The sequence below is a fragment of the Monodon monoceros genome, unplaced genomic scaffold (genome assembly GCF_005190385.1).
Source record: "Monodon monoceros isolate NGI ecotype Baffin Bay Population unplaced genomic scaffold, NGI_Narwhal_1 Super_Scaffold_13, whole genome shotgun sequence".
Lineage (NCBI taxonomy): Eukaryota > Metazoa > Chordata > Mammalia > Artiodactyla > Monodontidae > Monodon > Monodon monoceros.
The window spans coordinates 26,649,290-26,701,151 of NW_021703769.1; the positions used below are offsets into that span (position 1 = coordinate 26,649,290).

The window sequence follows — 51,862 nt, forward strand, 5'->3', positions numbered from 1 at the left end:
GTCAGGGAGGGAGGCGGGGAGTCTCCCTGGCCATTTGGCTTCTGTTTGACCAAGGGCAATTCTCCAGAGAAGGTAGCAGCTGTGAGTGTTTTTTAACCAATACTCACAACAGCTGGTGGTCAGGCCACTATGTCTGGTAAAGGGGATCTGGGTGGGGCAGCAACTGCATCCCTCATAATCCCCCTACCCTCATCAACATGTGCAGATCTTTAAAACATAGACCTGAGCATTAAGAAAAATGTGTGATATGATTTATGTAGATTAAAAGCACATATCAGGAAAAAAAATAAAATAAAAAAATAAAAGCACATATCAGGGATTTCCCTGGTGGCGCAGTGGTTAAGAGTTTGCCTGCCAGAGCAGGGGACACAGGTTCGAGCCCTGGTCCGGGAAGATCCCACATGCCGCGGAGCAACTAAGCCTGTGTGCCACAAATACTGAGCCTGTGCTCTAGAGCCCATGAGCCACAACGAGCCACAACTAATGAGCCCACGTGCCACAACTATTGAAGCCCACGTGCCTGGAGCCCGTGCTCCGCAACAAGAGAAGCCACTGCAATGAGAAGCCCGCGCACCGCAATGAAGAGTAGCCCCTGTTTGTCGCAACTAGAGGAAGCCCGCGCACAGCAACAAAGACCCAATGTGGCCAAAAATAAATAAATAAAATAAATAAATAAATAAAATAACAAAATGTTAAAAAAAAGCACATATCACACTGATAAACCCTAATGGAAAAGAATATGAAAAAGAATATGAAAAAGAAAGTATACACATGTATAACTGAATCATGTTGCTGTAAGTAGAAATTAACACAACATTGTAATCAACTATACTACAATAAAATAAAATTTAAAAGTACATATTACATAGCAACATTGCAAATCTAACAAGGATATTTACATATTAAAGAATACATATTGAGCACATTAGAATGGTTGCCTATAGAGGGATGGGAATGAGGGTGGGAACTGGTAATTAAAACAAACAAAATATGTACATAAGTAAAGTAAAACAAGGGCCTTGGGGAAAAGAGTGATGATGGTCTACTATGAAGGAATGAGTGTGATGAACCCATCCCTCTGCTCCTGACATTCAAAAAGGAAATAAAAGATCTTTGAAGACTAAAGAAAAAGTTGTCACTTACAGTTCCCTTTCTTCCTCGCTGGATTGGGGACAGAGGCTGGGTTTGCCAAGGGAAAGGCAGTGCCTCTGACGGCGAGTCAGGGCGCTGTGGTTGGGGGAACCAGGAAGGCCAGCTGGATGCACTTTAGGCAAAAGCGGGAATGTATAGGCTCCAAGGAAAAGGTGAAAAACCAACCCCTGGACAGGACAGGCAGGGACAGAGCTGGACCTCGGTTAGTCCCCGAAAACCAGGATGTCTATATTGCCAGGATCCTTTCTCTGCATTGTGTCTTTATTTTCTTCCACAGCATATCTGTGCGCTACAATGGCAGCCCCCATGAGCTGAGTTAACATGCTGTGATTTGCCTCAGGAACCCGGAGGCTCCCTTGTGGTCAGGGTGTCCAGTTCTACCGACACAAGTCCTCTGTGGGGGATGAAGCATCCATTACATGGTCTGAGTCTGGGCTCAGCGGGGATTTCAGTAATCTCAGGCCACGCCATAGGATGTTGGAATGATGGAATGTTAGTCATAGAATGTTAGCACCACGCTGTACTCAGGTGAAAATGTTATTGTCTTGGTATTGGTATTTTTCCTGGGGAGGGAACTGTGTATATGTATAGTATGGGAAGATAACCTTGACAATCCGCTTGAGGGGAATGTGAGACCCCAAGAGCCCTCGCTGGCAGGTGCCAAATAAACAGAGATGGCAAATGTGCTTTGCATTAGAAATGATAAGGAATTTGTGGGAGGGACAGAATGAGACAGACAGAAATGAAGGGGAGGATGGAGGAAGGAGAGGAGCCAGTGAGATGGTGAGGCTGGGACACCACGTGGAGAGAGGGGAAAATTCCCGGTGGTGGGCGGGCAAGTGCGTTTGTAAGGCTTGGATACCAGCACCTCTGTTCTCCTGAATCTTCATAAGATTTTCCATGCCTGCAGAGTGCCCAGGGTGGATGGGGCTGTGTGTATATCAGGGATTTCCCTATTTGGTTCAACATTGAATGGTGTGAGGAGCTATACACTGAGGAGAGAGGATTTTGGAGTCAGAGTATACCATGAGCACTCTGCCTGCTGAGTGGGAAATGGATTGGCCAGGACAAGAGTGACAGTGAACAAATCGGCCAAAGAAGAGATAGTGGTGGCTTTGGCTAGGGTGTGTCTGGTGGAGATGGAGTAAAAGTGGACGTGATTAGATATATTTAGGACATTTCTGATTTAGGATTTTATTCAGAAAATAGAGTCAAAAGGACTCCCTGATGGGGAGTGAGGGAGAAGGAGGAACTGAGTCCTGGGTTTCTGAATTGAGCTACCGGATGATAGAGATTCTACTAACTGAGACGGGGAAGATGGGTGCTGGCGAGGTATTCTCTTTTTTGTTTTTCACAGTTTATAGTACTTTATTTTATTTTATTTTTAACATCTTTATTGGAGTATAATTGCTTTACAATGGTGTGTTAGTTTCTGCTTTACAACAAAATGAATCAGTTATATATATACATATGTTCCCATATCTCTTCCCTCTTGCGTCTCCCTCCCTCCCACCCTCCCTATCCCACCCCTCCAGGCGATCTTTTCATCGAGAGTTGTGCAGCTTTGGGAAGCAGCTGCTCCCCTTGCTCTAGTGCCCTCTTCTGCCAGCAGAGGGCAGCTGAGGCCAGTTAACAGATTCAGTCCAGGTGAAATGGGGGTGTCCAAGGTGGGCCTGGGGGACACTGGCTATAGGAAGACCACTACCTGGCTGATGTAAAAGCAGCAGGTTTGCTTTGAGGCTTAAATCCAGCCTCTGATTTTGAGGCCAATCCAGACTCAGAAATCTGGGGCTGTCCACGTCCAAGGCTGCTGGCCAATCCAGGCCACATCGTCTCTCCCAGGCTATTTTAACAGTTTCCTAACTTGTCTCCTGAAGTCAACTCTGTATCATACCTCTTTGCTTGAAACCCTTCAATATCTCCCAATGGCCCTTAAAATAATCTCATGCTCCTCACCGTGGCCTTTGAGGCCCTGCATGTACTGCCCCTGCCTACGTATCCAGCTCATCCATTACCACTCTCCTCTTTTGCATTAAGCTCTTTTATGCCTCAGGACCTTTGCATAGGCTGTCCCGCCCCCGCCCCCACCTCCGCCCACCATCTTCTCTCTTCCTGATTGTTTGTTAAGCTAGCTCCTTATCACAGGTGACACCTTATACATTACCTTCCCCACAACCTTGCCTATTCTTTCTCAGCTACTTAAAAAAAAAAAATCCTCATAACACATAGCACTTCAATGTGCAATGTGCTATCTACCAGGATAATTTGATATGTTAATTTTTTTCCCCTCTATTTTCTCCTCCCCTTCCTGTATCTCTTGGCTAGGAGAGGTTTGGTCATGGGGTTCACAGCAGAAACTGCCTCTGACTCTTTCCTTTCTGGCTTCATTTTCTATGTGCTTAAAAATCATAGAGCATATATTGCAAACTGCGTTTCCTAGGCCCTATCCTGTTCACAGAGGTGTTCTATATGCCCTTCACCAAGGTTTAACAACTGTCTTCACTCAGTTGCCAAAGTTAAAAAACAGCAATTTCAAAATAAAAATTTGGATATTTGGATTTTCTTGAATATTTAGAAGATCTAGCAGTCTCAGCCCTGCATTTTCATGAGATGAGCACTGATAATTACTGAATACCTACTAATGTCGGGCACTGTTCAAAGTGCTTTCTCACAGGAAGTTGTTGTACAGGAGGTACGAGTATTATTCCTTATCATGGTTAAGGAAATGGGCACAGAGTGGTTAAGTGACTGGCCTAAGAACTCACAGACAGTAGACAGCAGCATCAGAATTTGAACCCAGGCAGCATAGCTCTAGAATGTGGGCTCCTAACCACTGGGCAACACTGCCTTATGGCTGTTTGGAGAGCTGAGCTGTGCTGCCCCCTTTAAGTGGGACCTGTGCTCTCCGGTCACCAAGTCTCACACTTTTTTTTTTGGTTACCAGTTTGTCTCCTGGAGACTCAGAGTTTGCAAACCTTTGGTGTAGAGAGAGTGCTCATTTTTTCTGAGGTCAAGGATGGAGGAGAGGAAGGAGCTCTTGGAGGCTGTGAACTGAAGGAAGGTCAGTGGAGTCTGGGATCAGGGGATCCTCCCCCTTCTTGGCCAGACTGTGGGGGTGAATGGACAGGGTATGGGGAGGCTGGACCCAGTCCTGGTGATCCCAGCCTCCAGCAAGACTCCCAGGTCCCTCCTTGGCTTTGAAGCAGGCGCTGCTGGACTCAGGTGTCCTTGAGGGCTTGGGTACTGTGGTTAGAAGCCTCACATGGTCCAGAGCTACTGAGAGCCCCCTGGCTTCCCTCCCTGTCCCCTGGCAGGAGCAGCCTCCAGTAAGGATGAAGACTGAATTTCCCTCCAGTCCAGAAGGATAGGGGAATAGTAGAACTTAACTTGGTTTTTGAGAAATGAATATTCCTTGCCCACCTGAGTTTGGGGGTTAAGATTTACATCTGATTGCAACAATTTGTAATTATTTTTATTTTTTCTGTTTATGAAGTTTTCTGTTTTGTGTTTCTCTCCTCTATTAGAATATGAGCCCCTTGAGGGCAGAATAATGTACAGTGTTTACCAGTGTTCACACTGTACATCTACTGTCTAGAGGGCTCCAGGCACATAGTAGATGCTCAATAATCATCATAATTATAACACACATTTATGGAGTGTTATAATACACATTTATTCCTATGCACTGTGCTTAACATTTACATGTATGTATTAACTGACTCATCTGAGCCTCACACCACCCCTTCTGTGGGCAGGCATCTTCACACAAGAGGAATCTGAAGTGCAGAGAGGCCAAATAATTTGCATAAGGTCACACAGCTCAGGTTGTGTCTAACAGATACTCACTGAATGAATGGATGAATGGTTTCCTGGTCTCTTTGCTCTCTTTGCCTCCAGGATGTCCCTCATCCTACATAGTTGTATCCCACAGTATTGGAATTACGTGGGTCAGACCCAGGCAGGGGACTGTCTCAGAGCATTCAGTGAGTCCCTGAGGTCCATGGGGCAATGTCCTCACACCTGGGACTGGTGTGACTGATCCTTTTCAATCACCTCTGGCCTCTCCTTGTAGCCTCCTCTCTTCATTCCCAGCCTTACACCCTACACTTCAACACACAAACTACTCATAGGTTCCTAGATTCTTTTCGGCCTCCCTGCTTTTGCTCAAGCTCTTCCCTATGAGGGGACCATCCTTCCAAACCTGAGATTCCATTATTCTAGAAGAAGATAACAGGAAGGTAGGCAAGTTCTTTAAACCACACTACCCCTTATGTGGTGATACTACGACGCCAAATTTCATCTGGTCCCCAGCAGCCTTAGGATGGTGGTGGTAATGGAGGCGATTATAGAACAGTATGCTCATCCCCATCTCTCTGGAAGGATACAAGTCCCAGAGAAAAGAAGGGACTTGAATAAAGCAAAACAGGGGTCAGACTCAGAGCAGGGAGGGCTAGAATCCAGGCCATTGGCCTTCCAGCCCAGAGCTCTCTCCACAATGAGGCAGCTCTGTCTGGCATCACACAGGGCCTGACTGCCCAAAAAGAGCTCCTCAATTCTGAGCTAACAGTGCCTGAAATTCCACCATTGGAGATCATTTCCTCGGGGGGCGGGGCAGAGGGTGTTGAAGGCTTTTCAGTCTTCAGGGAGCCCCAGCTAATGATGAAAACCCCTGTGATGGGTCCTACACTAAGCTCATGTTCCCAGGAAGATGAGTGGCTGACGGGCAGCCAAGGGTGAGATGCCGTGGGAAGGAGATCCTGACCGAGGGTCGAAGGAATATGGGAAGCACTAAGGCAGGCAAAAAAACAGGGGCAGGGGTGGGGGTGTCAGCCACAGAAAGGGCGGGGCAGCTGTGAGCCTTGGGCTGGGGACTCAGGAAACCTGGCTTCATCACCAACTTGCTGTGTGATGTTGGGCAAGTTTCTTTCCTACTTGGAGCTCTGATCTGGGTCAGTGCTATGGAACAAACTTGCTTCTGGGTTTATCTTAAGGCTCTTGGTGTCAGGAAGTTGGGGCCCTGGCTGGTGGTTGCCATGACAACTATCTCTGTGGCGATAGTGACCAAGGAGACTGTTGCCAAGACTATAATTACCAGGTACAAGAGTCAAGTGATTGGTTCTCAGTTCTGTCTTAGGACAGGTTCCTCCCTGTCACCTTCTTCCATCACCTGCTAAAGTTTAGTGTTTGTGGGGCCAGACGACTTGACACCCAGGGAGTTGTCAGGAGTCTGGAACCTGTGTTCTATTGTCCTTGCTTATGCTGACAGGCTGTGTGACCTTGGGCAAGTCTCTGCTTCTCTCTGGGCCTTAGTTTCCCCATCTGGAAAATGAAGAGTTTGCACAAGGCCCTTTCACCTCTAAATTTGTATCAATTTGCCTTTAAACAAGGGACAAAGTTATAAGCGAAAGGGTTGTTTCTAGGAATGATATGAAAAGTGTTAACAACTGTTATGACTGTCACTCACCAACATATCCACACAGTCTTGGACGACCCTGCTATGGCAGGTATTACCCTTTCAGTGGTTGTAAGTGGGGAGGTCTGCGTGGTCCCAGAGGAAGCTCTGGAGTGGCCATTACGTGGGGGATACTTGGGGGACATTCGGGACAGGGGTTCTTAACAACTAGTAGGAATGTATCTAAATATTTTGACAACTGGTACAGCCATACTTTGCATCCTGGCTGAACACCAGCCTCGGTCGAATCTATAATGGTGGAATTGCAGGCACTGTGAGTAGCAAAGGGAGATTTTCCAGGCAGAGGGGCTGCACGGATGAAGCCAATGGCTTTCAAGCCCAGCCCTGGTCAAGATCTCCAAGAGTAAGACCAGTCCTTCTTCCTGGCCACTGCACCTCCCTGAGTCAGCTGTGCACAGTCCCCAGAGAGTCGGGTTTGCCAGTGTCTCAGTTCTAGGATGGCTGATGCCCAGACAAGCAGGCAGGGCACAGCAGGAGCTGGCAGAGGGAGAGAGCCCAAGGAGGAAGTGGGGAGCTCGGGGGACGCCTGCTCCTCCTCTCCCAGGAGACGAGGCCCTGGGCAGATGCCAGATCTTTGGCCTCCTGGGTCTACTCCCCCTCCCCCTGCATTCCCCTCCTTGCATCTCCCAGCAGGACTTTGCAAACAGCCTCTCCGGATGGGGATGGACGCGGCTGCCGCCTCCTCCCTGCACACTTTCCATTCCCAGCCCTGAGCCTCAGCCAGCGTTCCTCAGGAAAATTGGCTGAAAGAGACATTTTCCATGCTCTTGACTCCTCTGCTGGGTGGCTGTCCCTGCCTCCACTCTCTTGTCTCTTCTGCAGCTGGTCACCCAGACCTGGAAGCAGGGGAAATATTTGGTCAACTGGTTGCTGCTCACCCACCATTTAATTTTATATGTTATTTTGTCTCCCTGGGCTTCAGTTTCCTAATCTGTGAAATGAGCTAGCTACGCTGGGAAGCAGGCTTGGGAGTCAGACATTGTTGTTTTAATCCTTACCTCTGCAGGTTACTAACTGAGTGACTTTGGACAAAATACTTAGCCACTTGGAGCCTCAGTTTTCCTCATCTGTAAGATGGTGTTGTCTCTTACTGTTGTGAAGATTAATGAAACAGCTCTGGTATCTGGAAGAAAGAACACCCCTCTACTCCAAGCAGATAATGAAGAGTGGAGTAACCTAGGCTAAAAATTTAATCTGGTCCTTGGAAGCTGTAATTTCAAAGTTTCACTGGGATTTTGGGCAGCGAATAGGCACACTCATTGAGAGAAATATTGCTCAACTTCAGAAGAATCAGAGAAATGCAAAGTAAACGATGAGACATCTTTTTCCCCCCAGCCTTCCCTCATCCTGCCTCTGAGAGAATGTCAAATGAGAAAAGACTGGTCTTTTGGGTTCCTAGACCCAATTCCAACGTGTGTGTGTGTGTGTGTGTGTGTGTGTGTGCATGTTTGTGCTTCCCCATACCAACAAGCAATTCTTGGATACCCTGCTGGTGTCAATCCTGACACCATCTACCTGGAGATAGCATCAGATCTCCTAGGTACAGGGCTCAGTCCCACAAGACAGCCCTCCACTGCAGATGCCGGGTTGTTAGCTGTACTTCTGTCTGACTGGCTATAAATTAGAGGTTCCCATGACCCCTTTCTTGGGTTTGATTAATTTGGTAGAACGGCTCACAGAACTCAGGAAAACCTTTCACTCACTAGATGACTGATTTATTACAAAGGATAATAAAAGGACACAAATCAACAGCCAGATGAAGAGGTGCATAGGGTGAGGTCCTGAACAAAGGACTTCTGTCCTCGTGGATCTTGGGGCCCAGCACAGGGACACGTGGAAGTGGTCTGGTTCCCCAACTTGGAAGCTCTCTGAACTCCCTTCTTTTGGGCTTTCACCTGGGCATGTTTGATTAACTCATTGGCCATTGGTGATTGATTCAAACTCCAGCCCCTCTCCCCTCCTAGGAAATCACATGGTGGGACTGAAAGTTCCACTCCTCTATTCAGGGTTGGTTCCCCTGGCAACCAGCCCCAATCCTTAGGTGCTTTCCAAAAGTCACCTTTATGAACATCAACACAGTTTTGGCAGAAAGGGGCTTGTTATGAATAACAAGCCACCCATTTCACCTTTATAGCTCTGAAGCTAGTTTTCTGGAACTGAGGACAAGAGATCAAATATTATAACAAAACACGCTCCCATTGCTCTTATCATTTAAGGGTGTTGGGAGCTATGAGGCAAGAACTGTGGATGAAGACCAAATACACATGAGGAATATATTTTGGTTGTCTGAATGACCAAATATATATGTTTCCTATAAATTACAATATACTTGGGCTTCCCTGGTAGCGCAGTGGTTGAGAGTCCGCCTGCCAATGCAGGGGACACGGGTTCGTGCCCCGGTCCGGGAGGACCCCACATGCCATGGAGCGGCTGGGTCCGTGAGCCATGGCCACTGAGCCTGCGCGTCCGGAGCCTGTGCTCCGCAACGGGAGAGGCCACAACAGTGAGAGGCCCGCGTACCGCAAAAAAAAATAAAAATAAAAATTACAGTATAGCAACTGGTAACATCTAATGTGGGGAACTGGGCACTGTTGATATGAATATAAACAAAAAGAGCCCTTTTGGAGGGCAAGTTGGCAGTCTGTCAAAATGTAAAACGTACATGCCCTTTGACTCAGTGAATGTGAATTCAGTAATTTCTCCTCTAAGTGCAAGAATATTCACTGCCTAAAACAAACAAAAAAACAAAACCAAATAAACCCTAAAGGGACTTCCTGGTGGTCCAGTGGTTAAGACTCCGTGCTCCCAATTCAGGGGGCCGGGTTTGATACCTGGTCAGGGAACTAGATCCCACACGCCGCAACTAAGAGTTTGCATGCTGCAACTAAAAGACCCCGCACGCTGCAATGAAGACCAGGCACAGCCAAATAAATATTAAAAAAAAAGAATATTCTGTTTGTAAAACAGTTATAGTAACCTAAATTCACTCACCTTCGATTGGTAAAATATGTAATCCATATTGTGGAATATTTTGCAGCAGTGAAAAGAACAAGTTAAAGAAAAAATGTACAGACTGAAAGGAGAAAAAGACATATCACAATTATAATTGAAGATTTCAGCACTCCTTTCTCAGAATAAAACAAGTAGACATAAAATCACTAAGTATACGGACGACTTGAACAACATTTTCTTTTTCTTTTTTTGCAACAAAATGAATTTTTTTTTTTTTTTTGTGGTACGCGGGCCTCTCACTGTTGTGGCCTCTCCCGTTGTGGAGCAGAGGCTCTGGACGCGCAGGCTCAGCGGCCACGGCTCACGGGCCCAGCCACTCTGAGGCATGTGGGATCTTCCCGGACCGGGGCACGAACCCACGTCCCCTGCATCGACAGGCGGACTCTCAACCACTGCGCCACCAGGGAAGCCCCAAAATGAATTTTTATAAGAACTTTTCTTTTAGGCTATAGCATTATTTCAACATCTCATTGATTTTTTAAAAAAACTTTATTGGAGTATAATTGCTTTACAATGGTGTGTTAGTTTCTGCTTTATAACAAAGTGAATCAGCTATACGTATACATATAACCCCATATCTCCTCCCTCTTGCGTCTCCCTCCCATCCTCCCTATCCCACCCCTCTAGGTGGTCACAGAGCACCGAGCTGATCTCCCTGTGCTATGCGGCTGCTTTCCACTAGCTACCTATTTTACATTTGGTAGTATATATGTGTCCATGCCACTTTCTTACTTCGTCCCAGCTTACCCTTCCCCCTCCCCGTGTCTTCAAGTCTATTCTCTATGTCTGCAACTTTATTCCTGTCCTGCCCCTAAGTTCTTCAGAACCTTTTTTTAGATTCCATATATATGTGTTAGCATACTGTATATGTTTTTCTCTTTCTGACTTACTTCACTCTGTATGACAGACTCTAGGTCCATCCACCTCACTATAAATAACTCAATTTCATTTCTTTTTGTGGCTGAGTAATATTTCATTGTATATATGTGCCACATCTCCTTTATCCATTCATCTGTCAATGGACACTTATGTTGCTTCCATGTCCTGACTGTTGTAAACAGAGCTGCAATGAACATTTTGGTACATGACTCTTTTTGAATTATGGTTTTCTCAGGGTATATGCCCAGTAGTGGGATTGCTGGGTCGTATGGTAGTTCTATTTTTAGTTTTTTAAGGAACCTCCATACTGTTCTCCGTAGTGACTGTACCAATTTACATTCCCACCAACAGTGCAAGAGGGTTCCCTTTTCTCCACACCCTCTCCAGCATTTATTGTTTGTAGATTTTTTGATGATGCCCATTCTGACTGGTGTGAGGTGACACCTCATTGTAGTTTTGATTTGCATTTCTCTAATGATTAGTGATGTTGAGCATCCTTTCATGTGTTTGTTGGCAGTCTGTATATCTTCTTTGGAGAAATGTCTCTTTAGGTCTTCTGGCCATTTTTGGATTGGGTTGTTTGTTTTTTTAATTGTGAGCTGTATGGGCTGCTTGTAAATTTTGGAGATTAATCCTTTGTCAGTTGCTTCATTTGCAAATATTTTCTGCCATTCTGAGGGTTGTCTTTTCATCTTGTTTATGTTTTCCTTTGCTGTGCAAAAGCTTTGAAGTTTCATTAGGTCCCATTTGTTTATTTTTGTTTTTATTTCCATTTCTCTAGGAGGTGGGCCAAAAAGGATCTTGCTGTGATTTATGTCATAGAGTGTTCTGCCTATGTTTTTCTCTAACAGCATTTTCAATCACCTAGGCCTAATTGACATTTTTAGAAGACTACACCAAACAATGGCAGAATGCAGATTATTTTCAAGTGTACATGGAACATGGATTATGATAGACCCTATATACAAAACCACTCTCAAATTTGCAATTGGATTGGATTAAATTAGAAATCAATAACAAAAAGCACCTATAGGAACCCCTCAAATATTTGGAAATTAAACGATGTATTTCTGAATAATCTATGGGAAGAAGAAATCACAGGGGAAATCGGAAAATATTTTAAACTGAATGATAATGAAAACACAACATACCAAAATTTGTGGGATGCATCTCGAGCAGTGCTTGGAGGAAAATTTATAGCTTGATATAAATTATATAGCTTTTTTTTCTAATACAGCTTCACATGCTTGTATTATAAAAGAAGAAAGGTCTCAAATACTTGATCTAAGTTTCTATCTTAAGAAGCTAGAAAAAGAAGAACAAATAATAAGGTAGATTTATGTGTACTGGCATGGATAGAAAGCCAGGAGAAATTAAGTGAAAAAAGCAAATTATACATAATATGTACAGTATCGAGGCAACAACTGCTTGCTGCCCCTTGCTGTTCTTCTACCTTTCCTTCAAACATAGAATCCCTGATTTTTTTTTTTTTTTTTTTTCAGTACGCGGGCCTCTCACTGCTGTGTCCTCTCCCGTCGCGGAGCACAGGCTCCGGACGCGCAGGCTCAGTGACCCTGGCTCACGGGCCCAGCCGCTCCGCAGCACGTGGGATCCTCCCGGACCGAGGCATGAACCCGTGTCCCCTGCATCGGCAGGCGGACTCTCAACCACTGCGCCACCAGGGAAGCCCTAGAATCCCTGATTTTGAGCTGGCACATGGCTATTCAGAATAAAGTATTCTAGACTCCTTTGCAATTAAGGGTGGTGATGTGACTAAGCTCTGCCAATGAGATGTAAGCAGAGGTGATATGTACATCGTCTGAGAGGCTTTGCTTTTTTTTGAGCTCCTAACTACTTCCTGCTGGCTGAAATGTGGATGTGACTACTGCAGCTTGGGCAGCACAGTGGATTGAAGATGGTGGAACCACAAGATAGAAGGAGCCAGGGTCCCTGCCCTGTGGAAAGCCATGCCTGCCTTGGACTGCCCGCTTCTGGACTTCTTTTGCAGGAGGGAAACAAATACTTCTATTCTGTTTCCATCACTGCTAGTTTGGATTTCATCCCTTGCAACTTTTCAGTCCCTTGTAGCAACTGTGCAACTGAACAAATATAACTATGACCCCATTTATGTGAAAAAAAAGCGAAGAAACCTATATATGTGTACCAGATGGATGATTTTGACTTTGGCACAGAAACCCCAAGGTAATTTGCTTCAACATTGAAGACATATTATTATCTTACATAACAAGCCCAGAGGTGGGGCAGCTTCAGGGTTGGCTAATTCGGTGGCTGGACTTCATCACCAAGGACTCAGGGACTTCCCATCTTTCAGCTTTGCCATCTTCTGACTAGATCCCATCATAATTGCCAGATGGTGGCTACAGTTCCAGGCAACTCGTTCATATATTTCAATTACCAGAAGATAAGGGACTCCCTTTCTGCTGCAGCTCTTTTTTTGTTTGTTTGCTTGTTATTCATCTCTTTTTCAAAAGCAAAGAAACTTTTTTCTAGAGCCCTCCAGCCAACCTTCCCTCACATTTCATTGGTCATAGCTGGTTTGTAAGTCCGTCTTTATTTTATTTATTTATTTATTTATTTATTTGGCTGCACTGTGGGGCTTGTGGGATGTTAGTTCCCATATCAGGGATTGAACCTGGGCCCTTGGCAGTGAGACCATAGAATCTTAACCACTGGACCACTAGGGAATTCCCAGGATTTATTCTTTCCTTTTTTTTTTTTTTTGTGCTGTGCGGGCCTCTCACTGCTGTGGCCTCTCCAGTTGCGGAGCACAGGCTCCGGACGCGCAGGCTCAGCGGCCATGGCTCAGGGGCCCAGCCGCTCCATGGCATGTGGGATCTTCCCGGACCGGGGCACGAACCCGTGTCCCCTGCATCGGCAGGCGGACACTCAACCACTGCGCCACCAGGGAAGCCCTCCCAGGATTTATTCTTGATCCCATGAAAATGAGAACAACAGAGCAAAATTGTGACTCTGACAGTACGGAAGAAAATAAAGATGGCCAAATGTCTGTTACAATATATATCTAAGTGTGCTGAAAAATCGGGAAGGATACACTCCAAACTGCTAATGGTGGGTACTTCTGGGGAGAGGAGTGGGATGGCGGGGAAATGAAAGTTCTGTGGAAAATACTAAAATTGCTATCCAACAACCCTTACCCACTTCTCTGTTGCTCACAAAAGAGCGGCAAAGGGATGAATCATTATTGGCCCAAGCCAAATATGGCGATCTCATTCCTTTTTGCCTGATAGTTGCTTTCTCAGCCTCCCTTGCAGCTAGAGGTGGCCATGAGACTCAGTCTGGCCAGTGAGATATGAAAGGAAACTGCTGGGAGAATAATTTCCTCCTCGATGAAAAGAAAACCTCTTTCTGACCTTTCCCCTCCCATTCTTGCTTGTAATACTGGTGTGAGGATGTGATCCTTGGAGTTGTTGTAGCCATGTTGCAACCATGAAGGAAATGCCTAGAGAATTATGGAGATGCAGACCCAGTGTCCTGACATTTTAAGGCTGACGAATCAACCTTAGAATTGTCTACTTCTGGACATTCTGTTAGAAAATATCCTTATAAGGGTTTCTCTCATGTGTAGTTGAGGGCAGCTTAACAGATAAATGCATTTTTACTTTTACCATATGTTTTCTGTTTTTCTGATTTATCCTTCTAATTAAAATGTATTATTTATGTAATTCAAAGTTCAATTAAAAATATGTACCACTTGGCATTGGGCACCTTTGGAATCCCAATAGGCCTGAAGAGGAGCTCTGGGAAAGGAGATTGGGAGGAGCTGAACAAAAAGAACAAATCGTTCTTTATAATTAAGTCCTAACTACATGGTATGAGGGGTGACCCTGCAGACTGGGGAATGGCTGAGAATACATTTCTTTCTCACTATTTGGGTTTAGGCCAGAGGTTACAAACTGTCAGCCTCTGGTCAGAACCTGGCTGGGGGACATGTTTTGCTTCTCCTGTCCAGGGCTTAAAAAAATTGGAATTAGCAATAGTGATTTAGGAATTGGGATACTTCACATAAATATCTGGCTTGCTGCTTTTCTTAGAAAAAATGGAATTTCCTAACAGGAGTAATAGGCAGCTTAGTTCTGTCATTCCTTTTAGGTAGGAAAGGGCTTGCAGTTTGCCACAGACCTTGATGCTCCCTAATGTTTGTCACCTAGTCTACGTCATTGATTTATATTACCTGGTTCTGTGAGCATTTGCATTTGTGACCCCTGGCTTAGGTTTTGGATTCAAAGTGCACATGTGCATACATGCACGCATGTATGTAAGATTCACAGACAACTGACTGTGTGGAAAGGCATGCAAACTTATTCACACAGGTGGGCAGACCTTGAAGAGGACTGAGTTTGGAGAGGTCACACTTACTCTGGACTCTTCTGTAAGACTAGAAGAGCTAAGAACACCCTTGACTGCCCTGCTGGGGCACCTGGAGTCTTAATCCAGCCCCAATAACTCAGACTTCTGAAGATTACTGCTAGGGGTGGGGGATAATTCTGAGGCAAGACCTATAACTGTCGGTAAGGAGTAGGGTTTTCTGAAAGGTGGGTGGAGATTTGCCCAGTGCAGCCTTGAAGAAACTGGTGATCCTGGAGAGAGGCATGGGTTTGAGGAAGGGAGGCAAGGTCAGACTTTGGGGACAGTGTCCCAGTGCCCTCGACATCCCACTAGGAAGGAACCCCTTTACCTTAGGGCCTTCTCTCTGTACTCATTAGAACAAGACTGAGTTTGTGTGTTGGAGGAGAGTAAAGACCCAGCCACAGCCTTCCTTCAGCCTCCACCTTATCCTGCCATGGGTTGGCTCCCCCAGATGTCCACATCTTAGTCTCTGGAACCTGTGAATATGTTTTTTTAAAAAAATATTTATTTACTTATTTATTTTGGCTGTGCCAGGTCTTAGTTGCGGCACATGGACTACTTAGTTGTGGCATTCAAACTCTTAGTTGCAGCATGCATGCAGGATCTAGTTCCCCGACCAGGGATCGAACCTGGGTCCCCTGCATTGGGAGCGCGGAGCCTTACCCACTGGGCTACCAGGGAAGTCCTGGAACCTGTGAATATGTTACGTTACACGGCAAAGGAGAATTAAGGTCACAGATGGAATTTCAGGCTGCTAATCTGCTGACTGTAAAACAGGAAGGTTATGCTGGATTGTCTGGATGGGCTCAATGTAATCACAAAGGTGGAAGAGTGAGGCAGAAGAGAGAACCAGAGAGATGGCAGCATGAGATGGACTTGGCTCGACATTGTTGGCTTTGAAGATGGAGCGAGCGCCAAGGAAAGCGGCTGGCTTCTAGCAGCTGAGAAAGGCAAGGAAGCAAAACCTTCTCTAGAGCCTCTAGAAAGGAATGCAGCCCTGCAGACACCTTGGTTTTAGCCCAGTGGGACCCAAGTTGGACTTCTATTTGACAGAACTATAAGATAATAAATTTGCTGTTTTAAGCCAATAAGTTTGTGGTAATTTGTTACGGCAGCAATAGGAAACAAAAGCACCAGGACACCTAGAGAGTCCACGTTGTAGGTGAGACTCCACTTTACTGCTGGAATCAACCTCCAGATGACATGTGAGATGATTCCAGTTGCTCCAGGCTTTGTGAGTTTCCCAGCCGAGGCCCCAGAGAAGAGCAGTACCCACTTCGCCTTGCCCAAATTCCTGACTCACAAAATCTATGAGTATAATAAAATGATTGTTTTTATGCCACTAAGCTTTGGGTGGTTTGTTATGCGGCACAGAAACTGGGACAGCGATCCATTTTAGCCTTGAACTTGAATCAGATGGAACTGGGAAAACAACACACACTGTTGAACCCAGAGCTCCCATCCCATCATTAATATTATTTTTAACTAAACCCTGAACTGAACAGAAGGAGACAGCGCCGAAATTGAAACTGAACTTGTATATTTTTTCAAGCTGTTGAACTAGAATATTCAAATATTCTTGAGACAGTCGCATAAAGAATTCTACCCTAACCCCTTCACTCCATATATTTTGATTTGCCTAAGGTCACATGGTCATGGCAGAGCTTAGAGATTCTTAATCTTTAAAAACATTTTGTTTTACAAAGCAGCCAGCTGTGACTCTCTCTACCCCCCTTACCTTCCTTCAGAGCACATACCCTTATCAAAGTTTGCTGAGTAAAGGAAGGACTGAGCTGTGCCTGGGAGATGTGAATTTCTCACCATCCAAGGACAAGGGAGTTCCAGCCTGAACCTGATTCCTTGGGGGTCCCCGAGTGGAAGCTTCGTGCCCTTGGCTGAGAAATTGGAACTTTCCGTCAGGGCCAGTGATCCTCAGTATTTGAGTAGCCAGGCTGGGGTGTGCTGGGATCCAGGTGGCCTTCATCTCGTCTGGATCAGGACAGCACAGTTTGTGGCCTTCCCCCAAAGCAAAAGGAGGGGGGAGACTCTGAGGAGACTTGGGGCCCCTGGGGAGACATTCCTCTTTCCAGAGCTTTATCACTTTTTCCATAACAGTGCCCTCCCTTCAAGGTGGAAAGTCGCAGCTGGTGGCTGAGTATAATCTCAATGTGCTTTTGTTCTCCACCCTGCCCCCAGCCCAGGGAGCAGGGTGCTGGGCAGACACCAGCTTGCGCCGGACTGGCTGTACCGTCGGACAGTGCGATATAGTTGAGCCTTTCACACCAAGGGACTAGACTTCCCTGGTTCGAATCCTGGCTAAATATTTGCTAACTGTGCAACCTTGGCAGGGTATCTGCTATAGTTTCTCCATCTGAAAACTGGCATGGTGATAATATGAGAAGTTTTGAGGATTTAATATGCAAAAAGCACTTAACACAGCACCTGATACATGGTAAGAGTGATGGAACTGTTTGCTGTTGTTATTACATGACCTTGGGAGATTCTTCTTTCTCTGGGTCTCAGTTTCCCCAACTGTACAATGAAGATGGCAGTTCCTACCTGACTCTTGACAGCTGATCTGGGTGTGAATCCTGACTACCCTTTCTTGCTGTGTGGCCTTGGACAAATTTCTTGTGTTCTCTTAGCCTCAATGTGCTCATCTGTTATCTGCTAAATGGTACCTATTAAGTAGATGGTGATGATGAAATGAGAAAATGTGTACCAAGCATGGAGCATGGGGCCTACCACATAGAAAGAGCTAAAACAAAGTTAGCTTTTTGCTTTTTTTTGGTTTTTTTTTTTGGTTTGTTTTTATGTCTGAGAAAGAACTTTCTAAACTATAATAGGCCATGTCCCTGGGAGGAATATTGTGGTTTTCTTACATGCTTTCCCAGCCATGCCTTATTTACAGACTCCTAGAATCAGAGAGATCAGGTTTGCAAGGGCCCTTTAACAGATTGGTTAATTAATCCATTCCACAAATATTTAGTGATCCCCTACGATGAGCCAGGTACTGATGCAGGTGTTGAGGAGAGAGCAGCACCAAGGGTTTTGCCCTTGCAGGCGTCTCATTCCTGTGGGGGAGGCAGACAGCAAACGTGTGAGTACATGAGTGTATGCTACAAGCTCAGATTCAATCCTTTTATGTTACAGATGGGAAAACTGAGGCCCAAGAAGGGAAGAGAGTTTCCTAAAGTCCTCCAGTGTCTTAATAGGGCAAATACTCCCAAGCGAGTCTTCACGGTCTCAAAATATCTTACCCTAAACAAACTCTGGTTTCCCTAATGTTTTAAGATATGATAGCAGGAACCAGCATTTCCTGAATCTTCCTAGACACAGAAACTGTTATAAGTACTTGACACATCTTAAGTCATTTAATCCTCACATCAATCCTGAGGGAGGGAATTGTCATGAATCCCATTTTATAGATGGGGAAACTAAGGCACAGAGAGATGGAGGAGAGCAGGGGTTGAATACTGACCCCCTGGTTTAGGGCCCATGCCCTCCACCACTGTGCTGTCTTGCTGCGTTGGCTGCATACTCACCCCTGCATCTAGTCTGCACTATTTCTTTCTTTCTTCCCTCCCCTGCCTTCCCCCAATCCCGGTCTCAATGATTTCTTCCACAATCTGAGTAGCTTTGGGTACTCCCTTTCTGGCCCTCAATTTCCCCATCTGTGAGTTAAGAGGATTATTTTCATGACCACCCTGATTTTTAACACCCTATCAGTTTGTAATTATTTTAATCATATACGTGTTTTCTAGTCTGTTTTCCCCACCAGACTGTGAGCTCCAGGGAGCAACACCCTACTCCTTCTTCACCACTATGTCCCTAGAACCTGGCACTGTGCCCTGCACTTAGTAGGCCCTCAGTTAATATTTGCGGATGAAGAAAGGAAGGAATCACGCTGATTGTCCCCAGGTTTTTCCAAACCAGCTCCTGCGCTCTCTCCCTGGCCCTCTTCCTTTCTCAGCCTGTGGGGCCTCCTCCCTCCCTCCCTCTCACCTCCCAGGGCCGGCTTGGGCCCTCCATCCGGCCTGCATTTTTCTGGGTTTGATATCATTTTTTCCACTCTCCCGGGCTGCTGCCGGCTGCCTCTGCCAACTTTCCACAACTATAGCCCCTCCCCCATGACCACAGGCCTCCAGAGACAGCTTAGGGTGGGGGAAGACCCTCCTCCTTTTCCCTTCCCCAGGCTGGAGTTGGGATAGGAAAGTAAGTGCCATCAGTGCCCTGCTGGCAAGATTGGGGGGGTCACAGCTGGAGGATGGCTCGCCTGCTTGTTCCTGGCAGCAGGGACATGGCCGATGTGGGGGGCTGAGGCATCTGGGCAGGCAGCTGGCTGGGGTCAGGGGTGTCAGGCATCAGGGACACAATGGTCCAAACTGTTTGCATCATGTTCTCCTCTCAAAGTAGTGACACCACTTCCCCTTATGCTGGAAACTCCTGACCTGACCCCCAAGGCCCATCCCCAGCCACGGTGCCTCACTACCTCCTACTTCCCACACAGACATAGGAGGAGGCTGGGCCCTGAGGTCTGGTCCTTACCCTTACTGGCTGGGCGACTCTGGGGTGCTCACTTCCCCTCTCTGGGCTTCAATTTCCAAAGCTAGAAAACGGAATGAGTCGGACTAAATCGGGGGTCCATCCTGGGGATTAATGGATTGAGTTTCATGGAGTCCACCTGCCCCCTTTCAATTGTGTGCAAAACCGTGTTTGAAAGTCCATTTCCCTGGGAGTCTATAGTTTTTTGTTACATTCTCCAAGAGAGCTGTGGATAAGCTGGCCACAGACTCTAGCCTCACAAGCCTGGGCTGGAATCCTGGCAACTTCACTTACAGCTGCTGTGTGACCTGGAGCACAAGCCTTCACTGCTCTACGCCTGTTTTCTAACTAGTTAAACATGGGTCGTGAAGGTTAATAGTTGTGACAGCTTAGCACCCAGTCAGCTCCCAACAAACACCAGCTATTATATTGCTAAGATGAGGGCGAAGATTTTTTTTTTCAGAGAATATTTGGTGAATTTATAATCTAAAAAAACGAGTTAATGAGAGAATAGGAGGTCATCACACTAAACTGTGGTTGCTTGTGCTCCACTGTGTCTCCCTCAAAGTCGTGGCGCAGGGGCTGTGCCCAGTGGTTCAGAGAAGGGCCTGAATGCATAAGTGGTCCAGTGATTTTACTGACTAACCCTGACACCCAAGTCAGCAGGCCAACCCAGTCGGCAGCCCGTGTAGATGGAAAAGCGGGAGGTGGAGACGCCTGGAAGAGCCCAAAAGAAGAGATCTGGGCACTCAGACAGGACATCCTTCTGGTCTGGTTTATTGTGGGGGAATTTCTGAGGGTTGGCCAGAGCCCAAGGACAAGGAAGACTTTTTACAAAAAGACACGCACTGCATGAAAACCCCAATTTAGGCTTTGGCCCCATGGTCTGTCCATCACTTGCCCAGGGCAGAGAGGTCCGTGAAGTTGCGACTGGGGAGATGCTCTGTACGTTGGGGGAGTGGGCGGCCAAGGCCCACGATGCAGACTGCAAGCCACAGAGACTCTGCCTCTCCGTGGCCCTGGTGGAGATTAGAATGCACCCCAGTGCCCCCCACCCAGAGAGTGGGTGGGTGGCCTCAGAGCACGGCCAGGTTGTGGCAGGACTTGGAGCGGGCCTTGAGTGCCCGGCGGCGGGCGCCGCGGGCAGTTAAGCGTGCCAGGAAGTGTCGAGCCCGCTGGCCTAGGCTTGCCCGTCGTCGGGGGGCCGGTGGCTCCCGGCCTGCGCAGTTCCTGCGGCGCAAGCGCAGTTGGCGCACTACGCCTTCGAAGAGCTCCGCCACGTTGTGCTGCAGCGTGGCTGACGTCTCGATGAATTTGCAGTCGAACACCACAGCGCAGGCGCGGCCCTCTGAGGGGGTGGGGTCAGTGAGCCAGGGCGGAGCCACAACCGGAAAAAGGAGATAAAGGTAGCAGGAGGTGTGTTCAATCTCAACCGGAAGCACGATTTTTCCTTTCCCCATACCTTGTGCTGCGTGCCAGGGGACTCAGAGATAAATCTGGCTTTGAGGAGTTAGTTCACAGGTTAGTGATTGATACTGATAGCAGAATGAGGCTGGGAAGACTGGGAGGTCCCACGGAAGGGTCTTGACTGCCATGGCAGGGGTCTAATCTGTGCATCAGAATTGTCTGGGGGAGCATGTTAAAATGCAGGTTGCTGAGCCCACCCGCAGATATTCCGATTCGGTAGGTGAGGCCTGGGAACTAGCGATTCAACAAAATCTCCTGGGGATCATGTTGCAGAATTTTGGGACGTCTGCTCATAAAGCATATGGTCTTTCGTCTCCAGGATGCCACTGGGCTGGATGCGGGGGCCTGGGTTCTAGTCCTCAGTGGCTGGTGACCCTGTAGAATTGGCCTCCCCACTCTGGGTCTCAGTTGCCATATTTTTTAGATTTCGCCCTGTGAGTAGGGCCATTTTTAGATCGTTATGGGTCCCACCTGATACATCAATTGTATTAAAATATTCCCCATCCCACTTTAAATACAATTTAAGTATAACTTTAAACATTTTGGTTCGCAGTTGCTGGCTGACACAATATTATGTTTTGTACACAAAGCTCTGTGAAATTTGAATTTACCATTTTCTCACTGTATTTTGGAGTCAATAATTGTCTTTTTCAGGTCTCAGATGTAAGCCCTTGGAAAGCTTACAGGCACTGAGCCTATCATGCCTGGTGAATAAAGTGTCTCAGACTAAGGGCATTGGGGCACATAGGGGAATTTTTAGGCAAAGAAGTGACAAGGTCAGCTCTGGTTCGGGAAAACTCTGGCAGCTGGTGAGGAGAACCGATTGAGTGGGGATAGAGAAGTACCGGGGTTGGCCCAGGCTAAAGTGGAGATGCCAGGATGGGGCAGAGGCTCTGGGCATGGGGACAGGAAGGGAATGTGGGGTTAAGGGAGGTGGACCCGACAAGGTCTGGGGACTGGTCTGAGGGAATGGGAGAGGAGGCAAGCCAAGAATGGTTTCTAGCTTTCAGGCTTAGGCAAGTAGATGCAGGATGGAGGTGGCCGGGGTGGGGGTGGGGGGGCACGAGTCACTGAGATCGAGGAGCACTGGAGGAGACGCAGTGACAACAGGGCTAAGAGAAAGGTGGAGGAGGAGGGTGGAGTGGAGGGCTCACCTTCCACGGAGACTTCCCGGCAGCGTGCCAGGTCCGCCTTGTTGCCCACCAGGATGATGGGCACGTGGTCCGCCTGATATGTGCGCCGCAGCTGAATGCGGAGCTCAGAGGCACTCTCGAAGCTGCCCCTGTCTGCGATGGAGTACACGATAACGTAGGCACTGCCCACCTGCAGGCACGACTCCTGGCTCCAGCTTTCATCCTGTAGGGGAGGGAACCCAGGCCCATCCTCAGACGGTACCTAGGCCCTGGCTGAGAAAGGAGGGGCTGGGACGGTCTAATGGATGGGATGGGGCTGAAGTTGATACTTTGGACAGGTTGGGGGACAAATTCTGCCATAATTCCATGTGTAACCCTGGGAGACCACCGATCTTCTCTGAGCCACAGTTTCTCTGCTTGAAAAATTGGGCTAATGACACTACCTCACTCCATTCTCTCATTCATTGGTTCCTTCTGTAGGCTGGGCACTGGAGACAAAAGATTTATTGGGTTCTGCTAAGGAGAGTTCTGGCTTTGCCTTTTCAGCACTTTTGTCTGGTTTGAGGAGGGTTTGGTCTTGCTAGACAGTCCTTTTGGCTTTTTGCAGTCCAGAGTTAAGAAAAAAAAAAGGAAGGGAGAGAAGTAGGGACAGGAGGCTGTCTTCCGGGGAGGTTTTTTTCTGGATACTCTTGAAGAGAGAGTTGAAGGAGCAACTGTGGCGTGTAAGGGAAGGGGGTGGGAGAGGCAAGGGGCATTTTAAGAAGTGGAGTCCATTCAAGATGTTTGACAAGGAAAGGAAAGAACTGGAGTAATTTTGATATTGTTTTGGATGACGCTCTTTTGTCAGGGACAGCACTCCGAGACTGAACCACCTAGGTAACAGCTTTTTAAGTGTTTCTAAGTGTTTAAGGAGACCCAGTACCTGCCCTCCAAAAGCTCATGATTAGGAAGGGATGCTACGAAAATGGAGAGATATAATGCGGTGTGATAAGTACCATTAAGAGAGGCATATGCAGGGACGTCCCTGGAGGTCCAGTGGTTAAGACTTGTGCTTCCGATGCATGGGGTGCGGGTTCGATCCCTGGTCAGGGAACTAAGTTCCCACATGCTGTGCAGCTCAGCCAAAAAAAAGAGAGCCATATGCAAGTGGCTGGAGGACCCATGGGGCTTGGGGTGGGGGTAGACCAGGAGAACTCAACTGGGCAGAGTGTGGGAGGGCTTCACGGTGGACTGGGGAGTGGGGTTAGAAAGGATGAGCAGGCTGAGTAGGGGGGAAGAGAGTGGGCAAGAGTGGGAAATGCCAAGCGTGGTGGAAGTATTGTTTGTGAGGGGAAAAGAAGCCAGAAAAGTTTTCTGACAACTAAATAAGGTAGATAAGTAGGAAAGCATTGGATCCACGGTCAACATCATTGTCAAAAGGGGTAAGTTCTGAACAGCTGTACTGATCCTTCCCCGGGGCCAAATAACCCTGAACTGAGTCAGACAGATGTGGGTTCTTATTCTGGGTTCTTAGCTGTGACTATGGACAGGTTCCTTCCTCCCTCGGAGTCTGTTTTCTCATTTGTAGAATGAGAGGGTGGGTCTTGACCATTCATTCATTCATTGCACAAGTATTTATGGAAGATTTGCTATGTGTTAGCATCACAAAAGCTGGTTGGTACATGGATTGGTGGGTAAGAACCCCTTGGGGGTGTGATTAAAAATATAGATTCCAGAACCCCACTTTTATGGGTTCTATTTCATTAGGCCTGGGGTGAGACTTGAGAATCTGATTTCTAATACTCTTCAGGTGACCCTGATGGTCAGCGAGGCTGGGGTACTACTGGATGAACCAAAGGCCCTCCCAGTTCTGTCAGATTTTGCCTCTCGGACATCAATATGGACCCTCTCTGCATGGACCCTCTTTGGGAACTGCCTTCATAGACACTGGCTAGGGAAACTGTAGGGAAATCAAGGGCCAGAGAAGAGAACACTTTCTCAAGGCCACCCAGCCAGCTGGGCACAGAATTCCAATTCCTGCCTTCTAGTCTGTCTCCCAAATGGGACTTCCAGTCTGATCACTCTTCTTAATTCACTGGACTCTGTCCCATAGGATTCTCAACTGCATCCAAAAAGTAGACCCTCCTTCACCAGTCTGTGAGCTCCATGAGGCCAGGAGGCATGTCTGCCTTAATCACTGATGGGTCTTCAGTGTCCTGGCCCATTATAAATATCCAGCCAGTGTTTCTTTTTTCTTCCTTCCTTTCTTTTTTTAAAAATAAAGCTTGGGTGTGACCTGGCCACTGGATCCCCAAGGCCTTCCGCTGGCCCTAGGATGTGGGACCCTCAAGGCTGCCGCCCTCAGGCTGGCCCTGAGGCTGGCTGTGTGTGATGGGCCTGCAGGGACCTGATGTCGGACCCCCGGGCAGACCTTGCATATCTGGGTTTGGTCATGGTGCCCTCCCTTCACCCTGGCTGAGGTGGGGACTAGCCAGCCAGTGTTTCTTTTTTTTCTTTCTTTTTTTTTTTTTTTGCGGTACACGGGCCTCTCACTGTTGGGGCCTCTCCCGTTGCGGAGCACAGGCTCCGGACACGCAGGCTCAGCGGCCGTGGCTCACGGGCCCAGCCGCTCCGCGGCATGTGGGATCTTCCCAGACCGGGGCACGAACCCGCGTCCCCTGCATCGGCAGGCGGACTCTCAACCACTGCGCCACCAGGGAAGCCCCAGCCAGTGTTTCTTAATAAACAAGTGAGTGAAGGAGTGGAACCTCAGATGGAGGTTCAGAAGGTGATGCTCCCAGTGGGGATGGTCCTAGTGCATAAGAGTATAAGCTTTGGGCTATTATAAATCTGGGTTTGAATCCCACTTGCTATCTGAGAACTTGGGACACATAACCTCTCTGAGCTTTGATTTCCTCATTGGTAGGATGGGAATCAGAAATACACTCATTGTATAGTTTTTGTCTTGACTGAATGTCAAAATATATGTCTAGTGTTCAGCACAGGGGCTGACACTTAGGAAGAAGGTGCTCCATAAATGTCAGCTGCTCTTAGGAGAACCATCATCATTATTATGATGCTCATTTGGACCTGGGTTTCCTTTTATGCTAGTTAAAAGGAATTGGTCTCATAGCTCCTTCATCCCTAGATTTGGGCCTATCTCTGGAGCTGTCAGCCATTCTTGTCAATCACCCAACATTGCCCTCCTAAGCCCCACCCTGTGGGCAGGGCCTCCCTGAGTGTTAGGGGAGGGGCCTACCCCCTAGAGAGGTGGGAGCCCAGGTGATTTTTAGATCCTTTTTGCTTAGTTGCATTTCTTCAAAGTTCTACAATGAGCATGTGTTACCTGTATAGCAAGAAAAAAGACTCAACAAGATAAAGGTAAGAAAACTCAAGCAAGATAAGAAAAGCATAATGGGGACATGTCCCTGCCCAATGCTCTCTTCCTGCTTTGGAATGGGCTAGGGAAGGACATCTTTGGTGTCCTCTTTTTACTAGCTACGAAGTCATGATCGATAAGAATTATCATTATTTACAATGCTTCACTCACGTTCAGCATTTTTTCATGCTCCAAACTGTGCTTATCTCTGTGAAACTGCATAAGAAGTTTAAAAAAACTAGCTGGTAAGGAAGGCAGGAATGATCCACCCATTTATTAGGTGAGAAAACTGAAGCTCAGAGTGGGTAAGTCAGTTGCACAAAGCCAACTGGTAAGACAAAGGAGGAGGGGGTTCAACCTCAGGCTAAATCTGGTGTTCCTTTTTCTGTACAATGTGGGTGGGTGGAATGGGATAAGGGTGCTCATGAGGGGAAGATTTGCAGGGGGAGAAGCACATCTTGGGGGATGGCTGTGAGGAGAGGATGAATGGAGTGAGAAAGGGGGGTCAGGGTCATGAGGTTCTCCTGGCTTTCGTTGGAAAGGCTGCTTAGGAGCTGTGGGTTTGGGGAGGTGGTGAGGATGGGCCCTGCCCTGTCCCTCCTCTGTAGTGTCCTAGGAGGGGACAGGAATCTGGTACTAGCCTCAGCACCCCTCCCCCCAAATCCTGCTTGTCGTGCCATACCAGTTTCTCAGCCTCCCAGGTGTCCATGACCAGCAGTGTGGTATCCTCTCCATCCACCGTGAGGGTCCTCTCGTACACATCTTCTGCAACTGAGGAAAGACACGGATTTCAGGGAGGAGATGCAGGCCTGGGGAGGATGCAGGCCTCCCTAACCCCTCTTTCCGCCCCCTCCACTTCTCCTTGAAGTGCTTACCATATTTGTTAGATGTCTGTCTCTCCTGATAGGCCAAGAAACACCATGAGGAGCCCCTGTCCCACCAGCTGCCAGCACAGTATCTGGCACACAGTAGGTGCTGAGAAAGGTTTTGTTGGTTTGGTTGATTGAATGAGTGTGGGGCGGTGGGGTTAAATTTGGGCTGGGAGTTCTCCCTGGCTTAGTGTATGCTTCAGGCAGGTCCTGTTACCCTCTCTGGAACTCTGTCTCCCTATCTGTCATACATACCGGTGTACGTGTGTACATATGGGTTCACACTCTGAGCAGTCAGGGCTGGAGAAAGGGCGTGGTCAGAGTGTCCCCACCTCCTCTCTGCCTTTAACCTCCCCTCTCCCCCCACTCACCCTGGGTCCTCTCTGCCAGTCCTGCAGGGACTCATCTTCATTTCCTCTGTCCAGTCCCTGATCCCCATCATTCTGGGACCCCAGGCCCTCTCAGCTCACTGCACCTCTTGGGAATAAAGGAACCCAGGGCCCAACTTAAGAGTCTGGGAGTCTCCATTTTGGGTAGGATCTTAGTTCGGCTGCAGGTCATGGTGGGCATGGATGGTTGTCTGTGGGGCAGGGTCTGAGGGTTGGGAGGAAGTTCACCATTTCTTTATACTTGGGACTTGTGGAACTCAGAATTGCTTCCCTTACGACATGAAAATGAATCACACACCTCTCACCCATGAGAAATTAGCACAATTCTCACTCACCATTCAAGGAATTTCCCTCCTGTGGATCTTTGTGCAGGCTGTGCCCTGCACAACTCCAGGGGGTGATCATTCACTTCATAGTCTATGTGAAAGATGCCCCTCAGAGTTGAGCAGTACATGAGTTGTACAACTGTTCTTGGCAGCGTTATGCCCCAGATAACAGGGATTTCACTCCATTGACCGCATCCCTTCCCAGCCCACAGGGTCCCTACCTCCCAGCTGTTCATGGAGATCCCGCTCTTGTTTTCCTGCAAAGAGGTTGGCCAGGCTGGTCTTCCCTACACCAGGATCTCCAAGCAGTACCACACGGTAGAGGGCCTCCCAGGAGCCTTCAGAGTCGCTGGATTCAGAGGACCAACCACTGGGGGCAGATGAAGGTTGCCGGGTGGGGGTGTTGAGGGAGGCTGATTGGCCCAGTCGGGGATGCTGGGACTGTGTAGAAAGTGCTGTGCCCAGGAGGCCAGGCTGGTGGCCCCGGGTGGACAGGGGCAGTGGAGTACTGGCTCGGCGACGCAGGGGGGTCTTTGCCTCTTGCTGAGTATTTAGTGTCATCCTTGGGAAGGGGGGTTTCCTTCTTTCCTTCGGCAGGAAGGGGGAGTGGGTGGTGAGCCAGGTGCTTTGAGCCCCTTCTCCTGTAGAGTCCTGATGAGCTGCTGCGACGGCTCTGACGGCTTCCTCCAGAGCCGTCTTTCTAGTCCTTCTAGTAGTCCTTCCTTCCTTTGAGTTCAAATGGGAGGAGGAGGTGCCTCAGATTCTCCCTGTGGGGGCTTTCTGGCTTCAGGCCCAGAGAGAACCTGGGTCAGGCTGGGAGGGGTGAGTGCGTGTGAACACACACATGCATGCACACCCAGAGGCCATTTCCTATGCCTTGAGGATAACCCACTCCCCCGTGATACACAGATAGGCAGAGGGGCAGCAGCCAGATAGGATGTCCACACAAGCATGCACACAGAGCTGCCCCAGCCATTCAGAACATGAGATCCACGTTCACGAAAGACACCCGAATTGCCCCCTTCTCTTCTTCCCCACAGGTCTCTTCCCCACGGTTCGGTTCGGGGTTGGGAGGTACGGAGGAGGGTTGAGAGCCCCGGGGGGATTCACTTCCGCTGCCCGATCCCACGAGAGCTGAGGAAGAGGCAGGACGGGCAACTTGGTCCTGCTAAAGGCTAGGGGGTCTGGGGGTTCCCTCCAGCTGAAACCTGAGAGCCCCGGTGCCATGGGAACAGCGTGTCCGGCCCGCCCCCTCCGTGAAAAATTCAGAAGCGGCTGGCACTACGGCCTCCAGCTGCTGTGGGGGCGCGGGGGCTTCGAAGCAGCCGGACCCCAGATTTGGTGACAGGAAGGGGTCCCGGTGGTGAGGTGGGTGGAGAGGAGACCTACAGGGCCCAGGAGGGCATGCCATTCCCGGAGTCCGAGCTTCCCCGGCCCGGGGGTCCTGGGTGTGAGTCCCCAGATCCCGGGAGGGTTCCCTGTCTCAGGGAACAGCCCTCCGGGCCCGAGATCCGGGGGCCCTCACCCCGGGACGCGGGTTCGAGGCCCCCCTCTTCCCTGCCTGTGCCGCAGAACCCCCCCCCCCCCCCCCCCCGTCGCCCCATACGGGCGCCTGGCGAACTCCGCACCAACTTGACTAAGTTGGTGGCGGGCTGCGCGGGCCTTTACCTCGGTGTGGGGAGGGGTCCAGGGTCCCCGGCCGCCAAAGCTGCCGGGCGCACCAGGCTGTACCACTGCCTCGCAGCATTGCCCCTCAGGCCAGTCCCGCCCCAACGCCCGGGCCGAGGGAGGAGCCGCGACCCCGCCCCGTCCAGCCCCGCCCCATTAGGGCAGCCCCGGGGTCTCCGCCCCAAGGCCTTGGCCGCCGAATGACTTTTCGCAGAGCTCAGCTGACCCGCCACTTCAAGTACTTAGCCAGGGGTGGGGGGCGAGAGAGGGGAAGGATACGGGTTCTGAATTCCTGAGCCTGGATCCCCTCTGCATCTGCATCTATCCACTCCAGCAATGGGGCACACCAACTTTAGCCTTCACAAAAACCGCTTGAGGAACTTGTTAACTCTTCAGATTCCAGGTCCCACCCTGCAAGAGAGGCAGATTCAGCAGTCCTGGCAGAGAGGATGGGGAATCTGCATTTTAAACAAGTGTCTAAGTGAGCCTGACCCAGAGTTCATAGACCCCACTTTGAGAAACTCTGCTTCGGATTGAGAATTAATTTTGGGAAGTGGCTTGAGGGGCGGAGGGAGCCCAGGAAGTCTGCGCTGACGCGTTCTGAATGTCTTGTTTTGGCAGCGGTCATTCATTCTTTCGGCAGATTCTAGGGTAAGCGCCCCTTATGCAGCTAGGGCTGTTCCGTGCCTGGAAGAATGGCTGTCCCCTACTTGATGAATATCTACTGGGCTCCTGTGTTGTGCCTGGCATGGTTGAGCACTTTGCCTGGATTATTAGCTCATTTAATCCTGATACCACACTAAGAGGATGAGCAAACTGCGGCTTACCTGGGCTTGGCACTCAGGTCTCTGCCTATTGTCCCTTTCTATCACGGTCTGTGCTTCCCCCGCCCCCGCCCCCCCCCCCCACCGCCCCCTCAAGTCTTCCTAGGCCTGTAGGAGGAGAAAAGAGACACTGTGAACTTGGTACAGAAGAGAAGCTGGCTGTAGGGAACTTGTGATTTTGGCCATCCACGGGTCTTTGAGCAAGATGCTTCCTTTTAGGTCACGATGGACTGGGGCAGGCATGTATGCGGGCCCCACGGCGACCAGCCTGTACCTGTGGGTGGAGCTCATTGTCATGGCTGAGGGGGTCCAAGTGTCCAGCTCAGAGCAACTCCCACAGCAGCCTGGTAGACTAGCTCAGCCCCTGCAGGTCTTTGGGCAGATGCTAAACCCCCTCACGCCTGGTTTCCTTCTGTGGCTTGGCCCTCTAAGCTTTCCTTTGCCACCTACAAGATGGGCTGTGAGTGGCGCAGCACTGTCTGGGAGTGAGACACTCAATTGCTGTATGGCCTTCGGCAAGTCACCTCCCTTCTTTGGGTTTCAGTTTCTCTATTCAGAACTGAAATCTGAACAGTTTACATCCTTGCTACAAAACTTACAGTTGTCTACAATACAAAAGCCTGAACTTGGCATTCAAGACCCATTGTGCTCTGGCTTTGGTCCTCTACAAGGTCATTTCCAATCTCTTCCAACAAACTCCTTGCTCTAGCCAATACCCTACTCTTTCAGGCACATTCTGTTCCTTCTGCCTGAATACCCTCCCTGCTACTCATCTTTCAAGATGCAACTCAGATGCCTGTGTACCAGACACTGTTCTAAGCTCTGTACCCATATTATCTCAGTGGCCTCAAACTTCAGTGGCGCATTAGAATCACCTGGAGGGCTTGTTAAACCATAGCTTGCTGGGATCCACCCCCAGAACTTTTGATTCAGTGGGTTTGGATTGAGCTTGAGAATTTGCATTTCTAACAAGCCCCAGGTATTGCTGCTGCTTGCTAGTCTGGGTACCACACTTTGAGAACCATTGTATTATTTCCTTTAATCCTCTAAATGAGCTAGGTATCCATTACTTTCTGTGCGGTTTGCATTATTACTCTTCTCATTTTCTGAGTAAGCCTAAATACAGTTGGCCCTTGAACAACACAGGTTTGAAGTGCGCAGGTCCAGTTAAGTATTTTTTTCAGTAGTAAATACTGCAGTACTACATGATCTGAGGTTGGTTGAATCTGTAGAGGCAGAACCTCGGATATGAAGAACTGCAGATACAGAGGGCCAACTATAGGTGGATTGTTGACTGCCGTTGAGGGTTGGCGCCCCTAACCCCTGTGTTGTTCAAGGGTCAACTGTACATGCTTGTTTGAACGCGTCAGTGAGTTCTGGTTCCGTGTCTTCGGCATGGGAAGGGAACCTCCATGTATTTAGTCTTGCAAGGGAGGCTTGTCATCATTTCCTAGATGAAAACCTGGAGCTCAGAGAGGCTAGGTGACTTGTCCAAGGTATCATAGTGATTAGAGGGAGATGCTGGCATTGAACCAGGTCTCTCTGAAACCAAGGCTTTCCCCACCCTCTCAGGTGGGGAAGAGGTACAGTTTCTGACTCCAAGCATTGCTTCAGGACATTCTGTCCCCAGCTTCAGAGCTCAGCAACCTCCAGATGGTATGGCTGATCAGTTCCCCACGTAGCTGGCTGAGATCCACTGTATCCTTGGGGCCACAGGGCCTCAGGCTCCCACTTAGGTCTCCTGCTGCCCACACTCCTGCCTTGATCTGCAGCCCAATAAAGGCTGGGCCATAGGCAGCAAGACTCGGTGTGCTTGGTTCCTCTTCTCTTATGTTCTCCCCAGTGGCCCCCTGCCCCGCTCTAGAGCCCTGTGGCCATGACACAGCTGCTTCTGCTTTTTGTGGCTTTCCTGGTCCTGGTTCATGTGCCGCCAGGTAACATTACCTGTGTATATGCGTGTGTGTGCGTGTGTGTGCGTGTGTGTGTGTGCGTGTGTGTGCGTGTGTATATGTGTATGTGTAGAAATGAAGGATAGGTTCTCAGCTTCTGGGGGACAGAGGAGGCCTAGACCAGCGTTTAAGTTCTGGCCTCACCACTGACTTGCCGGGCAGCTTAGAGTGTGTTGCTGAATCAGCCCATACCTCTGGTCCCTCATTTTTAAAATGGGATTCACTCAACAAATATTCATTATAAAGATATTTTCTGTGTTCCAGGCACTATTACAATGTCTGGGGATCAAGCAGTGAAAGCAAACAAGGTTCTTGCTTTCATGGAGCTGATATTTTAGTCAGTAGAGACAGAAAATCACCAAATAAACATGTAATATGTTAGAGATAAGTATTGGTACTACGAAGAATAAAAGCAAGACAAGACGCTAGTGTGTCAGGTGCATGTGGGAAGTGATGGAAGAGCTGATAGGGATGGTTGAAAAAGACCTCTGATACTTTTTTTTTTTTTTGCGGTACGCGGGCCTCTCACTGTTGTGGCCTCTCCCGTTGCGGAGCACAGGCTCCGGACGCGCAGGCTCAGCGGCCATGGCTCACGGGCCCAGCCGCTCCACGGCATGTGGGATCTTCCCGGACCGGGGCAGGAACCCACGTCCCCTGCATCGGCAGGCGGACTCTCAACCACTGCGCCACCAGGGAAGCCCCTTGGGATCTCTTTTAATCCAGGGTGAGGCAGGGAAGCTTTTTCCCTCCATCTCCTACTCAGTCCCAGTTCTTCCGAGTTGCTGGGTATATATATATAGAAATATCATATATCTAGAAATATCACTGTGACAGCCCTAAGTGGTCCTCCTCTCTCCTCACTTCCCACACCTGCCCTAATTGCATCACAGCACCCCGATCACTTATTTCAGGGCACTTACCGCAACTCTACTTATTGTATTTATTTGCTTGGGTTTTAACCCCCTTCCCTGTCAGGTGGAAGCTCCTTGAGGGCATGGACCATGGCCACCTTGTTCACTGTGATACTCCCAGTGCCCCATGTTTGCTGAATGAATAAATGAAGGAGGTGCCCCACACCATGCTGTGACCAAAGACCCTTGGAGGGGATATTGACCCAAAGCCTCACCTTTTTCATGGCCCATGGTTGGAAATTTCTTCACTAAATCGTAACATTAAACAGGTCCCTATGTGTGCAATGCAGTTTGAATAATGGTTACAAGTCTGGGCTCTGGAGCCAGATGGCCTGGATTTGAAGGCTGGCTCTGCTCCTTTAATGGCTGTGTGACCTTGGGCAAATTTGTTAATCTTTCCGTGCCTTGGTTTCCTTAACCCATATACTGGGATTATAATAAGACAAACTATAATCGAATATTGTTTTTATGAAAGGTGCTTAGAGTGTGCTTGGGGTGTGGGTTAAGCTGAATGAGAAATTCATCTCTGATTTGTAACCAGTGGTTTAAATTATGATGTGTGGGTTAACCTCGACTGGGATCTGTGGTCTAAATTATAACTGATTGTATTATTTATGGCTAGTGGTCTAGCCTGTTACCTCTAGTCTAACCCTTGACCTGTGGTCATAGCTCTTGTTCTGTGGCCTAACTTATGACCTGAGGGCTGCTCTATGACCAGAGTCTATCTAACAAATGACTACAGAGCTAATTGGTAGCTTGTAGTCTAACTTGTGGTCAGTGGTCTAATCTGTGACCTTGATCTCTTGTTAAATCTGTGACCAGTGATATAACCTGCAACCCCTGGCTGGCTCTGTGACCCGGAGTCTTCCCCTGCATAGGGAGGAGTGAATTCAAACGGTGCTGGAAGGGCCACGGGGCCTGCCGGCCTTACTGCACGAAGTACGAAACCTACATGCACCTGTGCCCGGATGCCTCCCTGTGCTGTCTCCCCTATGGACTTAAGCCTCTGGCCTCCAAGCCTGAAAATGTTTAGCTGGTTCTGGGGCTGACATCCTTGCTCTCCAGTAAAGCACAAGCTGCCAGCTGTCTCCTCTTGTCATTGCCTCGCCACCCCTGGGGCTGGGGTGAGGGGCGGGGGAGGTCCAGAATGTGGGAGGGATGGAGGGATGGTTGATGGAGGGAAGTGAGGTATCCAAGGAGAGTGGGCATTAATGACCATTGTAAATGGTTCCGGTCCAGCCTGTATCACTTTCACTCTATCTAACTCCGGAAAAATTACTCTACTTCCATAAGCCTTCCCAGTCTCCTTACCTGTAAAATGGGGATAATGATAATATCAGGAGATTAGGAGTTTATAGAAGGAATGCAAAAAGAAAGATAGAGTTAATAGTAATGATAACAAGTTAATAATGGTAATAATTAACTTAATAATGGTAATAACTTAATAATGGTAATAATTAGTAATAATAGAGTTAATAATAAGCCTCTGGTATTCAGAATGAGATGGTATATTCGGCTTGAAAGGCAGGGCCTGTTGAGAGTGAAAGGATTTTTCTATGTTCATTTATCCTCTACGTTAGTATTTCAAGAGGCTGTCCAGGTAGAAAGGACCATGAGGATTTTATGAAAGCGAAGTTTTCACATATGCAGGGAGGGGTGACAGGAAAAGTCTGCTTCTCCCAGGACCAAGGAACTGGGAACAGCAAGGCAGGGAGAAAACGTGAGCAGAGTCCAGGAAGTGGGTAGACAGACATGCATTCTGATTACCCCGTATCAGGATTGCGTTTGGCTGAAAAAAAATAGGAAACTCAACTTGTAGGGGTTTATGATTCTCACATCAAAAGAAATCTGGAGGCAGGCAGCAGCCATGTTACCTCCAGATTCAGGGCGAACATCTGGGATCCCATTGGGTAACAAACAGCTACCAAAACCTCAGGCCTAACGTCCTTGTTTAAAGCAGGAAGTGGGGGAGGGTTGGCATGGGCTAGTTTCTCACTTGCACCAGGAAAGCAAAAACTTTCCCTGGAATCCCCCTCAGCAGACTTCTGCTTACTTCTCATGGGCCAGAGCTGTGTCACATGGCTACTCCTGATGTAAGGGGAGGCTGGGAAAGAAATTATCCAGCTGTTTTAGCCTCTACAGTAAACTTGAGCTTGGGAGAAAAGGAGTTGGAGAAGACCCTCGGTGTTTGCCCACCTGCTCTCTGGGACTGAGCCCGGAAAGGGGCAGGCACGTTGCATAAGTTGAGGGGAAGGCCAAGGGCAGAAGGGCTCTTGTCCACTGTCCTTTGAGAGTTTTTGGAGAAGGTCAGGGTAGCCTTGGAATAGGAGAATGGACCTTGCATGGCCAGGCTAAGAGAGGAGTGGTGAGTTTCAAAGTACTTAACCTCAGAAGGGATGCTGAGCCTGAGGCTGGAGCACAGTCTTGGAGGCTGCCTGCTGTGCCAGGTGTTAACTCTTTAGGTTCTGATATGAGAGGGATCTGGGGATCCCTAGGTCAGACAGAAGCAGCTGGAGTGGAGGAGGAGACACCCAAGGGCTTGGGGCAGCACCTTTTACCAACCAGGAGGGAAGCACTGCATTATTTAATAACAAAGCATACCACTGGAATATCAGTCCTGCCTCCGTAACTTCCTTAGTTTCTGGGTGGCCTAGACATTGAACTGATTGCCAGTGGGCCTGTTTTAGGACCCAATGTGGTGAGGGCGAGGTGGGCTTGACGTTTAGAGCCTAGAAAGAGGATAAGAACCCCAGACAAGGCCACAGAATCACAGAGAGCTGACATGAAGTTACGTGTCAGTCTCCTGTCCCACTAGGCCTCAGTGAGTCTGAGGGATGCCAAGACCAGTTCACCAGCGATTTGACCTTAGCTGGAAGCAAGCAGTGGGTGTTCTCAGTGACAGACTCAACCTACCCAGACTCCAGCAGATGCCAGCCAGCACTGGACCATCGCACCTCCTCATTCCCGGCCACCATAATTGGGAGGAGCAGGGAGAGGAGAGGAGGAATCCGAAACCCTGAGCAATTTTACCGAACAGATTAAGTCCCTCAGAACTCAGGAAACCTCACGAGACTATTTAAATTGTTGAATTAAGTTGGATTGAACTAAATTTAGTTCTGTACTCAGACCCCTTCCCCCTCAGTTGTTTTATAATGAATAAAGAAGCTGTGTTTTCTTTGTATATTCCCAGATGTAGTGCAAGGGAATTTGTGACCTTCATGCGGTGGAGATGGTAATGATTTCTAGGAGTGAGGAGTCAGACAGACTCAAGTTCATACTCCGACATGTTCCGGCCACAGGCCCTATGATTGGGGCAAGTCACTTCCCCTGTCTGATGCCAGGATCCTGCTCTTCAAAATGGGCGTAATGACAGGTCTTTGCGGGGTAGCTGTGGGGTCAGATGGGAGCATCTGGCACATTATAAGTGCTCAGCAAGTGAAAGCTGCTGCAATCGCTATCACTTCTATGGAGCAAGAGGCACGCCGCTGGCCTTCTCCATGGAATTTCAGACCTACCGAAAATCTGCAGGAATAGCGCAACGAATTCCTATAGACCTTTCACGCAGTTTTTCCAAATATGAATATTTTACCACTATAACCTTTTCATTTCCTCCCCCATATATATATACATATGTACATATATAATTATATGCGAATATAGTTTCATATATATATGAATACATATATATACATATGCATACATACATATGTAATTATACATGAATATAGTTTCATATATATATATATATATATATATATATATATATATGGCAGATATGATACCCTTTTATACCTAAATAGCTCAGTGGATTTTTCCTAAAAACCAAAGGCATTTTCTTATATAACCACAGTACAATTATAAAAATCAGGACATTAACATTGACAAATTTCTATTGTCTGATCTTTAGATTAGCTGCAGAAAATCCCTGGATCACATATTCCATTCAGTTGTCATGTTTCTTTGATCTCTTTTAATCTGGAATAGTTCTTTAGTCTTTCATGACATTGACGGTTTTGAGGCATCCAGGCCAGTTGCTTTGTGAAATGTCCCTCAGTTTGAGTTTGTCTGATGTTTCCTTATGATTGGCTCTAGCTTTGGCATTTTTAGTGGTAATTCTACAGAAGTGATGCTGAGTTTCTCTCAGTCACGTCAGAGGCAGCCATTGTCCTTCTGAAGGTTGAAACAAGACAAAACAGACGAGATAGTTTTCTGAAGCTTACACATTTGCAGGCCTATTTCCCACCCAGTATCCTAATAGACCCTCATCTAAGCCTATGACCAACCTTCTAAATCCTAAGAATACACCTAAGAAGCCAAGGGAAACAAGGCAATTCTAGGGTGGAAGGTTCCTTAAGATAATTTACAGATGAGGCTCCCAAGCCCAGAGAGGGAAAGTAACTTGTCTAAGGCCACAGAGCTCCCAAGGCACAGAGCTAGGACTTGGACTTAAAGCTTTGGACCTCAAGTCAAGACCAGTTCTGACACAAAAGACCCTGAATAGACAAAGCAATCTTGAGAAAGAAAAACGGAGCTGGAGGAATCAGGCGCTCCTGACTTCAGCCTATACTACAAAGCTATAGTAATCAAGACAGTATGGTACTGGCACAAAAACAGAAATATAGATCAATGGAACAGGATAGAAAGCCCAGAGATAAACCCACGCACATATGGTCACCTTATCTTTGATAAAGGAGGCAAGAATATACAATGGAGAAAAGACAGCCTCTTCAATAAGTGGTTCTGGGAAAACTGGACAGCCACGTGTAAAAGAATGAAATTAGAACACTTCCTAATACCATACACAAAAATAAACTCAAAATGGATTAAAGACCTAAATGTAAGGCCAGGCACTATAAAACTCTTAGAGGAAAACATAGGCAGAACACTCTATGACATAAATCACAGCAAGATCTTTTTTGACCCACCTCCTAGGGAATGGAAATAAAAACAAAAATAAACAAATGGGACCTAATGAAACTTAAAAGCTTTTGCACAGCAAAGGAAAACATAAACAAGATGAAAAGACAACCCTCAGAATGGGAGAAAATATTTGCAAATGAAGCAACTGACAAAGGATTAATCTCCAAAATTTACAAGCAGCTCATGCAGCTCAATATCAAAAAAACAAACAACCCAATCCAAAAATGGCCAGAAGACCTAAATAGACATTTCTCCAAAGAAGATACACAGATTGCCAACAAACACATGAAAGGATGCTCAATATCACTAATCATTAGAGAAATGCAAATCAAAACTACAATGAGACATCATCTCACACCAGTCGGAATGGCCATCATCAAAAAATCTACAAACAATAAATACTGGGAAGGTGTGGTGAAAAGGGAACCCTCTTGCACTGTTGGTGGGAATGTAAATTGATACAGCCACTATGGAGAACAGTATGGACATTCCTTAAAAAACTAAAAATAGAACAACCGTACGACCCAGCAATCCCACTACTGGGCATATACCCTGAGAAAACCACAATTCAAAAAGAGTCATGTACCACAGTGTTCATTGAAGCTCTATTTACAATAGCCAGGACATGGAAGCAACCTAAGTGTCCATGGACAGATGAATGGATAAAGGAGATGTGGCACATATATACAATGGAATATTACTCAGCCATAAAAAGAAACAAAATTGAGTTATTTGTAGTGAGGTGGATGGGCCTAGAGTCTGTCATACAAAGTGAAGTAAATCAGAAAGGGAAAAACAAATACCGTATGCTAACACATATATATGGAATCTTAAAAAAAAAAAAAAATGGTCATGAAGAACCTAGGGGTAAGACGAGAATAAAGACGCAGACCTACTAGAGAATGGTCTTGAGGACACGGGGAGGGGGAAGGGTAAGTTGGGACAAAGTGAGAGAGTTGCATGGACATATATACACTACCAAACGTAAGGTAGATAGCTAGTGGGAAGCAGCCGCATAGCACAGGGAGATCAGCTCAGTGCTTTGTGACCACCTAGAGGGGTGGGATAGGGAGGGTGGGAGGGAGGGAGATGCAAGAGGGAAGAGATATGGGAACATATGTATATGTATAACTGATTCACTTTGTTATAAAGCAGAAACTAACACACCATTGTAAAGTAATTATACTCCAATAAAGATGTTAAAAAAAAGAAAAAAAAAAAGAAAAAAGACTAGTTCTGAAGTAGAACAAGAGCCACCCATTTGTAGGACAGGCCAGAGTGAAGGGGAAGCTTTGGGAGGAAGGGAGCTCCATGGCACTGGAGATGTGCAAGGTGAGCCAAGTGGATGGGGGATGCTAGAGAGGAATTTTTGCTCTGTACAGGTGCTTAGAAGTACTACTTAGAGCATAGACATTCCCCAGAGAATCACTGAATGGCTGAGCTAATGATAATAGATCAGTTTAGTAAGTACCAACAGCTTTACTTACATCATCTCACTTAACTCTTACAGTCGTAGGATATTATTATCCCCTCTTTTTCTATAAGGCAACTGAAGCTCTTAGTTAAGCAAGTTGCCCAGGTTGTACACCCAGTAAGTGGTGGAGCTGGCACTCCACCCTGGTCCTCTGGACTTGATTTTGTCTTCCATGCTCATCCTTTTTGTACTTTTTTTTTTGCGGTACGCGGGCTTCTCACTGTTGTGGCCTCTCCTGTTGCGGAGCACAGGCTCTGGACGCGCAGGCTCAGCGGCCATGGCTCACGGGCCCAGCCGCTCTGCGGCATGTGGGATCCTCCCGGAACGGGACACGAACCCGCAACCCCTGCATCAGCAGGCGGACTCTCAACCACTGCGCCACCAGGGAAGCCCTTTTTGTACTTTTAAAATAACATTTTTCTTCTAATTGTAAAAGTAATACACGTTCAATGGAGAAAACTTAGAAAACAGAGAAGCACAAATAAGAAGGCAAAAGTCATCAGTATTTTTGCTATACATAAATACCCACAAATAAAAAAATACATAAAATGTGATTTACAAATAAAATGGAATCAAGCTGTGCATTTTTTTGTGTCTTGGTTTTTTTTTAGTTACCAGTGTATCATGAACATTTTCCATATGTGCTTAGTCTTCCAAAATAAGATTTTTAGTGCTAAAATGCCTCCTGAAAATTTTTAAAATTTTCCAGTTTTTATAACTTGAGTAATATGCTTAGAACACATTATGGGAAAATAAAACATAGATGAGCTTCAAAATATTCACCACTTTTTCATAATCCCTGTTAGCTTTTGTTACATATTTTGTCAGAATGGCTATATACATTTTTATATAACTTTAAAAATGTTATATGTATATTTTAAACAGTTACAATATGTTTGTGTATATATAGTGCTTATATATAAGATATGTAATATTCATATATATGTGTATTTTCACATGCTTCAGAGTTTCTTCAGTTAGAATAGATGTTAGAGGAGTTTCTCATCCTGCTGATCAGCTGGATCCCTTTGGGCTTACAAGAAAGGAAAAGAACAAAGTTACAATGATCGATAGCGTAGGAGGTTCAGGGTGGGTTTTTGTGACTCCCCACCCCCTTCCCCACCTGGGTTCTTGATGGCAGAGTGTTGAGTGGAATTTTTTATTGTGCCAGAGCTACATTTAAGTCTGAGAGCCAGGCGACAATCACATATGGCCCAAATTACTCTTGAAAATGGTTCAGGAAGTTGCCTTTCTGGAGACTCACATAGAGAGCTTTCCTCCATCAATGGAGCACATTGTGTTTCTCTGGTGATAACACCAAAGGAAGTAATAGTTTATGTTTAGGGGCCATTTTTATGAAAGATAAATATCTCTGTGCAGTGGAATCACACAATGAAGTGTGATGTCTTCATTGACAGGTACCTTCTTTGTGTAGGCATTGAGACAATTCCCTTCTCCCACTCATGCAGCCACTGGCTCAAGGAGGGATTCTCCTGGTTTATTTGGACTGCTATTGTTCATATTTGCAAAACATTTATCTGACAAAGGACTCATTTCCAGAATATTAAAGAATGCCTACAAATCTGTAAGAAAAAGGCAATCTAATAATGGAGTGGCCAATATTTAAACAGACATTTTACAAAAGAAGATATACAAATGGCCAATAAGCCCATGAAAAGATACTCAAAATCAGTAGGCATCAGGGAAATGAAAATTAAATGGGATGCCATTACATACCACCAGAATGATTAATATAAAAAAGACTGACCATAGAGAGTGTTGGTGAGGATATGGAGCAACTGGAATGCTAATATATTGCTGATGGGAATGTAACATGGACAACCACTTTGGAAAAATAGTTTCAGAGTTACTGACAAGAATAGAAATATGTATATACAAAGACTTCCCTAATGTTTGTAGTGGTTATATTTATAATATCCCATAACTGGAAATAACCCAAATGGATTGTTTTTATTTATAATATCTCATAACTGGAAACAACACATGAATAGATAAATTGAGTTACATCCATATGGTACGATAACAGTAAACAACAATAACAATACACTGAAACATACAACATGAGTTAATCTCAAAAAACATTATGTTAAGCAAAAGAAGCCAGATACAAAGGTGTACATCCTGAATGATTCCATTTATGTGAATATTTGAAAATCTCCCAAGTGCCCATCAACAAATGATTGGATTAGGAAGATATGATATATATCAATGGATTATTACTCAGTCATGAAAAAGAACAAAATACTGCCATTTGCAGCAACATGGGTGGACCTAGAGAATATCATGCTTAGTGAAATAAGTCAGACAGAGAAAAACAAATATTATATGATATCACTTACATGTGGAATCTAAAAATTAATACAAATGGATGTACATACTAAACAGAAACAGACTCACAGACATAGAAAACAAACTTGTGATTACCCAAGGGGAGAGGGAGGGGGGGAGGAACAGATTAGGGGTATGGGATTAACAGATACAAACTACCATATTTAAAATAGATAAGCAACAAGGACTTACTGTATAGCTCATGGAATTATACCCATTATCTTGTAACAACCTATAACAGAATTTAATCTGCAAAAATACTGAATCACTATGCTGTACGCATGAAACTAACACAATATTGTAATCATTTATACTTCAATTAAAAAAGAATTCTGCTTGAAGGGTCAGGTAGACAAAGGAAAAAAAAAGAAGGCAAAATTAATTTGATTTAAAAAGTAAGAAAATATCAGTAAGTTGAATAAAAAATCAAAATCCCCCTTGTCTCTTTCTCTCTCTCTGAGCACGCGTAGTTGAATTTGGGTAAGTTATCTTGTTTATGATGCAGCTCCATTTGTCTCAAAAGAATAGACGATCCTGGGAGAGAGGACTCTGTTAATGGCTAGATTCTCAATGGGGAGATACTGCCCTCTAGGGGTTACTTTGGGAATTTTCCGGGGGCATTTTTTGATTATCCAAATTAATGGACCCCCTACTGGAATTTGGGAAGCCAAACGCAGGGCGAAGGGTAAGCTGTGACAAAGTGAGAGAGTGGCATGGACATATATACACTACCAAACGTAAAATAGATAGCTAGTGGGAAGCAACCGCATAGCACGGGGAGATCAGCTCGGTGCTTTGTGACCACCTAGAGGGGTGGGATAGGGAGGGTGGGAGGGAGGGAGACGCAAGAGGGAAGAGATATGGGAACATATGTATATGTATAACTGATTCACTTTGTTATAAAGCAGAAACTAACACACCATTGTAAAGCAATTATACTCCAATAAAGATGTTAAAAAAAACAAAAACAAAAACAAACGGCATGCAACATGCGTGACTGTCCTGGAAAATGAAGTATTGATCCATTTCCTCCCCAAAATTCAAATGTCCTGTTAGATATTTATGTAGGTGAGAGCCCATTTGTAATTCTCTGAGCCCAGAATCTAAGGCTGTTTTGCAAGAATTTTTGCACATTGAATTTTTTTGGAATGAAATTACGGTGTAAATCAAGGAATAATTATATTCTGTTTGGGTTAGAACTTTACCGTTTTGGAAAGCTGTTCACCGTTTTGGAAAATCAGGACACGGATAGCAAGCACTTTAGGTTGTATTTGAATTTGCACACGTAACACACCCATTGGGGCCTGCATTTGTGTTATTTTTTTGTTTGTTTGGGTTTTTTTGCGGTACGCGGGCCTCTCACTGTTGTGGCCTCACCTGTTGCGGAGCACAGGCTCCGGACGCGCAGGCTCAGCGGCCATGGCTCACGGGCCTAGCCGCTCCGCGGCACGTGGGATCTTCCCGGACCGGGACACGAACCCGTGTCCCCTGCATCGGCAGGCGGACTCTCAACCACTGCGCCACCAGGGAAGCCCTCTCCTTTTATATTATAGTTTATTTTTCTTGAAATTTTGTGAGTAGATAGGTTACAATATTTATGAATTTTATTTTTTAGGACAGAAAATATTTATTATAAACAGGAGCACTGGGTTGAAGAGGAGTGAATGTCAAGCTGTTACTTAGTGGGATTTCATGAGGGGCATGAAGAGAGGGGCCATCCCCTTCCTCAGAATTCCATCAAGAATCCCATGTTTCATTGATGTTCATTTCTCTCTAAGCATAGGGACTCACTGTTTCATGGGGAGAGGGGCAGACATATGTATTCCTCCCTATAGAAGTCATTGCAAGGATACAGGGAAATGTGAAGATATGGGACACTGTGCATGTGCCAGCCATTTATACTCTTCTCTGCTCAAAGCCTTGGCTGAAGTGACAGTCACATGTATAACACAAGGTCCCCTTCCCCTTGCTCCAGACACAGTTGATTGGACATGAGATGTGCAAGCCAAGCTAATCCCATAGGCTGGCCAGTGACCTATGAGATGGGTTGGTACAAAATGATTAACTGGATCAATCAGACTCTCTGTTACAAGAATTTTAATTGGGAAATACAGAGAATAAAGCAGTTTATAAATGGAGTTGAAGCTGAAAAGATGCCTTGGGAAAAGTCAAGACTGAAGAGTAGGGCGGGTAGTGGGAGGAGGGATGGGGTAAAGCATATATGAGGAAGCAGAAACTGTGAGTAAATACAAGTGATTGGAGGGAAGGCAGACAGTTCTCTACTTTAAAACGTAAGTTTGTTCCTGAACTTGTCTTTTAAATCCAGATATCAAAGTATTGTGTGATCTACCACACTGCCTGCCTCTCAGATCTCATTTTGTATCTCTCTTCCCTTGTACACCTTTAGCCACACAGCCATTCTTTCAGTTTCTGGAACAAGCCACCCTTCCCTCAATGGCCTGAGCACATGCTGCTCTACCTGAAATACTCTTCTGCAAATCCCCTCCCAACTCTTTGCAAGCACGATTTCTCATCCTACAGATCACAGGTGAAATGCCACCTCCTCAGAGAGGGTTATACTCGTTACTCATGGAGATCCACCTCCCTCCCTTATTCTCGATCACTATACTCTTCATAGCCTTTACCACCATACGTAATTTGAATTTATTTCTTGTCTCATGTCTTTTTCTCCCACAGGTTGTAGACTCCATGATGGCAAAGACCATGTTTGTCTTATTTACCAACACGGTGCCTGGCAAATCGTGGGTGATCAATAAATATTTGTTATATGAGTAAATGAACAAATGAGTATATGTTTTATGGAGATCATGGTTCAGTAGATCTAAGACATGGTTAAAAAAATCCTTAGTTTCCCAACATTTTAGATGCAATTTTCAATGATATATTTCAGCAGTATGTACATGTTCATTAATTTTGCTTCACTTTTTCCTAATTTGAACCCACAGTCCAATGAACATCTGGTTGAGGCTAAGGATCCCCTGAGTTTGGCATGCCTGATGATTTCCATTGTCCCAGTTGTATTAAGCTCATGATTCCAATCCTTCACATCACTAGCATTAGCACTCTATTTTTTCTCTTTTCCATTAATTCAACCAATATTTATCGAATACCTACTGTGTGCCAGGCATTATTCTAGCTACTGAGAATTCAGCAGTGGACAAAACAGACACATTTCTGCTCTTATGGGAAAAATCCCTTACTGATTTGCCTCAATAGAGAATCATGGCTTCTCCCTAAATTCACAAACCAAGAGGCCCTTGGCTGAAGTGGAGACTGGTCCCTTAGAGGAAGGAAGGACTCTGTAACAATGCTACAAGTATATACTGAAAATCTTCCTTCAGGCTAAAGCACCTGTGGCCATCTACCAGGGTGATTTTATACTCGGGAAAGGCAGTGCTGTTTCTCAGTTGACATTAATAACTAGGGACCCAAAATGCCATGTGTCAAAATTGGAGGATGTATGGAGGTCAGATGATACATACATTTTTGGACCAAGAATATCTCACAATTGAACCATTGAATGCCCCTGAACCCTTCGGTGAGTCCACTCCATTTCTGAATGTATAATTAGAATAGATATATTTTGTAGTTGGCAGAATTTCGCATTGGCTCCCTGACCTATGGAGTGAGGGCTACTATTGTAGAAATGGACAAGTGGAAGCCACTGAAACTTTCCCTACATACTAGAGTAGAGAACCAACAGCAATATTGTTTCCCTGCGGAATTGCAGCGATTAGAGCCACCATCAAACACTTGAAGATGCAAGGGTATTGACTCATCACATTCGCATTTTATTTTTCCCATTTGCCCTGTGCAGAAGGTAGATGGAGCTCAGAAAATGACTGAAACGTATCTATATATCTACTTATATCTAGATATCTAGATCTATCTATCATTTATCTATCTCTCTAAACAAAAAATGATTTATTTGCAACGTAGCTCAGTCCTCATCACTTCAATACAGCACAGGAGTAGAAAAGAGTCACACTGCAAGGATGATAGTTAACTAAATTCAGAGACAGAAGTGGTAAATACCTGGACTTCACTCTCTCCTCCAAAAATCTTGCTGAGATCACCCCACTCCTTAAACCAAACGGGAGGCCAAAGGCAGGAGATCCTATTGATGCAGTCCTTCCAGGGGTTCAGACAGCTGGGTGGAGAAAGGTGGGGAATGGAACTGGAAGAACTGGAGGGCAGAGGGAAGGGTCTCCCGGCCTCAGGAGTTGTGGCCCCTTCCTGTAGTTACTAACACCTGGATAACTTCAACTTCATTTTTGGCTTCAAGTGTTCCAACAAATGCGTGACCAATTTCCTGTATTAAATCCCTTTTTTGGGAATACCTACTCTGTTTTTTGTTTTCCTGACCGTACCCTATCTTTAGGTAAAATAAAATATTTATTTTAATGCTCGGGTCTTTGACAGATAACCGTAACGTATATTCAGTGTACCTTTATCACATTCTCATGGGGGGTAATAAACACAATAAAGAAAAAAATATGGTAGATACTGACACATACTGTGGAGAAATTCAAGCCCAAAAGAAGCAAGGGAGAGCAGTTTTTGAAGAAAAATTTAAAATAAGGTATTTAGGAGAAGGCTGCAGTGAGAAGGTGATATTTGAACAGAGACCCAAAAGATGTTAGAAAGAGTTATTCAGAGGATTGGGCATGAGAGTGCCAGTGAGAGGGAACAGCAACTACAAAGGCTGTGAGTTGGTGAAATGGAGCAGGACCCTACGGTCCTTGCCCCCCATGTCTTCAACCTGTCTTTTGTCTGTGGAAAAACTTTAGCCAAAGGATAAGCTTAATCAGAGAAGTGAGAAAATGCAGAAACAAAGGAAAACAGTCCAACAAGACTAAATAATAATAGTTTCATCATTAAGCATAGTCAAGGACCTTTAGTTCCTCCTCAAGGGCTGTAGATAATATTCTGAGCCATATCCTGTGAGCTATCTTGAAAATACTGAAACCCCCCAGTAGCCAGCATCCGAAATAAAATTAACTTTCCTTTCCTCCAAGCTTGCTCTTTATTAGCTGTATTGGCTTTTGAGCGGCGAACAGCCGGACCCCACTTATGGTTACATTTGGACGATACCTGGTGCGTCTGAGGAATAGCAAAGAGGCCAGGATGGCTTGAGTGGAGTGAACCAGTGGAAGGGTAATCGAAGATGAGGTCAGAGAAATAATGGAGTCCAGACTGCGGGGGTGCCTTGTAGGCTATTGTAAGGGCTCTGGCTATACTCTGTGTGAGATGAGAAATCACAGGAGGGTTTTGAGGAGAGGAGAGCCAGAATCACTCTGGTTGCTCTATTGAGAATAGACTGAAAGTGGATAAAGGCAGAAGGAGGGAAATCTGTTGGAGGCCAATGTAACAATCCGGGTCAGAAATGATGGTGGCTTGGACCAGGGTAGTAGCAATGGAAGTGGTGAGAAATGGTTGAAGACTGGATGTGCAGTAAACTGCTATAATGTGACAAGTGGTGTTCCATAAAGGTCAGCAGGTAAAATATGGGTCTCACCATTGAAATGAGGAGTGTCTGTGCAGCTAGCAGGCTGGAGTTCTAGTGTGTGAGGTCCAAATTTGTCTTTGTGATAGCTGGCATATCAAGCCATCATGAGGCGGTGTGGCTTCAGTTTAAATATTGATGGTGAGGATCCTGAGTGAGGGCAGCGGGGGAGTGGGGGGAGTGGAAGGGAAGGACTGGGTGAACCTTCCAGGATATCAGCAGTGGTTCCAGGAGTCTTCCAGTTAGATGGTGCCCAATTACCAAATGGGCAATAGCTATCAGGGAAGATTGGGCTGAAGGAACACCGAAGATTTGGGGTTGATCTGTTGCCTGAAATGGGTTGTCTGCCATTTGTATCTATATTTGCAAAATAACTTTTAACTTGGGAAGTCCTCTAAGATCTAGCCCTTGTCCACCTCTTTGGTTTCATCACATACAATTCAGTTACTCTATCTCTTTTTAAAAATATCTATTTTCCTTTAGCCTTTTTTTTCTCCTAAAAAGCATTGTTCGTTTATTTCTTTATTTACTTTATTGAGGTATAACTGACATATAATAAACTGTACTAATTTAAAGTGTGCAATTTGATGTTTTATCATACATGTGCACCCATATGAAACTATCACCAAAATCAAGATAATGGACATATCCATCATCCCCAAAAGTTTCCTTGTGCATCTTTGTAATCCCTTCTTCATACCACTCCCTGTTTCTCCTCCTCTTGCCCTGTTCTAGTACTGATGTACTTTCACTACATATTAACAGTTTCTAGAGTTTTTTACAAATGGAATACTACAATATATGTTCATTTTTGTCTGTTTCCTTTCACTTGGCATAATTATTTGGAGAATCATCCATAATCATTCATGTTTTTCAGAGTTTCGATAGTTAATTGCTTTTATGGCTGAGTAGGATTCCACTATATGGATACACCACAATTTGTTTATCCATTCACTTGTCAATGGACGTTTGGATTTTTTCCAGTTTTTGGCTACCACAAATAAAGCTGCTGTGAACATTTACTTATAAGTCCTCGTGTAGGCATGTTTTCACTTCTTCTAGGTAAATACCTAGGTGTGGAGTGGTTGGATCCTGTGGTGTTGTTTCCAAATTGTTGTTTCCAAAGGGGTTGTATTACCATTTTACATTCCCACCAGCAGTGTACAATAGCTTCAGCTGCCAACCCTTGTTCCTCATGAGCAATCATTATGGTCAATCGTTTTAGACACTCTGATATGTGTGTAGCAGTATTTTATTGTGATTTTAATGTGCATTTCTCTAATATCTATCCATTTTCTTGTGCCTATTTGTTACATGTGTAACTTTTTTGGTGAAGTGTCAGTTCAAATCTTTTGCTCATTTTGTTATCAGGTTGTTTTGTTTCTTTTTATTGAGTTTTGAGAGTTCTTTACGTCTTCTGAAAAAATGTTTTATAGGATATGTAATTTTCAAATATTTTACTTTCTAGGATTTTTAGCTGATTTAGTTTTTGCTTTTTTTTCTGTTCATAACTTTTATCTCCTTTTAAAAAAGCTTGATTTTATTATATATTGAGAAAGCAAAATAATATTTTAAAAATATATAAAAGTATAAAAAGCAATAAGGCAACAAACATCTCTATAACTACCATCCAGATAAAAAAATAGAATATTAGCATTACCTTTTGCAATTCCTATATTCTTAGAGTAACCATTATCCTATATTTGTGCTTTATTGATATTTTTGTCATCTACGTCTATGTCCCTAATAAAATATTTGTTTATATGTGCACAATTTTGAACAGATTCTGGAAAATATTTTGTTAGTTTTTTGACTGGAATTTCAATGAATTTAGGAAACAATTAGTGTAGGATTGACATCTTTAAGATACTGAGTTATCTAAGTTGTGAAATATTATGTCTCCATTAATTTAGGTTTTTTATAGTGTCTTTCAATAAGGGCTTCTAATTTTCTCCATTAAATTCCTGAACATGTTTTGTTTGAAACATTCACAGTTATCAGGAAGTACTTTTTCTTTTGGTTGTTAACAGTTTGATTATGCTATGCTATTTTGATTTTCTTTGTGTCTATCCTGCTTGGAGTTCCCTAAGTTTCTTGAGTCTGTGGGTTAATGTCTTTCGACAATTTTGGAAATTTTTCAGCCATTATCTTTAAAAAATATTTCTTCCCCATTCTCTCTTTCTTTTTGTTCTGAGACTCCAGCTATATATATGTTAGACCATTTGATATTGTCCCATAAGTTTCTCATGCTCTGTTCTAGTCTGCATTTCTTTTTTCTCTCTGTGCTTTGACTGTATTTCCTATTGATCTGTCTTTGAGTTACTGATTCTTTCTTCTACTATGTTCAGCCTGCTGTCAAGCGTAACCAATAAACCCGTAATTTTAGATTTTGTATTTTTCAGTTTAGAATGCCCAGTTTATTCTTAGAGATTCCATTTGTGATAGACTGATACACCAATGATCCCCAGTGAATCATGCCTGCAGTATTCATGTCCCTGTGCAGTTTTTTTTCCATATTGACCCTGGGTCACATGACTTACTTTGGCCAATAGGACTTAAGAAAACATAATAACAGAAGTTTGATAAATGATTCATATTGGGGCTTACCCTCTTAGACCTAGCCATCATGTTAGAAGCCAAGGTTAACTTCCTTGAAATGGGGAGGCCATATGGAGAGAGATGTAGTTACATCAGTGACCCCAGATGAGAATATCAGAAGAACCACTTAATTAACACACATAATTCTGAGAAATAATGAATAGTTGTTATTTTAATCCACTGAGTTTTAGAGTGCTTTGTAATGCACTGATAGAAAACTGATACACTATTTTTCTGTGTATTGGTTTAAATTATCCTTTCAGTCAATCTTCTCCTTTAATTTCCTTGACATATTTATAATGGTTATTTAAAGGTTGTCTGTTGCTTCTACAACCAAAGATATAAAGAAGGAAACACAATGAGATGGGTAGGAGGGGTGGAGTCATGGTAGAGTCAAGACCCATAGCCCCTGGGGTGGGTGATCCACCAATAGGAGGGTAATTACCACTGCAAGGTTCTCCCCAAGGAGCAAGGGATCTGAGTCTCACATCAGGTTCCCCAGCCCAGCAGTCCTTCATCAGGAACATGAGCCCCCAGAAAGTTTGGCTTTGAAGGCCAGTGGGATTTACTTTTGGGACAGCCAGAGCACTGTGGGAAATAGAGACTCCAGTCTTAAAGTGTACACACAAAATCTCACACACTCTGGGACCTGTGGCAGAAGCAGTAATTTGAAAGGAGCCTGGGTCAGACCCACCTGCTGATCTGAGAGAGCCTCCTGGAGCTCACCCTGGGACACAGACACTGGTGGCAGCCATTTTTGTGAGTTAATCCTAGCATGTGGACACTGGTGCTGGCAAGTGTCATTTTGGAATCCTCCTTCTAGCTCATTAGTTCTTGGAGACCTGGCTCCACCCACTAGCCTTTTGGTACTAGTACTGGGACACCTCAGGTCACGCAACTAGCTGGGCAGGGACACAGCCCCACCCCAGCAGGTCTAACTGCCCTAAGGCTCCCTGAGCCCACAGCTGCCTTGGGACATGGCTCTGTCCATGGACCCAACCCTGCACACCAGTGCACTAGCACTAACCCTAGGACCCCAAGAGCCCTGCAGCCAGAGACCCTGGGATCCTGCTCCACTCACCAGTGGGTGGGCACTAACCCTAGGACCCCAGCCCTGGGACTCCCAGATCCCGCAGACAACAAAATGTTTTTAGTTTTTGTTGTGTTTCCACATAGGTAAAAGGAAAATTTTGGAATTTCAAAGCAGTGATTTATTAGATGATAACGAGGTTCCAGAGATTAATAATATAGCTAAAGATAGCTAATAAGAGTACCATAGAATTACTGAGAACAACCTGAGTTAATCTCTGAAAATGAACACATTTATACCTTAAGGTTCTATCTTAAAAAATTCTAAAAACGTAAGGATCCATAAGCACACCTTTCATTAGCTGCCAGAATGATGATATTATTGTGTGTCATGTAGATTCCAGAAAATTTCACACTTGTGAGAAAGTGAGATAAAATGGCAAATAATGTCTTATTATTATAATGAAAATAGTTTTGACTTAATGGACCATCTATAAGAGGACTTCCTGAGAACCGCTGGATAGACTAACAGGCAAACATAGGGGTCAGCCAGAAGTGTTTATTGACAGAGATTGAGGATCCACTGTGGTCAGACTCAGCGTAGCTTCACCTGCCTTTTGGTGACTTTAGGTTTCAAGGAACTTAAACTTTCCATGGAAGGTGTTTTGGCTGGTACTTGGGCTTCACACAGCACATTTTATTATTTGTGCAGTAAACATAGACCCTTTCCTTCCTGAAACATTTCTGGCGGCATTTGCCATGAAGATTCCAGCATTTTCGGGTGCTACCTGAAAAGAAAGAAGAACAGAGACAGTGTCGGTCCTAAGAAGAGGTAGATTCTGGATTTGAAATGTCTGTAAAAGGATTAAAACAGACGTGATAGAGGGTGCTCAGTTTCCTTTGACTCTGACCCTGGTCCTCTCTTTTGTTCCCTTCTTCTCCCTTTCGAAAAGTTGTGGTAAATTACAAATAACATACAGTTTATCAGTTTAAGTATTTTAAAGCGTACAGTCCAGCGGCATTAATTACACTCACAATGTTGTGCAACCATCATCACCGTCTAGTTCCAGAACTTTTTAATCATCTCAAACAGAAACATTAAGCATTTTCATTTCTCCTCTCCTCATCCCTGAGCAACCACCAATATGCCCTCCTTGCTATAGACTTGCCTAATCTAGATATTTTATGCCAATGGAATCATATAATGTGCAGCATTTTGGGCCTGGCTTCTTTTTACTTAGCATAATATTTTCAGCATTCATCTGTACTGTCTTTTTTAACTAAAAAAATTGAAGTATAGTTGATTTACAATATTGTGTTAGTTTCAGGTGTACAGCACAGTGCTAGATATTCTTTTCAGATTCTATTCCCTTATAGGTTATTACAAAATATTGAGTATAGGGCTTCCCTGGTGGCGCAGTGGTTGAGAGTCCGCCTGCCGATGCAGGGGATGCGGGTTCGTGCCCCGGTCCGGGAAGATCCCACATGCCGCGGAGCGGCTGGGCCTGTGAGCCATGGCCGCTGAGCCTGCGCGTCCGGAGCCTGTGCTCCACAACGGGAGAGGCCACAACAGTGAGAGACCCGCGTACCGCAAAAAAAAAAAAAAAAAAAAAAAAAAAAA

General features: G+C 45.7%; 3 protein-coding genes across 7 annotated transcripts in view; 1 reads left to right on the top strand and 2 right to left on the bottom strand.

Moving 5' to 3' along the window:
* Positions 1 to 20,211: 20,211 nt before the first annotated feature.
* REM1 (RRAD and GEM like GTPase 1) lies at positions 20,212 to 28,753 on the bottom strand. 5 transcript variants are annotated; one of them, XM_029222095.1, is made up of 5 exons: positions 28,661 to 28,753; positions 27,214 to 27,805; positions 26,091 to 26,179; positions 22,072 to 22,273; positions 20,212 to 20,798 (listed from the first exon to the last, which is right to left on the bottom strand). In XM_029222095.1, exons 2-5 carry the CDS (start codon positions 27,551 to 27,553, stop codon positions 20,527 to 20,529), a joined length of 903 nt encoding a protein of 300 aa, XP_029077928.1. In that variant the 5' UTR covers positions 27,554 to 27,805; positions 28,661 to 28,753; the 3' UTR covers positions 20,212 to 20,526. The 5 variants fall into 5 exon arrangements, with proteins under 5 accessions (XP_029077928.1, XP_029077930.1, XP_029077931.1 ...); XM_029222097.1 differs by having other exon boundaries at positions 27,214 to 27,776; positions 28,661 to 28,736; XM_029222098.1 differs by having other exon boundaries at positions 27,214 to 27,772; positions 28,661 to 28,725.
* A 2,381-nt stretch (positions 28,754 to 31,134) lies between these two features.
* Positions 31,135 to 33,426, top strand: DEFB124 (defensin beta 124). The gene is made up of 2 exons (XM_029219456.1): positions 31,135 to 31,418; positions 33,223 to 33,426. The coding sequence occupies exons 1-2, from the start codon at positions 31,361 to 31,363 to the stop codon at positions 33,375 to 33,377; spliced, it is 213 nt and encodes a 70-aa protein (XP_029075289.1). The 5' UTR covers positions 31,135 to 31,360; the 3' UTR covers positions 33,378 to 33,426.
* A 17,457-nt stretch (positions 33,427 to 50,883) lies between these two features.
* Positions 50,884 to 51,862, bottom strand: part of LOC114893654 (beta-defensin 36-like) — a 17,798-nt gene continuing 16,819 nt past the window's right edge. Inside the window, exon 2 of the mRNA XM_029219310.1 lies at positions 50,884 to 51,029. Within this exon, the coding sequence (XP_029075143.1) occupies positions 50,884 to 51,029 (146 nt within the window). The remainder of the gene's footprint in view (positions 51,030 to 51,862) is intronic.

What these genes read in the sequence shown, in the direction of transcription:
- REM1 (XM_029222095.1), bottom strand. Translation starts at nt 27,553, where the DNA reads ATGACACTAAATACTCAGCAAGAGGCAAAGACCCCCCTGCGTCGCCGA. An exon ending in CCTGGGAGGCTGAGAAACTG is followed by an intron (nt 22,274 to 26,090) that starts GTATGGCACGAC and finishes CCTCCCCTACAG; the next exon opens with GATGAAAGCTGGAGCCAGGA. An exon ending in CCGGGAAGTCTCCGTGGAAG is followed by an intron (nt 20,799 to 22,071) that starts GTGAGCCCTCCA and finishes CCACCCCCTCAG; the next exon opens with AGGGCCGCGCCTGCGCTGTG.
- DEFB124 (XM_029219456.1), top strand. Translation starts at nt 31,361, where the DNA reads ATGACACAGCTGCTTCTGCTTTTTGTGGCTTTCCTGGTCCTGGTTCAT. An exon ending in CCTGGTTCATGTGCCGCCAG is followed by an intron (nt 31,419 to 33,222) that starts GTAACATTACCT and finishes TCCCCTGCATAG; the next exon opens with GGAGGAGTGAATTCAAACGG.